Here is a 72,089-nt window from a genome sequence, read left to right as displayed (position 1 = left end):
AATTTCTGTTCTTGGGAGTATTTTCAATAGAGTATGAAGATTTACACCTTATTTGTTTCAAGTGGAGTCTTTATGGTCACCGTTCAGAACAATGTAGTGAACTGTCGGAGGATGTGGAGGAAGGAGGCGGTGTTTTAGGGTCCGGGGGAGACGGGAGCAGATCCGATTAACAGAGTATCATTGCATTGAATGAGGATCAGAATGAAAATAGCATGAAATCTGGTGAAAAAAATCAAAGGAGATATGATCAAAGCCCCCCAAATTTTTGGCCCTCGATGGTGGTAAGGAAATAATTTAAAAGAAAAATGGAGAGATATGCGGCTAACCAAAAGAGTAATTCTTATGGAAAGGGATCCTTGAATAATATGGAAGGAGAATATAGTGGCGCTATCCAGGGAGAAGAATCAGGGTCCAGATTCAATGTTCTATTAGAGAAAGGTTTGGATGATATGCAGGGATTGCATGGCAATAACAAATCTAAAGAAAATGACCAACCAAATATTATGAAAAATTGGGCCCATCAGCAAGCTAAACAAAAAAAAATGGGCCATCCATAAAAGTCCATGACAAGATCTTAAGACAAGGAGCTGGGAAGGTGAGTAAAAAAGGCACACTTATAAAAGATAGGCCTACTAAATTTGAAAAAGGACTCAAGGTTTCTTTTAAGAAGATCGAACAAGAACATGCCACTTCGAAGTCCCAATTGGCAATTTCAAAACATGGAATTTCCTCTTCCAGGGATCCCAACGTTGCTGCCATGGAACTTGAAATGCTTGAAGACATGAGAAGAATCCAAAAGTAGCAGTGAAAGATCTACGAAGAATCCAAAACACATGAAAAGTTCAAGGAATCACATGTTGTGACAAACAGTTTCATCACCCAAGTCCCTGGTCAGATTGCAAAGGAGAGTGGTCCATCTCCCGATTGTAGGAACCGAAAAAATCCAGAGGAAAAGCCACCTGATAAACTCATGGAGGATGTGGTGGAACACTCATCAAGTGATGGGCACGGGGGTGTCTGCCCAGGTTCAAGAATGGGTTTAGTTACCCTTTGTCTCTCCTTGTCTAATTATCCATGAATCTTATAGCCTGGAATTGCAGAGGTGCAGGCGGAAAGGCCTTCTCTACCCTCATCAGAGATATCAAAAAAATATTTTAATGCTAGTTTCTGCATTTTATTAGAAACTCATATTAGTGGGCAACGAGGTGAAGCGGTTTGGAAAAAAATAGGTTCGATGGTCATTTTATTGAGGAAGCAAGAGGTCAATCTAGTGGTATTTGGTGTCTATGGGATAGCAGCAAATGAAAAGTTGATATTCTTACTCACAATTCTCAGATGGTGCATATGAAAGTCAAGTCTGGGTCCTTGCCATATTGGCTTTTAACAGCAATTTATGGCAGCCCCCAGAGAATTAATCGGAACTACCTGTAGGATGATATTAGATCGACACACAATGAGATTAACTTGCCGTGGTGCTTTATTAGAGACTTTAATGCCATGTTACATGATCATGAGTGTCACGATGGGTCCAATAATAACAGCAGAGGAGCATGCCCTAATTTTCAAGACTGTGTATCTGATTGTGGCTTCTTTGATTTGAGGTACTAGGGATGGCCATTTACATGGAAGTGTGAAAACTTGGTTGAGAGACTCGACCGTGGCCTGAGCAACCTTGATCGGCAGATCATCTTCCCTACTGCTCACATCAAACACTTGCCTAGTCTCAAGTCGGACCACTCCCCCTTATGTCTCCACTTAGCAAATGATCGACAAGAGAACAAACAAAGACGCCCTTTCAGGTTTCAAGTAGCTTGGCTATCACATTCGAATTTCACCCATATGGTTAATAGTAACTGAAAGATACAAGATTCTTGGAATAACGGTCTGAATGCTTTTAGGACAAGCCTAAAAAAATAGAATACTGATGTGTTTGAAAATATTTTAAAAAAAAAAGAGTAAGATTTTGCGCAGGCTACAAGGAATTTCAAATAAATTACAAATCAAAAATTTTTCATATCTCCATGAGCTTCAGGCTAACCTTTGGAGAGATTATAAAGAGATTTTGGCTCAAGAAGAAATTCTGTGGTTTCAAAAGTCAAGAGTCAAGTGGATTCAATGCGGGGATCACAACACGAAATACTTTCATGGATCCACCATGGCAAGGAGAAGGAAGAACAGAATAAAGTCCATCTAAGATCATGATGGCAACTGGGTATCTGATAAACTTGTTTCAGAACAAATGGCAACTGCTTTTTATATTGATTTATTCAATGATGATTGCCTTTATGTTCCGTATATTATGAATAACTCTTTTCCTATTCTTAACCATGATGATATAAATATCATAGGGGGCAGGAAAACTCATGGAAATAAAAGAGTCTATTTTTAAAATGGGGGGCTTGAAAGCACCTGGTATTGATGGTATACATGCTAATTTCTACCAGAGTCAATGGGATAAAGTTGGGGCTGATCTGTGTTTTTTAATTGAGAATATTTTTAGCCATCCTGAGCAGGTGAAAGATATTAATGAGATTCTAATTACTTTTATCCCAAAAGTGGAGCCAGTTGTCAATATGAAACAAATGCGCCCGATAAGTCTTTGCAATGTTTCTTATAAGATGGTGACCAAGATCATCTCCATGCGGCTCAGGAAAATTATGGAGAAACTAGTTAGCCCAAACCAATGCAGTTTTGTTCCCAGAAGGAAGAGTTTTGATAATATCATTATTGTACAGGAGGTCATACATTCTATAAGGAGTAAGAAAGGTAACAAGGGTTGGATGGCTATCAAGACTGACTTGGAAAAGGCATACGACAGACTCAAATGGACTTTTATTAAAGAAACTCTTATTGATATTGGCTTCTCCTCTCATCTCATTGAGCTGATCTGTTCATGCATCTCAACCACCAAAATGAGATTGCTTTGGAATCGAGAGATGTAAAACCCCAAAACTTTTGAAAAGTCTTATTGTAAACTAATTTTAAATTATATATTTATTTACAATTTTAATTTCAAAAATTATTTTATTAAAGATAATTAAATGCAGTTTTGATTAATTGGATTTGAAATAAATAAAGATTTTTATCCAAACCCTATAATTTTGGATTATTTTTCTATTTACTATTTAACGTCTTAGAGATTCAAAAATAACGATGCTTGGATATTTAAATGAGAATTTTATCTAATTTTACAATTTTTGAATTATTTTCTATATTTAAATTATAAAATTAGTAGTTGTAAAATAATAAAATTTTTATATGATAATATTTTTATAAATAAGTACTTTATGTTTTGTTAAAAAAGAAAATTAATTATATTGTATTATATTTTCAATTAGAGTATTTAAGTGAAAACCAAACAGCAATTTGATACAACAAATAATATTTTAGAGTAATTTTAAGGATTCAATTAGTTTCAAAATTAAACCCTAAAATTCCCATTTCCATACACAAACCCTAACCCAAATTAAATCACAATTTTTCTCTTCATCCAAATGAAACCCTAACCGCTGCCCAGCCCTTTCTTTTCCTTCAGTAAACCACAAAACACAGCAGCAACTTCAGAAAAGAAAAAGGAAAAAGGAAAGAAGAAATGGGGAAAGAGAGTGAGGGTCGCGAGAGAAGAGGGAGATCCGAGGAGGATGGAGCGCCAGGGGAGGAGAAGCTCGCCGCCGTCAACCTCGCTGTCGTCGTCGTCCAGGGAGCTGCCACCTCTGTTCGTCATTGCCGTTCGCCTTCACCAAGTCGCCGTCATCCTTGAGTTCACGAAGAGAGAGAGAGACTAACGGAAGAGGGTGACGCGCACGGGAGAGGAAGAAATTGCCTCTGCACCGTCGTCATTCACGAGCTCAGCCGCCTCACCATTGTCGCCGCCGAGGGTCTTGCCGGTGGTGAGGAGAAGATGTCGTCGCGTTGGTTGCTGTCGTCGAGTAATAGAACCACAAAGAGAGAGAGTGCGTGAAGAGAGAGAAGGAGCCGGTTCTGCCACCACCGCCGCGTCCAGCCGCCATCGCTTGCTTCGTCGTCTCTCCTTGAGGTGGGTGGCCGAGCCTCTGCTGCCGGAGAATGCCACTGCCGCCGTCGAGATCCACTACTGGTAAGGGTTTCGAGTTTGGTTTTTGTTTCTTTTAAGATTTTGGGAGTTTTATTGTCCCTGCATGTTGGTTTCAGCCGCCGTCGCCGGAGTCTAGTCGCCGCTGCGGCTTGAGGTGGCTGCCGCTAAACTAGTTCAGAGACCGCCACTGCTTTGTTTTTGTATTACTTTAAGTACTTATGTTTCGACAACCCCACGTTAGTGTTCTATTTCGTGTAATAAAGTCTTGCAATATTGATGTATTAGGAGTTAGTAACTGAGGTTGCATGTTGTGTTTTAAAGTTGTTTATGCCATTGCAAACGTGTGTGGAGCTGTAAATTGGAGTTGCCGTTGGTTTCGGGTCAAGACGAAAGAAATTATGTGAAGCATTTGGGTTATGGTTTCGAATTATCGAGGTAGGGGCTTTTTCAGAAAACTAAACTTAATCATTCGGAGTTGCTATATGCGGATATTGATGTGTGTGATGTACTTCTAGTGATTGTATAAGTCTTTTGTATTGTTTGGTTGTCTTGGATGGATATGAATGCTTGTTTGGCTGGATTATTGCCTGGTTTTGTGAAACGGACAATTCTTGAAGCATTTCTTTAAAGTTGTTTCTTTAAAGTTTAAAATCTAGTTTAATCCGTTGGAAATTGATTTGAGTTTGAATTGGTTTTCTTGAAATATGAAAATGGTATGCACTTCTGGATTCAACTTGATTTTGACTGATTTGGTTTTGAACCCATTAAAGAAGGTTGCGGAATGGTTTAGTTGGGACCCAGAAAGGGTGGTAGAGTCCAAGTTTTAGGGGAGGTGCTGCCGAAATTCCTATAAGATCCGAGTCTTTATTTGAAATATTATTTGGAAAATTATGAATTTAAGGCCTTTACTATTTTACTTGGAGAATTGTGGATTTAAGACTTTTATTATCTTTACCTGAATTATTTATGGAAGTGATGAAATTATATTTTGAAAAAAAGTATTGAAAATAGAATTATGAATTAGCCATGTTTCCTAAGAAAAATATTATGTTTTTGGGTGCAAGTCATTCGGAAGAGAGTTATGCTTTAAGGCTATTTTAAAGGTGAAAAGGGTTTATATTTTTGAATTTGACTTAAGGATTTTCACTTGGAGGAGTTTTAGTGACTTTGAAAGAATTCGGATTTCGATTGACAAATCTCATCTTTCGACATTTTAGAAAAGTTTTAAAGTATTCTTTGAATTCTGGTTTAGCAAAACTAAAATGATTTTTGAGCCGTTGGAAACGCTTCAGATTTTTATCATGGGCTTGAAATTGGTTTCGGTTCAAGTAAAAGAAATGGTTTTGAAAATGTGGTTGGTGTAATTGATTATACGACTCGGTTTGGATTAGATTCTATTTTTATTACTCAAATCAAGAAGCTAAGGTTTTACAGATTTTAAACAAATTTGAGGAAATGAGTTATGTTATTCTCTCCTAAAGTCTTGAGACTCTGCTGAGGAATTGTTGTTACAAAATCCTATTTTAGGATGGATGATTTTGAATCTTTCAGAAGAGATTTTAATTTGGCATGGTTTTGGAAGTTTTGGAAAGATGATGCCGAGGGTGGCTTTGTTTTCAAAAGGGAACTTACTTTGAGAAAAAATGGCTTATGAGCTTGAAACTATTTGAGAAATGAGCTTTTTGAAATTGAGACAAAGATGAATTTGATTGTTGTTTTCAAAGAAAAGTGATTTGAGAAAAAGTATTATATGGCATGAATAATGATTTAACTTGAGATGGATTGTGAAGGAAGTGTTGTGTATGTTATGAGCCGAATGTCTGTATTTGATAATGAATTATGGCTGGTTATGGATTATGTTATGAGTCGGATGGCTGTGATAAATATTGAATTATGGCTGGGTATGTATACGTATATGATTATAGATTGACAATGTGATTTGATGCACTTTCAAATATCTGAGATACGAGTTTTCCTAGGTGAAAGCAGTAGCTAGCCACCACGTACTCCAGGTTGAGACTCGATACTCTGTTGACTCTATGTCGTAAGTGTGGCCGGACACTGTGAAAGTTCCGGATGAGCTCGCCCCCTTGGATAAACACCAGTGTGAGTGTTATATATTATGTGATTATGTTTGAGAATTACTCGAGTTGGGGATGCACGATAGAGGGACAGTCTAATGGGTAGCTCCCAGGACTTGTCAGGTTGGCTTTATAACCGACAGATGAGACTCATCAACCACTAGGACAGGCATATGCATCATATGCATCTATGTGACATTGTTTGGGTGTGCATATTGTACTTGCTTTGTCTATGTGAATAATTATGTTTGATTGCTAACTGCTCTACTTGAAGTAACTGTTTGATTGTGCTTGAACTTTCTTACTTGTGTTTGTGACTAAAAATTGGTTGGATTGTGATGGATCAGTTGTTAATTGAGTTGCTCGGGCCTAGGGCTATGGTTGATTATGAGATAGGCTGAAGGATGTGTTTGGTTTGTTTTTTTGGTTTAGAAAAGTATGAAAAACTAAATTGGTTCAGTATAGGCTTAATGAACCTATGCTTGGAATAGCTCGGTCATTCATACTGCCTAGGAAAAATTTTTAAAAGGCTTTTGAATTTTTGAAGAATTAACAGTTTTCTCTTTTAGAAAGGACTTCGGATTTTTTATATTAAGTCTTTGGTTTTGAAAAGATGCATAAGGCGGTTATTAATCGCTGTAATGGTTTTATTTTCACGTATCCTATTATAGTATTTCTCTAACCCCATATTGAGAACCAGTGAGGATGATGTTCTCACTCCCCTACAGGTCTTCTCTTTTTCAGGTTACGGGTGACGGAGTTTGGAAGAGCTTAGTTATTTCGTTTTTGTTTAAACGATATTTTGTGTTGTATTAGTTACTTTTCCCTCGCCTTTATCTTTACCAGTTTTTATAAGAGGGATAGGATTTTGATTATGCAATGCTTGTAAAATTAATATATATATATATATATATATATATATATATATATATATATATATATATATATATATATATATATATGTATCCATTGTAAGTATTGATTTTTGTATGGATGTATGTTTTCTATTAAGAAGTCTTTTGAGCGGTTATATGATTTTAAGTTTTAAATAGGCTCATATTTTAGTACTAAATAATCTTAAGAGTCGTCGTAATACCCGAATTATCAAAGTGGCGCAGCTGGAAACGTGACATTTTGATAGTTAGGGTGTTACAATTATGGTATCAGAGTGGTCTTTCCTGTAGAGCTTGAGGAATGAACCGACTATGCTTCAATTACATACTCTGAGCGTTTGTCATGTAGTAGGTCTTGTTCGGATAACAAGAATTAGATCTTTATGCACATGACAATCTATTGATAATGCCATTAGTCTTGCATTGCATAATTTCTGGTATTAAGTTTGGCCGGCTTAAAACTAGTGAATTATATATATGGGAGTACTAATGGGTTATCATAGATGATATACGAGTTCTAGATAATGCAAATCGCGAGTTTTGAGGAAGTTTGAATCTATTCCTTTAGGTTACTCAGTTAGGTGTTTTAAACTCTACGGATGTTATGTGACTTAGTCTTTCTTGGTATGCTATGAGGTTCTTGTTTGCGATTCTTTTTTTGGAGAGTAATCAAATTATCTTCCAATCCTGCCTTCTTATTCATATGCGTTCTTGTTTGATCTTAACTGTATATGTCTATTTGAAATTCCTTGAAATAACTGTCTCATTTGTTTAAAACCCTTTATCTTTACTCATGTGTTCTTTATGTATTTTTGAATTGTTTGATACATCAAAAAGATCTTTGAAAATCTTTAAGAAATCATTATGGACTGAGTTGTCCCTCTTTGTAAGTTCTGTAATTCATCGAATCACCTGAAAACTTGTTCGTTATTTCCAGCTTTGTGAATCCTGCTTGATTTCCTTTGAATTGGGTCCCTTTCTTGAAAGCAAGTTAACTTTCCTTTCTAGTGCATTCTTTATATCCTTATTAGGATACAATTTTAAGATTACACTCGAAATTTTAATTCAAATCTTTTGAATGGAGTTTTGGATTCTTTTTAAAGAAATTTCAACACTAATCTTTCTCTTACTCGGTTGTATTCATAACCATTCTTTAAACTTTGATAAAGTTGTTTTGAGCTTTGCATGCACTCCATATATGAAACTTTGAAAACTTTATATGACTAAAAATATGCCGGTTTGCAACTCATCACTCATTTTCTTTATTGACTTATAAGAAAATTTTTACCTCGAACTTTCTTCTTAAATAAAGTTGATCTTTGTTGCAACTTCTATACTCGTTTTGTTTGAATATGAATTTTGATAAAATCACCTTGGGCATCATGAGTTTTGAAAGAGGGTTTGTGAATTTTAGTAAAAACTTTATTTTTGACCAACTTTAACGAGCCATAGCTTGACTTTCGGACCTCCAAATTTTGTAAAACTTGTTTTAAATAAAAATTGGGTTCGTGAAGTTTATGACGTTCAAAGAATGGATAAAGAGTGTTTTAAGACGAAAAAGTTATGCACATTTGAAGTTCGGTATGAAAATCTGAGATTCTGTAATTTTTGAAGTTTTCCAAATTTTTCTAAGGCATGCGTACACGAAGTGATGCACGCAATGCGGGTGTTGGCCACTGCCAAGTGATCTCGCATACGTGGGCACTGGCAAGCGTACGCGAGTACGTTAATTTCGAAACATGCGTACGTGATCTGTAACACGCGACGCGAGGAATCCTCTCTGTTTGGGACTCTCGCATACGTGGGAGAGGTACTGCATACGCGGCTATCTCTTTTTATCATTGTGCGTACGCGGGACCGGGGAATGTGTACGCATGACCCCTCTGTTTTGCTGAAAATTGTTTCTTTTGCATTTTAATCGTTCCTTAGCTTACTAATATTTTCTAATCACTATTTAATTTTCATAGCTAATGACTAGGCTTTGATTACTGGGGTTGGTTATGATTTCCACTTTTCGAAACTCCCCTATTCCATTTTTAAACTTAAAAATTGTTTTAATGTTATACAACTTAAGTTTTTCTTTCGACTATATAACAGTTTTATGCACGCGTTTGGTTAGTGATGCAGCTAAATTTTTTACTCTTACTTTTTCAAACCTCGCATAATCTCCTTCAACCTGAGTTTGTATTAAAGTAATATCACATCTATGTTTTCGTCATTCTTTTACAAAGTGTTGTTGCATCCTTTCTCTTTTGGAATTTAAAATAATTTTCCTTAAGTTCCCATTCTTTATGGGCAATGTGTTAGAAAGGGTTTCATTCATACTCGAATTTTGTGAGTTTGTCTTTAGCCTTAGATCTTTTTATTTTTCTATAAACCTCATACTCATTGGCTCAGCTTGAATTCGTTTCAAACCACTGTATTATTTACTAACCCTCAAAGTTGTCAAACGATTTTCCTTCCAGCACCCTTCAATGTTTTTACCTCCTCATCTGCTTGTAATTTTAATAATTCTCTCAGACTCTTGTAGACACTGTCCCTGTTACTTGTCCTTTTTCTCAGGTCTTGTATTCTTCGGAATGAACTCGAGGATTACTTTAGAGTCATGTATGACCTTTAGGCGTAGCAAGAGAAACATTAATTTCTTTAGAATGCTGTTCGTGAACGTGAAAAGATGAAATTTTTTTAAATGCGCAGTATCATAGGAAGCTGTGGGTTTTAGTTTTCACGCAAAAGAGGGTTTTGCGCATATTAGACTTGTGACCCTTAGTGGGTGTACAAAGGGAGTGAAGAGGTTGAGAATTCTCAGACGAGTTGTTTGATATAGTATGGTTGGTAATGGTAGAGATGAGTCTGGATTGAGTAGAAAGTTGAAGTTCTGAGGTGGGTACGAGATCACTGAGCAAACGTTTTACCCGTTGTTTAAATAACAGCCTGCTTTGTAGCCTTTTGCCACATTAACTATAGCTTTGCTTTGTGAACACCTGTCTTGTATCTTCTGCCTTACACCATACTTTACCCTTATATTTAGAGTAAAGTATCATTTTTGTCCTCAATGTTTGGGGTAAGTCCCAAAATTATCCCTAACGTTTCAATCGTCCTATTTAAGTTCCTAACATTTCAAAGCTGACTCAATGTTGTCCTGCCGTTAGGGATCCGTTAATAGAATTGACGGCGGGACAAAATTGAGACGATTTTGAAACGTTAGAGACTTAAATAGGACGAAAACGTTAGAGACAAAAATGATACATAGAAATAAATTTTAATTTTATCCTTCAATAATATCAATTTTTTACTATACATAGTATTCAATTATTTTTTAATCACATCTAAGTAAATTACACTTAATCATATTACTTTCATTTTAAATAAATTAATTTTTTTTATAATTTTACTCTTAAAGGTTTTTAGTTATCATGAAATATTTGTAGAATGACTAGTATATAAACTTGTAGAAAAGAAAAAAATAATATATATACAATAAAATATAAATTATACCTTTTGTCTCTAATGTATTAAAATTCTTTAAAATTATAAAAAATAAATTTATTTAAAATAAAAGTAATGTGATTAAGTGTAATTTATTTAGATATAATTAAAAAATAAATGAATACTATGTATAGTAAAAAATTAATATTATTGAAAGATAAAATTAAATTAAATTTTATTTTTATGTATCGTTTTTGTCCCTAATGTTTTTGTCCTATTTAAGTCACTAACGTTTCAAAATCGTCTCAATTTTGTCCCGCCGTCAATTCTGTTAACGGATTCCTAACGGCAGGACAACATTGAGTCAATTTTGAAATGTTATGGACTTAAATAGGACGATTGAAACATTAGGAACAATTCTGGGACTTACCCAAACGTTGGGGACAAAAACGATACTTTACTCCTTATATTTAAATCTTATGGTTATTTGGTATTTGAACATTTATATATGTTTGCCCAGATTTGTTACTTTTTCTAAAAGGTATTTAAAAGAGTGCTAAGACTATGTATTACCTTATGTATTACTTTAATTTTTTCGAGGACGAAAATTTTTATAAGGTGGGCAGAATGTAAGGCCCATAACTTTTGAAAAGTCTTATTATAAACTAATTTCAAATTATATATTTATTTACAGTTTTAATTTCAGAAACTATTTTATTAAAAATAATTAAAGGCAGTTTTGATTAATTGGATTTGAAATAAATAAAGGTTTTTATCCAAATCCTATAATTTTGGATTATTTTTCTATTTACTATTTAACGTCTTAGAGATTAAAAAATAATGATGTTTGGATATTTAAATGAGAATTTTATCTAATTTTACAATTGTTGAATTATTTTTTATATTTAAATTAGAAAATTAGTAGTTGTAAAATAATAAGATTTTTATATGATAATATTTTTATAAATAAGTACTTTAGGTTTTGTTAATAAAGAAAATTAATTATATTGTATTAAATTTTCAATTAGAGTATTTGAGTGAAAACCAAATAGCAATTTGATACAACAAATAATATTTTAGTGCAATTTTAAGGATTCAATTAGTTTCAAAATTAAACCCCAAAATCCCTAATTCCATACACAAACCCTAACCCAAATTAAATCACAATTTTTCCCTTCATCCAAATGAAACCCTAGCCGCTGCCCTTTCTTTTCTTTAGTAAACCACACAACACAGCAGCAACTTCAGAAAAAGAAAAAGGAAAAAGGAAAGAAGAAAGCGGGAAAGAGAGGGAGGGTCGCGAGAGAAGAGGGAGATCCGAGGATGATGGAGCACCAGGGGAGGAGAAGCTCGCCGCCATCAACCTCGCTGTCGTCGTCGTCCAGGGAGCTGCCACCTCTGTTCGCTGTCGCCGTTCGCCCTCACCAAGTCGCCATCATCCTTGAGTTCACAAAGAGAGAGAGAGACTGACGAAAGAGGGTGACGCGCACGGGAGAGGAAGAAACTGCCTTTACACCGCCGTCGTTCACGAGCTCAGCCGCCTCGCCATTATGGCCGCCGAGGGTCTTGCCGCTGGTGAGGAGAAGACACCGTCGCATTGGTTACTGCTGTCGAGCAACAGAACCGTGAAGAGAGAGAGTGTGCGAAGAGAGAGAAGGAGCCAGTTCTGCCACCACCGCCGCGTCTAGCCGCCGTCGCCTGCTTGTCGTTGCTCTTGGAGGTGGGTGCCTTTGCTACCGAAGAACGCCACTGCCGTCGTCGAGATCCAATGCCGGTAAGGGTTTTAAGTTTGGTTTTTGTTTCTTTTGAAATTCCGGGAGTTTTATTGTCCCTACATGTTAGTTTCAGTTGCCATCGCCAGAGTCTGGTCACCGCTGCCGCTTGAGGTGGCTGCCGCCAAACCAGTTCAGAGATTGCCATTGCTTCATTTTTGTAGTACAGTAAGTACCTACGTTTTGACAACCCCGCATTAATGTTCTATTTCATTTAATAAAGTCTTGCGATATTGATGTATTAGGAGCTAGTTAGTAACTGAGGTTGCATGTTGTGTTTTAAAGCTATTTATGCCATTGCGAAAGTGTGCGGAGTTGTAAATTGGAGTTGTCGTTGGTTTCGGGTCGAGACGAAAGGAATTCTGTGAGGCGTTTGGGTTATGGTTTCGACTTATCAAGGTAGGGGCTTTTTCAGAAAACTAAACTTTATAATTCGGAGTTGCTATATGTGGATATTGATGTGAGTAATGTACTTCTAGTGATTGTGTAAGTCTTATGTATTGTTTGGTTGTCTTGGATAGATATGAATGCTTGTTTGGCTGGATTATTACTGGGTTTTGTGAAAAGGACGGTTCTTAAAGCATTTCTTTAAAGTTTTTTTCTTCAAAGTTTTAAAATCTAGTTTAATCTGTTGGAAATTGATTTGAGTTTGAATTGGTTTTCTTGAAATATGAAAATGTTATGCACTTTTGAATTCAGCTTGATTTTGACTGATTTGGTTTTGAACCCATCAAAGAGGGTTGCTAAATGGTTTGGTTGGGACTCGGAAAGGGTGGCAGAGTCCAAGTTTTAGGGGAGGTGCTGCCGAAATTCCTATAAGATCCGAGCCTTTATTTGAAATGTTATTTCGAAGATTATGAATTTAAGGCCTTTACTATTTTACTTGGAGAATTCTAAATTTAATACTTTTATTATATTTACCTGAATTATTTATGGAAGTGATGAAATTATGTTTTGAAAAGAAGTATTGAAAAGAGAATTATGACTTTGCGTTATTTCCTAAGAAAAATATTATGTTTTTGGGTGCAAGTCATTCGGAAGAGAGTTATGCTTTAAGGCTGTTTTAAAGGTGAAAAGGGTTTATGTTTTTGAATTTGACTTAAGGATTTTCACTTGGAGGAGTTTTAGTGACTTTGAAAGAATTCAGATTTCGATTGACAAATCTCATCTTTCGACATTTTAGAAAAGTTTTAAAGTATTCTTTGAATTCTGGTTTAGCAAAACTAAAATGATTTTTGAGCCATTGGAAACTGTTCCGTGGGTTACCTGAAACTGTAGGTCGATCTCAGACGAGATCTGCGGTGGTGGTCGGTGCTGCTGTGTCCGACCTGTTTAGAGCTAGTGGCCAGAGCTGTCGTGTCCGACTTGTTGGATCTGGTGGCCAGAGCTGTCGTGTTCGAATTGTTGGATCTGGTGGAGCTGCTGATCCATCGTCACCGGAGGGTGGTGGTACTTGCAAGAGACTCTAATGCTTAAGTTAGCATGTGCTTTAGGCAGGTTTTTAGTATAATCAAAGTATGAGTTATACCTGGGTGCTCCAGTGTATTTATAATAGTGTGGGCTGACCTTCTTAGATAAGATAAGTTAGTTATCTTATTTTATCTTTTAGTGAAGTCATCTTATCTTTAAGGGGAGCCGCCTTTAACTTTCTAGGCTTTGGCTACCTTTAGATTAGGCTGTGTCCCTTCGTTTGGGCCTACTTTGGGCTCTTCTGACGATTTGGCCGAACTCTTTGTGAAGAGGTCGGTAATGGACCAACCTTCCAAGAGGTCGGTCATGGGCAAACCTTCTAAGAGGTCAGATATGGGCCAACCTTCTAAGAGGTCGGCCAACCCGGTCTTTTATAGCTCGAACCGATGTATGAACAGAAACGCTTCAGATTTTTATCATGGGCTTGAAATTGGTTTCGGTTCAAGTAAAAGAAATGGTTTTGAAAATGTGGTTGGAGTAATTGATTACACGACTCGGTTTGGCTTAGATTATATTTTTATTACTAAAATCAAGAAGCTAAGATTTTACATATTTTAAACAAATTTGAAGAAATGAGTTATGTTATTCTCTCCTAAAGTCTTGAGACTCTGCTGAGGAATTATTGTTACAAAATCCTATTTTAGGATGGATGATTTTGAATCTTTCAGAAGAGATTTTAATTTGGCATGGTTTTGGAAGTTTTGGAAAGATGATGCCGAGAGTGGCTTTGTTTTGAAAAGGAAACTTACTTTGAGGAAAAATGGCTTATGAGCTTGAAACTATTTGAGAAATGAGCATTTCGAAATTGAGACAAAGATGAATTTGATTGTTGTTTTCAAAGAAAAGTGATTTGAGAAAAAGTATTATGTGGCATGAATGATGATTTAACTTGAGATGGATTGTGAAGGAAGTACTGCGTATGTTATGAGCCGAATGGCTGTATTTGATAATGAATTATGGCTGGTTATGAATTATGTTATGAGTCGGATGCCTGTGATAAATATTGAATTATGGCTGGGTATGTATACGTACATGATTATAGATTGACAATGTGATTTGATGCACTTCCAAATATCTAAGATACGAGTTTCCCTAGGTGAAAGCAGTAGCTTGCCACCACATGCTCCAGGTTGAGACTTGATACTCTGGTGACCCTATGTCGTAAGTGTGGCCGGACACTGTGAAAGTTCTGGATGAGCTCGCCCCCTTGGATTAATACCAGTGTGGGTATTATATATTATGTGATTATGTTTGAGAATTACTCGAGTTGGGGATGCACGACAGAGGGATAGTCCAATGGTTAGCTCCCAGGACTTGTCGGGTTGGCTTTATAACTGACAAATAAGACTCATCTGCCACTAGAACAGGCAAGCATCATATGCATCTATGTGACATTGTTTGTGTGTGCATATTGTACTTGGTTTGTCTATGTGAATAATTATGTTTGATTGCTAACTGCTCTACTTGAAGTAACTGCTTGATTGTGCTTGAACCTTCTTATTTGTGTTTGTGACTGAAAATTAGTTGGATTGTGATCGATCGGCTGTGGATTGAGTTGCTTGGGACTAGGGCCGTGGTTGATTATGAGATGGGCCGAAGGCCGTGTTTGGTTTAGAAAAGTATGAAAAACTAAACTGGTCCAACATAGACTTAATGAACCTATGCTTGGAATAGCTTGGTCATTCATACTGTCTAGGAAAAACTTTTAAAAGGCTTTCGGATTTTTGAAGAATTAACAGTTTTCTCTTTTAGAAAGAATTTCAAATTTTTTATATTATGTCTTTGGTTTTGAAAAGATGCATAAGGCGGTTATTAATCACTGTAACGGTTTAATTTTTACGTATCCTATTATAGTAATTCTCTAACCCCATAGTGAGAACCAGTGATGACGATGTGCTCACTCCCCTACAGGTCTTCTCTTTTTCAGGTTATGGGCAGCGGAGTTCGGAAGAGCTTAGTTATTTCGTTTCTGTTTAAACGACGTTTTGTGTTGTATTAGTTACTTTTCTCTTGCCTTTATCTTTACCAGTTTTTATAAGAGGGATAGGATTTTGATTATGCAATGCTTGTAAAATTAATAAGGTGTGTGTATATATATATGTATGTATCCTTTGCAAGTATTGATTATTGTATGGATGTATGTTTTCTATTAAGAAGTCTTTTTAGCGGTTATACGATTCTAAGTTTTAAACAGCCTCATATTTTAGTACTAAATAATCTTAAGAGTCGTCGTAATACCCAAATTATCAGAGTGGTGCAGTCGGAAGCCTGACATTTTGATAGTTAGGGTGTTACAAGAGACGATGGATGAATTGCGTCCCACCAGAGGCATTCGCCAAGGGGACCCGATGTCTCCATATATTTTCGTTCTATGCCTAGAAAGGCTATCTCTCCTTATTCAAGCGGCGGTTGACAATAATTTCTGGAAGCCTATTAGGCTCAACAAGGACGGTCATGTGCTTTCCCACCTTTGCTTTGTAGACGATCTTATTCTCTTCGCTAAAGTGAATATGGAGTAGGCTGATGTCATCCATAGAGTCTTGGAAGTGTTTTGTGCTAGTTCAGGACAGCGTGTCAGCAAGGATAAAACGAGGATCTTCTTCTCTGAGAATGTCGGCACAACACTAGAACTGAGATTAGTGATAAGCTACAGTTAGCAAGAACTGAGAATCTTGGAAAGTACTTAGGTGTTCCAATCATTCATTCTAGAGTCACCAAAAATACATATAAAGAGATTGAAAGCAAGCTAAATGCAAGGCTCAACAGTTGGAAAGCGTCTTCCCTTTCCCTTGCAGGAAGAACTACTCTAGTGAAATCAACTCTATCTTCTATCCCTACATATACAATGCAATATGCAATTTCACCTATATCTATTTATAATGCTATTGAGCGTAAATGCATGAACTTTATTTGGGGTGAGACAGACAACTCAAAAAAGTGCATTTGATGAATTGGAACACTATAACTAAAGCGAAACGGTGGGGAGGTCTAGGACTACGGCATGCAAAGGACCTAAACCACGCGTATATGATGAAAGCTGGTTGGGGGCTTATTGAAAGCAAAAATTCCTTATGGGCAAGAGTTCTCAGAGCAAAATACAAATGTGGCAATACATTATTCCACAAATTGAGAGAAGACGCAGTGATTCAAACCTTTGGAATGGGATCTGCTTAGCTTGGTAAGATGTGGAAAAGAATATGGTGTGGAGAGTTGGTAATGGCTCTCAAATTAAGTTCTGGACACATAACAGGGTCCCAAACATTGGATGATTGAGCCAACAGACATTACAGGTAATTGATGTCCTCTCGTTTTCAGGCGGCTGGGATGTTACCAGATTAAAGGAGTGGCTGCCAGATGATGTGATTAGCAAGATAATGAGCCTTGTTCTACCATCCCCTTAGAGAAAGGAGGATTATGTAGCCTGGGCTCCCTCTTCGGATGGATCTTTCAGCTTAAAAATGGCCTACCACGCCATTCAAAATGACCAGGTGTCACATGATCGAGTATTCAAGCTTGCATAGAGTTGGAAGGGACCTGAAAGGATTAAATCCTTTATCTGGCTGGTGGCACATGATGCTATCTTGACCAACATAGAGAGAAAATGAAGACACCTAACACACAATGATCAGTGTCCAAGATGTCAAATAAATGAGGAAACAAGTCTACATATGCTAAGAGACTGCTCATTTGCCTCTCTTGTATGGCAATCTCTTCAACCCAAAGACCAAGTGAAAGAGTTTTACAATCTTGGCAGACACGATTGGCTCATTCACAACCTCTCCAAGACGAATGATTGTCCTGGCACCTTTAGGGTTGCGATTTTCTCTTTATGGTACTTCCGCAACAAATTCATCTTTGAAGGAATTATCACTCACCCAACGGCTGTCACAGAGTCCATTAAAGTGAGGAACTCTAAGATTAAAAGAGCCTTACATAACCTCATCATACCAAAGTAAGTCACTAATTCCATAGGGTATCTTGTTCGTTGGTACCCCCTCCTGAAAGTATAATTAAGATTAATGTTGACGGTTCCTACTTTTCCATCAACAACAATGCTGCTTGTGGCGGAGTTGTCCGAAATCATTTAGGCAGGTTTCTAAAGGCGTTCACATGTAATATTGGAAATTATTCTATTATGCATGTAGAATTATGGGGAGGTCATTAAAGGACTCCAACTGGCCATCACTCACAGTTGGAACCATGTTATCATGGAATCAGATTCTCTTGCTGCTATCAACTTCACTAAACATGGATGCCCTGCCTTTCACTCTTGTGCATTGCTTGTAGAAGAAATCCGAATCTTATCAAGTTGCATCCAGCAGGTGCATTGGAACCACATTCTCTTCGTGAAGCAAATTCAGTAACAGACATTCTAGCAAAGAAGGGGCAATCAATGCCGCTGGGTCTCCACATCCTCGAAGATTCTATCCCTGACATATTCAATGCTCTTTCCTCTGATTGTATGGGTTCTCTTAGATTGAGAGGGACTCTTTAGGTGGGGTTTTTTCTTGTATTTTGTTGTGTTTTTCCTTTCTGTGTGTTGCTTTCTTCTCTTGTTAGGGTCGTTGACCCCCTCTCTTCACAAAAAAAAAACAAACAAAACCATTTGCAATTATCCAGTTAACTTAGGCATTCTAAATTTAAAACCATTAAACTTTAAAAATAAATTCCCTACCTCAGAGTCGCATTAACAACGCAATCACGACAGCGGTAGCGGTGGTGGACGAAATTGTGATCCATGTTCTAATTATTTTGAGATGAAGGCTTCTAAGGGGCAGCAGCTGAATTCACAACTCCGTTCAACTAACCAGCAAGTGTACTGGGTCGTCCAAGTAATAAACCTTACGTGAGTAAGGGTCGATCCCACAGAGATTGTTGGTATGAAGCAAGCTATGATCACCTTGCAAATCTCAGTCAGGAAAATAAAATTATAAAGTTTGATTAGTGGAATAAATAAAAAGGAATAATAAAAGGGATAGAACACTTATGCAGATTCATTGGTGGGAATTTCAGATAAGCGGATGGAGATGCTGTAGAGCCCAAGCACGCCTGCTCTCCTACTGCTTCTATTCAATCCTTCTTTCTCCTTTCCATGGCAAGCTTTGTTTAGGGGTTCACCATCAGCGGTGGCTACTTTCAATCCTCTCGGGGAAATATCATATGCGGCTGTCACTCGCACAGCTAACCAGTCTGGAGGCATCACCCATGGTTGATGGCTACATCCCATCCTCGCAGTGAAAACTAATGCTCACGCACTCTGTCACAGTACGGCTAATCACCGGTTGGTTCCCTCCCCTACTGGAATAGAATCACTCTTTTGCGTCTGTCACTAACGCCCAGCAGGTTACAAGTTTGAAGCACGTCACAGTCATTCATTACCGGAATCCTACTCGGAACACCACAGACAAGGTGAGACTTTCCGGATCTTCATAAATGCCGCCATCTATCTAGCTTATACCACGAAGATTCTGTTGGGGAATCTAAGAGATACACATTCAAGCTCTGTTGCATGTAGAACGGACGTGGTTGTCAATCACGCGCGTTCATAAGTGAGAATGATAATGAGGGTTATCTAACTCATTACATTCATTATGTTCTTGGGTACGAATGAATATCTTGAAATAAGAATAAAAGAGATTTGAATAAAAGATAATAGAATTGCATTTAATACTTGAGGTACAGCAGAGCTCCACACCCTTAATCTATGGTGTGTAGAAACTCCACCGTTGAAAATACATAAGTAAAAGAGGTTCAGGCATGGCCGAATGGCCAGCCCTCTCCATGATCAAGTGACCGAATATTCTAAGAGATTAAACTGTCAAAAGATGTCTAATACAATAGATAAATGTCCTATATACTAGACTAGCTACTAGGGTTTACATGAGTAAGTAATTGATGCATAAATCCACTTCCGGGGCCCACTTGGTGTGTGCTTGGGCTGAGCTTGATGAATTCACGAGCTGAGGCTTCTCTTGGAGTTGAACTTTGAGTTATGACGTGTTTTGGGCGTTTAACTCCGGATCATGACGTTTTTCTGGCGTTTAACTCCAGACAGCAGCGTGTACTTGGCGTTTAACGCCAAGTTACGTCGTCATTCTTTAAATAAAGTATGGACTATTATATATTGATGGAAAGCCCTGGATGTCTACTTTCCAACGCCGTTGAGAGCGCGCCAATTGGAGTTCTGTAGCTCCAGAAAATCCATTCCGAATGCAGGGAGGTCAGATTCCAACAGCATCAGCAGTCCTTTTGTCAGCCTTCTTCAGAGTTTAGCTCAAATCCCTCCATTTCAGTCAGAATTTACCTGAAATCACAGAAAAACACACAAACTCATAGTAAAGTCCAGAAATGTGCATTTAACATAAAAACTAATGAAAACATCCCTAAAAGTAGCTTAAACTTACTAAAAACTATATAAAAACAATGCCAAAAAGCGTATAAATTATCCGCTCATCACAACACCAAACTTAAATTGTTGCTTGTCCCCAAGCAACTGAAAATCAAATGGGATAAAAGAAGAGAATATACTATAAAGTCCAAAATATCAATGAATATTAATTTAATTAGATGAGCGGGACTTGTAGCTTTTTGCTTCTGAACAGTTTTGGCATCTCACTTTTTCCTTTGAAGTTTAGAATGGTTGGCTTCTCTAGGAACTTAGAATTTCAGATAGTGTTATTGACTTTCCTAGTTAGGCATGTTGATTCTTGAACACAGCTATTTTATGAGTCTTGGCTGTGGTCCTAAGCACTTTGTCTTCCAGTATTACCACCAGATACACAAATGCCACAGACACATAACTGGGTGAACCTTTTCATATTGTGACTCAGCTTTGCTAGAGTCCCCAATTAGTGGTGTCCAGAGCTCTTAAGCACACTCTTTTGCTTTGGATCACGACTTTAACCATTCAGTCTCAAGCTTTTCACTTGGACCTTCATGACACAAGCACATGGTTTAGGGACAGCTTGATTTAGCCGCTTAGGCCTGGATTTTATTTCCTTGGGCCCTCCTATCCATTAATGCTCAAAGCCTTGGATCCTTGCTTTCTTTACAATTTTCGCCATTATATTTTTTTAATTTTTTTCTGCTTTCTCTTGCTTCAAGAATCAATTTCATGATGTTTTTCAGATCATCAATAACATTTCTCCTTGTTCATCATTCTTTCAAGAGCCAACAATTTTAACACTCATAAACAACAATATCAAAAGACATATGCACTGTTCAATCATTCATTCAGAAAACAAAAAGTATTGTCACCACATCAATATAATTAAATTAAATTCAATAATAATTTCGAAAATTATGTACTTCTTGTTCTTTTGAATTAAAACATTTTTCATTTAAGAGAGGTGAAGGATTCATGGAATTATTCATAATCTTTAAGGCATAGTTACATACTAATGATCATAAAGTAGAGACACAAAACATAGATAAACACAATATTAAAAACGAAAACAGAGAGAAATAAAGAGCAAGGAATGAATCCACCTGAGTGAGGGTGGCGCCTTCTTGAAGGTCCAATGGTGCTTTTTGAGCTTCTTTATGTCTTTTCCTTGCTTCTGTTGCATGATCCCTAGTGATTTTGGTGTTTTTAACATTATTTTCTCCCAATAGTTGTGTGGAGGACAACTTATCCCCTGAGGTATCTCAGGGATCTCTTGATTTGCAGCCACATGTTCTAACCAACTGAGCTATTCCAGCTTATATGAGTCTTTCCATCTCCCAAGACTCAGAGGTGGAAGCTTTTGTCTTCCCTTTGAGGTTTCTCTGGCCTTAGGTGCCATTAATGGTAATGGAAAAGCAAAAAAAGCTATGCTTTTACCACACCAAACTTAAAATATTGCTCGCCCTCGAGCAAGAAAAGAAAGAAGAGAAGAAGAAGAAGAAGAAAATTTTGGTAGAGAAGGAGAAGAGGGGGTTCGGCTATATGAGAGAAGAAGGGGCTTGTGTTGTGTGAAAATGAAGAAGAAAGGAGAGGTATTTATAGGGAGAGGGAGGGTGGGAGTTCGGCCATTTTGGGTGGGAAAGGGTGGAAAATTGAATTTGAATGTAATGGAGGTAGGTGGGGTTTATGGGGAAGAGTGGGTTGATGTGAATGGTGAATGGGGTAATTGGGAAGAGGAATTGAGGTGATTGATGAAGAATATTGGGAATTGTGACATGGGGTATTCAAATCACAAAAATAGGATTAAGAGGGAAGGTGGGAATAGGGTAGGTGGGGATCCTGTGGGGTCCACAGATCCTGAGGTGGGGATCCTGTGGGGTCCACAGATCCTGAGGTGAAAAGAAATACCATTCCTTCACCATATAGGCGTGTAAATTGCCTTCATGCACCATTCTGGCGTTCAAACGCCCATGTAATGCATGTTCCTGGCGTTGAACACCAGTTTCATGCTTGTTTCTGGCGTTCAACGCCAGATTGTCCTCTGTATGCACATCCTGGCGTTAAACGCCAGGTTGTTGCTTGTTTTGGGCGTTCAGCGCCAGAAAGATGCTCTGTTCTGGTGTTGAACGCCAGCCAGATGCATCTTACTGGCGTTGAACGCCAGTCTGCGCTGCCTCCAGGGTGAAAAATTTTTTTCTTCTGTTTTTGACTCTGTTTTTAATTTTTTTTGATTTTTTCGTGACTCCTTATGATCATGTACCTAATTCAACACAAAAATAATACCAAAACAAAATAAAATAAAATTAGATAAATAAAATTGGGTTGCCTCCCAACAAGCGCTTCTTTAATGTCAGTAGCTTGACAGTGACTCTCATGGAGCCACAAGGTGATCAGGTCAATTTAGTGTGAATTCCCAACACCAAACTTAGAGTTTGGATATGGGGTTTGAACACCAAACTTAGAGTTTGGTTGTGGCCTCACAACACCAAACTTAGAGTCTGACTGTGTGGGCTCTTCTTGACCTTGAACTGAGAGAAGCTCTTCATGCTTACTCTCTTTTGTCACAGAGGGATTGCCATGTGCCTGAAACACAAGGTATTCCCCATTCAATTGAAGGACTAACTCTCCTCTGTTGACATCTATCACAGCTTCTGCTGTGGCTAGGAAAGGTCTTCCTAGGATGATGCATTCATCATCTTCCTTCCTAGTATCTAGGATTATGAAATCAGCAGGGATGTAAAGGCCTTCAACCTTCACTAGCACGTCCTCTACCATTCCATAAGCTTGTCTCATTGACTTGTCTGCCAATTGTAATGAGAACAAGGCAGGTTGTACCTCAATGATCCCCAGCTTCTCCATTACAGAGAGTGGCATAAGGTTTATCCCTGACCCAAGATCACATAGAGCTTTTTCAAAGCTCATGGTGCCAATGGTGCAAGGTATTAAGAACTTGCCAGGATCTTGTTTCTTTTGAGGTAGAGTTTCCTGAATCCAAGTATCTAATTCACTAATGAGCAAGGGAGGTTCACTTTCCCAAGTCTCATTACCAAATAGCTTGGCATTCAGCTTCATGATAGCTCCTAGATATTGAGCAACTTGCTCTCCAGTCATATCTTCATCCTCTTCAGAGGATGAATATTCTTCAGAGCTCATGAATGGCAGAAGGAGATTTAATGGAATCTCTATGGTCTCTAGGTGAGCCTCAGATTCCTCAGGATTCTTAATAGGAAACTCCTTCTTGCTTGAGGAACGTCCCAGGAGGTCTTCCTTACTAGGATTTTCGTCCTCCTCCTCCTTTGTGTATTCGGCCACTTTGATTAAATCAATGGCCTTGCACTCTCCTTTTAGATTTTCTTCTGTATTGCTTGGGAGAGTACTGGGAGGAGTTTCAATAACTTTTTTACTCAGCTGGCCCACTTGTGCCTCCAAATTTCTAATGGAGGATCTGGTTTCATTCATGAAACTGAAAGTGGCCTTTGACAGATCAGAGACTATATTGGCTAAATTAGAATTATTTTGTTCAGAGTTCTCTGTCTGTTGCTGAGAAGATGATGGATATGGCTTACTATTATTCAGCCTATTGCGTCCACCATTGTTAAAGCCTTGTTGAGGCTTTTGTTGATCCTTCCAGGAGAAATTTGGATGATTTCTCCATGATGGGTTGTAGGTGTTTCCATATGGTTCACCCATGTAATTAACCTCTGCCATGGCAGGGTTCTCAGGATCATAAGCTTCTTCGGAAGCTGCCTCTCTAATACTGTTGGATGCATGTTGCAATCCATTCAGATTTTGAGAGATTATGTTGACCTGTTGAGTCAACATTTTGTTCTGAGCCAATATGGCATTCAGAGCATCAATTTCAAGAACTCCTTTTTTCTGAGGTACCCCATTATTCACGGAATTCCTTTCAGAGGTATACATGAACTGGTTGTTTGCAACCATGTCAATGAGTTCTTGAGCCTCTTCAGGCGTTTTCTTCAGGTGAATAGATCCACCTGCAGAATGATCCAATGACATTTTCGAAAATTCAGAGAGACCATAATAGAATATATCTAATAAGGTCCATTCTGAAAACATGTCAGATGGACATCTTTTGGTTAACTGCTTGTATCTTTCCCAAGCTTCATAGAGGGATTCACCATCTTTTTGTTTGAAGGTTTGAACATCCACTCTCAGCTTGCTTAGCTTTTGAGGAGGAAAGAATTTATCTAAGAAAGCAGTGACCAGCTTATCCCAGGAGTCCAGGCTATCCTTAGGTTGTGAATCCAACCATATTCTAGCTCTGTCTCTTACAGCAAAAGGGAAAAGCATGAGTCTGTAGACTTCAGGATCAACTCCATTTGTCTTTACAGTCTCACAGATCTGCAAGAACTCAGTCAAAAACTGATAAGGATCTTCAGATGGAAGTCCATAAAACTTGCAGTTTTGTTGCATTAAAGCAACTAGTTGAGGCTTAAGCTCAAAGTTATTGGCTCCAATGGCAGAAATGGAGATGCTTCTTCCATCAAACTTGGACGTTGGCTTTGTGAAGTCACCAAGCATTCTCCTTGCATTATTATCATTATTATTTGCGGCTGCCATGTCCTTCTCCTGTTCGAAAATTTCTGAAAGATTGTTTCTGGATTGTTGTAATTTAGCTTCTCTTAATTTTCTCTTCAGAGTCCTTTCAGGTTCTGGATCAATTTCAACAAGAGTGCCTTTATTCTTGTTTCTGCTCATATGAAAGAGAAGAAAATAAGAAAAGAAGAGGAATTCTCTATGTCACAGTATAGAGATTCCTTTATGTTAATAGAAGAAGAAAGGGGTAGAAGAATGAAAAAGGAGGTTCGGATTTTTGGATGAAGAGAGGTGAAGAGAAGTGTTAGTAATTAATTAATTAAATAGAAGAAGATAAGAGAAGAGAGAGAAGAATTCGAAAATAATTTTAAAAAGGGGTTAGTGATTTTCGAAAATTAGAGATAAATGTGATTGAAATTAAAATTTGAAACAATTAATTAATTAAAAAGAAGTTTTGAAAAAGGGATGAGATATTTTCGAAAATTAGAGAGGGAGAAGTAGTTAGATGGTTTTGAAAAAGATAAGAAACAAACAAAAAGTTAGTTAGTTGATTGAAAAAGATTTGAAATCAAATTTTGAAAAGGATAAGAAGATAAGATATTTTAAAATCAAATTTTGAAAAAGATAAAATTTTTGAAAAAGATAAGATAAAAGATAAAAAGATTTAATTTTAAAAACTTGAAATTATTTACTTCACTAACAAGAAACTACAAGATAAGATTCTAGAACTTAAAGATTGAACCTTTCTTAATAAGAAAGTAACAAACTTCAAATTTTTGAACCAATCACATTAATTGTTAGCTTAATTTCGAAAATATCAAATAAAGATAAGGAAAAGATTTTGAAAATATTTTGAAAAAGGTTTTTGAAATTTTCGAAAAATGGAAAAAAATGAAAAAGATACGATTTTTGAAAAAGATTTTGAAAAGATAAGATTTTTAAAGTTGAAATTTTGGCTTGACTTGTAAGAAACAATTAATTTTAAAAAATTTTTGACCAAGTCAACCCAAAATTTCGAAAATTTGGAGGAAAATAAGGAAAATATATTTTTTGATTTTTGAATATTTTAATTATGAGAAAGAAAAACAACAAAAATACTCAATGCATGAAATTTTTAGATCAAAACAATGAATGCATGCAAGAATGCTATGAATGTCAAGATGAACACCAAGAACACTTTGAAGATTATGATGAACATCAAGAACATAATTTTGAAAAATTTTTTATGCAAAGAAAACATGCAAGACACCAAACTTAGAAATCTTTAATGCATGGACTCTAACAACAAAAAATGCATATGAAAAACAACAAACAACACAAAACAAGAAATCATCAAGATCAAACAAGAAGACTTGTCAAGAACAACTTGAAGATCATGAAGAACACTATGAATGCATGAGATTTTCGAAAAAAATGCAAGAAAAATTTTAAAAGCATGCAATTGACACCAAACTTAAAAATTAACACAAGATTCAAACAAGAAACACAAAATATTTTTGATTTTTATGATTTTCTAATTTTTTTGGATTTTTATTAAAATTTTTTTTCGAAAATATTTTTGGAAAAACGAAAAAAAAAAGAAAATTTTTGAAAAAGATTTTGAAAAGAAAATTACCTAATCAGAGCAACAAGATGAACCGTCAGTTGTCCATACTCGAACAATCCCCGGCAACGGCGCCAAAAACTTGGTGGACGAAATTGTGATCCATGTTCTAATTATTTTGAGATGAAGGCTTCTAAGGGGCAGCAGCTGAATTCACAACTCCGTTCAACTAACCAGCAAGTGTACTGGGTCGTCCAAGTAATAAACCTTACGTGAGTAAGGGTCGATCCCACAGAGATTGTTGGTATGAAGCAAGCTATGATCACCTTGCAAATCTCAGTCAGGAAAATAAAATTATAAAGTTTGATTAGTGGAATAAATAAAAAGGAATAATAAAAGGGATAGAACACTTATGCAGATTCATTGGTGGGAATTTCAGATAAGCGGATGGAGATGCTGTAGAGCCCAAGCACGCCTGCTCTCCTACTGCTTCTATTCAATCCTTCTTTCTCCTTTCCATGGCAAGCTTTGTTTAGGGGTTCACCATCAGCGGTGGCTACTTTCAATCCTCTCGGGGAAATATCCTATGCGGCTGTCACTCGCACAGCTAACCAGTCTGGAGGCATCACCCATGGTTGATGGCTACATCCCATCCTCGCAGTGAAAACTAATGCTCACGCACTCTGTCACAGTACGGCTAATCACCGGTTGGTTCCCTCCCCTACTGGAATAGAATCACTCTTTTGCGTCTGTCACTAACGCCCAGCAGGTTACAAGTTTGAAGCACGTCACAGTCATTCATTACCGGAATCCTACTCGGAACACCACAGACAAGGTGAGACTTTCCGGATATTCATAAATGCCGCCATCTATCTAGCTTATACCACGAAGATTCTGTTGGGGAATCTAAGAGATACACATTCAAGCTCTGTTGCATGTAGAACGGACGTGGTTGTCAATCACGCGCGTTCATAAGTGAGAATGATAATGAGGGTTATCTAACTCATTACATTCATTATGTTCTTGGGTACGAATGAATATCTTGAAATAAGAATAAAAGAGATTTGAATAAAAGATAATAGAATTGCATTTAATACTTGAGGTACAGCAGAGCTCCACACCCTTAATCTATGGTGTGTAGAAACTCCACCGTTGAAAATACATAAGTAAAAGAGGTTCAGGCATGGCCGAATGGCCAGCCCTCTCCATGATCAAGTGACCGAATATTCTAAGAGATTAAACTGTCAAAAGATGTCTAATACAATAGATAAATGTCCTATATATACTAGACTAGCTACTAGGGTTTACATGAGTAAGTAATTGATGCATAAATCCACTTCCGGGGCCCACTTGGTGTGTGCTTGGGCTGAGCTTGATGAATTCACGAGCTGAGGCTTCTCTTGGAGTTGAACTTTGAGTTATGACGTGTTTTGGGCGTTTAACTCCGGATCATGACGTTTTTCTGGCGTTTAACTCCAGACAGCAGCGTGTACTTGGCGTTTAACGCCAAGTTACGTCGTCATTCTTTAAATAAAGTATGGACTATTATATATTGATGGAAAGCCCTGGATGTCTACTTTCCAACGCCGTTGAGAGCGCGCCAATTGGAGTTCTGTAGCTCCAGAAAATCCATTCCGAATGCAGGGAGGTCAGATTCCAACAGCATCAGCAGTCCTTTTGTCAGCCTTCTTCAGAGTTTAGCTCAAATCCCTCCATTTCAGTCAGAATTTACCTGAAATCACAGAAAAACACACAAACTCATAGTAAAGTCCAGAAATGTGCATTTAACATAAAAACTAATGAAAACATCCCTAAAAGTAGCTTAAACTTACTAAAAACTATATAAAAACAATGCCAAAAAGCGTATAAATTATCCGCTCATCAAGCGGCATCAACCGAACGGCATCTCCGATGGTGGTTCCGGCCACCACATAACGGTTCCCAGCAACAACAACAACAACTTGCAGCAGTTCCAAGCTAACAGAGAATACCGAGAAAGAGCAAGACAAAGTGGAACAGTAGCTACGATGGCTTTCGGTGAGCTTAGCGACAGTGATAGGTTCTTTCACCACCATCGCATTTCTTCCCACAGTAGACCCAACATCGGCGACAGCTCATCGGCGGCAACGATTTCCTCTGGCGGAGGCTCCGAGGGCAGCGATGACCATGGAGGCTTCAGAGACGGTGACCAACTTTGACGGAGCTCTCCTGTCGCGTTCTCACTGCTCTGCGAACTCCTATCTCCCTCTCTCTTCGTGCTCATCGGCAGTGGCAGAAGTGGCGGCGACGAATCCTAGCAGTGGCGGCGGTGGATTGATCGCGATGGAGGCACGGTGACGTCCCCTTCCTCTTGGCCTTTGCTCATGTCACATCGTGCTCTTCTTCTCTTCTCTGTGGCAACATTGACAGTGGCCGAACAAACTCGGTGTGCACGTCGTGACGACGAGCTCGACGATTGCAGCATCAGAATACGGCAACGAGCTGGGTGCGCCGAGGTTCGGTGGCGGTGGGGCTCCCTCCCTTCTTCTCCATTCTGGTTCGCAACTCTTCTCTACTATTGTGTCACGTTTGAGAGGGTGAAAGGGAACGGGGTGGGGGTGTGGCTGCTGGGATGAGGGGGATTAGGGTTAGGAATTGGAAGCTAGGGTTTTTGATTTGGGAATTTAGGGTTAGGGTTAGATTTTTATAAAAGAATATGGATAAAATAGATATTTTGATAAAATAGGTGAGTAGAATAATAATTTTAAGGGATAAGTATTGTTTTGGTCCCTCACGTTGAGGGTCAGAATCGAACCCGTCCCCGATGTATATTTTGATTTAAAATCGTCCTTAACGTGTTTTTTTCGTATTAAAATCGTCCTTTTTATTTTTTTGGACAAAAATACCCTCCCTTCCCCCCTTCCCCCCCCGGTCCCCCCTTCCTGCCACCCCCACCCCCACCCCACCCTCGGTCTCCCCTTCCCCCTTCCCCCACCCCCCAGTCTCCCCTTCCCACCACCATCCACCCCCACCCTCACAATCACAACCACTACCAACCATCAACCACCAACCACCACCACCAAGACCACCACTAAGAAAGCAGGAAACAACACCACAACCACAACCACAACCACAACCACAACCACCAACCACCACCACCACCAAACAGAAACAAAAACAACACCAAATAGAAATAGAAAGAACGCCAAACAGAAGCAAGGAAGCAGAGGCGAGACAGAGGCGGCGAGGCGGCGAGCAGAGGCAGAGGCGGCGAGGCGGCGAAGCAGAGGCGGCGAGCAGAGACGGCGAGGCAGAGGCGACGAGGCAGAGGCAGAGGCAGAGGCGGCGAGGCGACGAAGCAGAGGCGGCGAGCAGAGACGGCGAGGCAGAGGCAGAGGCAGAGGCGGCGAGCAGAGACGGCGAGGCAGAGGCGGCGAGGCAGAGGCGGCGAGGCAGAGGCGGCGATCTCCAACGGCGACAGGACCACCACGGCGACGGCGGCTCCAAGCTTCGCCACCGTCGTCCCCCTCCCCCTTTCTCCTTCCCCCTCTCCCCTTCCCCCCACCCCCACCCCGGGTCCTTTCCCCCTTCCCCCTTCACCGCCGCCGTCCCCCTCCCCCCTTTCCCCTTCCCCCTCCCCCTCCCCCTCTCCCCTTCCCCCCCCCCCCACCCCCACGTCCTTTCCCCTTCCCCTTTCCTCTGATCCCCCCTTTCCCTCCCCTTCAAATACCCTCCCCCACTCCCCACGGGTTTTCTTTTGTTTTTTTTTTAATTTTATAATTTTTTTTATAAGGGTAGTTTAGGAATAAATTAAAAAATTTTATTAGAAAGGACGATTTTAAATTTAAATATGACTTTAAGGATGATTTTAAATCAAAATATACATCGGGGACGGGTTCGATTCTGACCCTCAACGTGAGGGATCAAAACAATACTTATCCCTAATTTTAAAATTAAATATATTCTATTTAAAAACATTTAAAAATACTATTCATTAATATATTGCTGAATAAAATAATTATTTTTAATTTAAATTATAAAATAAACATATTAATTATGATTTATTAAGTACCGTTTAAATCTAAAATGTCAATTATTTAAATTAAATCATATAATTTTTATTATTTTTTATTACTAGAATTTTAATTTTAATCATACTAAATAACTAATTATAATAAAGATTATATAAAAATTTTAATTAACTTAAACTCCAATTATTATGAAAATTATATATGACTCTTAATAATTTTTTTAACTCAAAGTATTATAAATTTTTATTTAATTACTTTTAGTAAAATAATTTTTTTGAATAAAATTATGAACAAATATAATAAATTTAATTTTTTAAAAATTCGAGTTATTATAATAACAGCTTTAAAAAATATACATGAATGAATTTTGCATATATATATAGTCTTTTTTTTTTTCAAGAATAATGCTACAAGGAGTAGGTAAAAAATTAACGAGTTTACTTCCTTCAATTTATATAGAGAGGAGAGATAAAAATTCAACTCCACTTGAAAAAAGGCCAATCATAAACAAAACCCTAAATTATATTTTTCACCATTCATAACACAATTTATAACCCAACAAAACATGATACCTCTTGATAGTTAAATAACATATTAATAATAAATATCATAAACGTGATCCTTTAAGTATGAGGCATCCACTTAAATAGGTAGTTTAAATAAGCAGTACACGTGCAACATACAGTTGGATAGATTACCAAATCATATGAGTTTGATGGTGGATGTTTATAGAAAATTAAAGTCCAAGACCATAAAATTTGCATCAGACCACTATTTCCAACAAGAAAAATACATGTAGTTGTATTAAAAACCTAGTCGATATAAACTTGAGAAACACAAAAAAGTCGTATAGATAGAGAAGATGTCATTTCAAATCCTTTCCCTGTCACAGACAAACATTAATGGATTGTAATTAATAAATAAACCAAAGAAATGGGGTGAAAAATTAGAAATGCAGGAATATGACTAACAAAATTCAAAGTATACCTCAGATATAAGTAATTTTAACAAAATAGTCAATTTTTAATTAATTAAAAAAAACGATAAAGTAGCAATTTAGAAGCTGAATAATGTATGTTTCCTGAGCTCATGCCTACAGTCTGTCTTTTTCCCTTTTAAGAGTGAATACAACTCTACATGTTAGGACAACATGAAGTATATTATTGTATAAAACTAAAAGAAAAATGCTATGAAAAGAATCCAAAATTAATTAAGATAGTTTTTTGTTAGAAGAGATTAAGATTTTCAATTCTTATGGAACATATTCGGTGAATGAATTCTTCACATGACAAAATAATCAATTTAATAGAAAATAAGATTTAACTTTCAATTGATAAAGAAAGACTAACTTTGCATGATATATCTCTCAAACTCATGTCTCATAAAATGTATTAAGATTGCTTTAAGGATATATAGCAATTTTTTTATGAAAAACCAAAAAAAAGAAGGGGGTCTAAGTATAAAATATAATAAAAAGTGTGGTGCAAAGACAGCATAAAAATATCTAAATTCATAAAAAATTCTCTAAGAAAAATAATAAAATAAAATAAAGTAAAATGGAACCTAGATAGTTCGCAGGGACAGAAACTAAGCATAACAACGCAGAAAGATCGAAAAATGTGATACGACAGCAGTAGAAAATGTGGTGACAGTGCTGAATGCAGGAGGCGGTAGTGGCAACCATAGTAGTAACTACGGAAATGGGACGAGAACATGACAAGAATCTTAATAGAGACAAAAATTTCATCTCTTCGACATTATGATTAAAAGAAAATAGAAAATGTTCAAATAGCAAAAACAACGAGGCAAACTTTTAATTATTAATTTTTCAAAAATAAAAGAACGGGATTTTATTTATAATATTTTTATGTTAGTTAATATTACTCCCACCTAAAAATAGAAATAACGAATCCAAAATTAAAAAAAAATATCCAAACCAGAAATTAAAACATTAAGCAATTTAAACGTACTTTTCACCTTCAATATTAAAACAAACACATCCTATAGAAATAAAATGATTATTGAATGCATTATTTAAGGGGAATAAAATGAAATTCCAGGTCTAACGGGACCAATGGAAGTATGGAATTCTTTTGAAATATCTTTAAAAAATAAAAAATAGAGAGCATGGAAGAAAAGTCATAGAGCTAGAAAAATGAACAGTAATAAGAATAGGAAAAAGAAAAAGAAAGAAGCAAGCTAGTGGCTCATCGCAAAGAATTCAGAGGGTGTGGTTGGACGGAAATGTCTCACTTTTCTTTAATCAAATGTCACGGGTTTAATCCTCCCCTTGTGCAACAAAAAAAGAAAAACTTTGAAGTTTAAACAAGGGTCGAACTCTTGACCTTTCGCATTTAACACTCTAATACCATGCATGATACCACTCATCCCAAAAACTTCAGTTGATGAAAAAAGGTAACACTAATGATTATATCTCTAATACTCTCTAAACTTTTATTGTACACGTTGTATAAATATTCCATTGGCTCCTCATACTTTCCCTTCATTAATAGATCATTTTTTCTTCTTTATTCTCTGCTCTTTATTGAAACAATAACAATGAGATTACTCTACTTCTATTCATGCATTATGACTCAACAAGCTTATCTCCTTTTGTAATTGGTTGGCACAAAACATAACAAAAGAAATTAACTTTTTACTCGTACATATATATAAATGGTACGCACGCTTTCAAAGTAATCAAGCTTAAGAATTAAGCCACAGGTGGACTATATATATGAAGTATGAATCATTAGATCATAATGAAGCAATCACGTAAGTGCACTCCCCGATCCTTCTTCAATGAGTTGCCCAATTCTGATCATAGGAAACTGGTGATTAGCTAAAGGTGACTTTCCCATCATAAGCTCTTTAGAAATCTGATGCATGCTTGGTCGAGATTGTGGACTTTGTCTCAAGCACTCAAGTGCCCACTTTGTGATCCACATGATTTCCTCAACAATTGAATTCTTAGGATGGGGTGGACTCTGATCCATGACATCAACCAATAACAAATTGTATGTTATTGATGCTGTTGTTGGCGACAACAATGAGATGATCAAATCTCCTGGATGCTTTCCCATGAGGATCTCCAAACAAAGCACTCCAAAGCTATATACATCACTTTTCTCTGTCACTTCCATAGTCTGAGCTAGCTCTATAACCAAATTGAAAATTTCAAGTTATGCATAAAGAAATACATGGATCATTCTTGGTATAGAAAGCAAGGGAAAATGAACTTACCAGGAGCTCCGTATCCATAGGTGACTACAAGTGTTGTCCAACTTGAACCTGGCTTAAGAAACTTAGCTGTCCCAAAATCAGAGACATGAGCTTCATATTCTGAATCCAAAAGGACATTCTTGCTCGATATGTCGCCATGAAGTATAGGAGGTATGCAATCATGATGCATATATGATAGAGCATTAGCAACTCCTTTAATCGCATTCACCCTCTTTCCCCAATCAAATTTACTTGCTTCCGCTTCATCTCTTAGCACTTGATCCAAGCTTCCACCTTCCAAGTACTTATAAACCAAAAATGAGAACCGTGAATGTTGGCAAAACCCATATAGCTTTATCATGTTGCGGTGCTTCATTTCTGTCAATGCTTTGATTTCATTCTCAAATGCTTTCAAATTGTATGTCTCCTCCCCAATAGCAGTCTTCTCATGAAGCTTCTTCACTGCAACAACCATACCTGAAGGCAACTCAGCCTTGTAAATAGATCCTTGCCCTCCATTTCCAATGAGATATTTGTCATCAAAATTATTGGTAGCTTCAATGATTGTTTCAAATGCCATTTTCCCATCATGGCTCCATATGCAAAAGTGCTCTTCTGATTGCACTTCTTTAACTTCATCTTCTCTCTTTCTGCCTCGTCTGCAAAGAATATACATTGAAACACCTACCACACAAAGTGCTAGAGCAAGAGCTCCAAAGATAAGAGACAATATCATCTTCAGGCTATGCTTCTTTGTGCATCGCTCCAAGCCGGTGACATTGTTAGCACACAAGCCTTTGTTACTTTTCAAGGACCAAATTGAAGCATTAAGAAAAGCTTGATTGTTTGGAAGTGGCCCTTCCAACTGGTTGTGTGATATGTTGACAGAAATCAAGGCTGACATGCCATCAAAACTGGATGGAATATTGCCAGAGAGATCATTGTGTGAGAGGTTCAAGAAGTTCAATTGCGTCAGATCTCCAAGCCACCTTGGTATTGTTCCATTCAACAAATTGTTGCTAAGATCAAGAGAAGAGAGAGGTTTCAATGAGGCAATGCCAGAGGGGATGCTTCCCTCTAGTCTGTTGATGCTCAAGTTCAATTCAACCAAGTTGGGTAACTGCATAACTTCTCTTGGTATGTTGCCGCTAACCTCATTTCCTGCTAGGTGCAAGATTGTCAGATTCTTCAATGATCCTATTTCTGGTGGAATGTTTCCTGAGAGATGATTGTTACTGATACTGAGTTCAAACAAGTTTTTCATATTCCCTAGTTCCTTTGGAATCTTTCCATTCAGTTGGTTTGAAGAAAGGCGAAGCCTACCCAGATTAGTAGCCTCAACAATTTGTGGTGGTATAGCACCAGAAATATTGTTGTTGGACATGTACAAGTTCTGAAGGTTATGGCTCTTTCCCCAGTTTGGTGAAATCTGACCATAAAACTTGTTATCACTCAGATCAATATGTACTGAATTCGGATATATGCCGAAAATTTCTGCAATGTCACCTTCCAACTGGTTTCCCTGTAATGTGAGTCTAGCAATGTTAGAGCAACTCTTCAAACTTCTTGGCACTGATCCAGTAAAATGGTTGTTCTCAGCATTGAAGTATGAGAGTAATCCACCTGAGCAGATTTGAGTTGGCAAATGGCCAATGAAATTGTTATTGGACACGGAAAGGGTGTTCAAACTTGTCAAGTTATTAATGCCCTGTGGAAGGGTGCCATTAAACTTGTTGGTGGCCAATTCTAGCATATTGAGGCCTTTCAAGTTTCCAATTGTTTCAGGGACAGTTCCATAGAGGTTGTTTGTATGGAAGCTCAAGTAATTCAAATTGATCAGATTACCTATAGAGGCAGGAATTGGTCCAGAAAAATTATTAAAGCCGAGGTATAATTGGAAGAGCTTTGTCAAGTTTCCCAATGTGGAAGGAATGGATCCAGAAAAGTGATTGTTATCAAGTGCAAGGGAATCTAAGTTGGCTAAGTTTTCTATGGAAGCAGGGATGGTTCCAGAAAGGTTATTGCTATTAAGATATAACAAGGTCAAGTTAGACATGTTCCAGATGGAGGGTGGAGTTGACCCAGAGAGTGTGTTATTAGAAAGGTATAATTGTTGCAAATTGCTCAAGTTACCAATGGTAGGAGGGATAGCCCCAGAGAGAGTGTTGCTTGAGAAATCAATCGTATGAAGGTTTGTCATCATTCCTATTTCCATTGGGATGGAACCAGAAAGATGATAATTATCTATGAAAGAAAGATACTCAAGGTTGACCAATTTGCCAATCCCGGTAGGAATGTGGCCAGAAAGATTGTTGTTTCCAAAATCTAGATATGTTAAGTTGGCCAAATTTCCTATAGACTCAGGGATTTGACCACTTAGATGGCACTCAAAAAGATCAAGCCCGTGGAGACTTGTCAAGGTGAAGATCTCTTTAGGAATGGAACCTTCAAAGAAATTTTTGGACAAGTTCAATCGATTAACTCTTGACAAGTTACCAATCTGCGGGGGAATGGTTCCATGGAACAAGTTGTTGTATATGTTTATGCTGAGGAGGTTTGGGAACGAAGAGAAGGTGAGAGTGTGGAGTGTACCTTTGAGTCCAAAATTTTCAATGTTCATGGTTGTGATTGACTTTGATTTGTCACACTGAATTCCTTTCCATCTGCATGGACTTGTGCCGTTGTTCCAAGATGACAAGATAAGTTGGCTTTTGTTATCAAGGGTGGTCTTCCACTTTAAGAGTGCATTTGCTTCTTCATTCTTCTTATCACTTGCAGCTAAAGCCACACAAGAGAGTTTCACAAGGACATAGAACAGGAATATTAAGAGATATTTTCTCGACATAGTTCAACCTTCTGTGTATGGATTGAATTAATGGATGGTATGTTGTGGCTGGTGATGATTATTCATCAGTTCTGTGCACTCTAGAAAATGATATCAATCAATACATGTATAAATGCGGGTCGTGCACTTATTTATATACATTATTTTTTACATGTGCATTATTGTATTATAAAAAATAAAACAGATATAAGTACAAGATTCTTTTTATTTATGGTATGGTTTAATATGGTTTCACACCTGAAAAGACATTTTTAGATGAGCAATTTTTCTATTATTTTAAGCATTTAAATTAAAATTCCGTCATAAGATTACGAGAAGAATGTTCTAGTTGCTTAAAATAACAACAGTAACCAGAGCATGCAGGTGTGTCATGTGTGTGGACTTTTGAATAACGGGAAATTATTTCAAGGCCAATTTAATAGTGTTTATGAATTGTTGTCTAATTTTATTTAATTTATTTTTTATAAAAGTTTTAATTTTTTAAAAATTATTTATTTTTATATTTTTTAAATTAAATATTAATTTTTATTTTTTTTAAGTCAACATCATCTTTTAGTGTTTGTTTGTGCATCATTAAATTTATAAAAAAATATTTTTTTAATAAAAAAAGATTTTTTTAGTGTGTTTAATAAATTTTTAATAGTAAAAATAAAAATAAAAATATTAAAAAAATAAAAAATATCTTTTTTGAAAAATTATAATTTACATATTTTTTTAAAAAATTTTTAAAAAAAATGTTTTCTATCTAATAAATAAATAAAAAAATAATTTTATCTTATTTTATTTAAATATAATTAATAAATAAATAAATTTATATAAAATATTTAAATATACAATTTCTTTTATTTTTATAAAAGATATTTTAAAAAGTATTATTTAAAAAAATATTTTTTAAAAATAACGACCAATCATTCATACTCTAAGTACTATAATATTTTTCTTATTTCAATATTCACGTTTTTTTTAAAGGGTGTTTTGCGTGGAGTTTTGAATGAACTTCTCTGACCGACAGCCCACGGTATATGAATGTAGGACCCACATGGTCACTCCCGCTCCCGCGTAACATTATTATCGATGATTCTTGGTGTACAGATTTGTGTTTCATTCTCAATCAATTAAGTGTAAACTGTGAAGTGTGAACTACCAACTGCGTGACTTATTAATTTCACTTTTGCTGTTTCATTCTCTTGACATTTAATTTAATCTACTGTGAAGTTCTATTTTTAATCCATATCTTTTGGTACTACTAGCTACTATGTCTCGCATCCTATTTCTAGGTTAAGACTTCGACCATAACGTTTAGACTATTAAGTGTGTGTTTGGATTGTGGTTGGACAAACTGGAGTTTGAATAAAAGTGATTTTATAAAATTGATTTTAGGTAGAAGTAAGTTTGTGTTAACATGATTTATGTTTGGCAACTCTATACTAAAATTGATTTTGATAAAATAAATATTGTTTGGATAATATTAGTTAAAATCACTTTTAGATAGATAATTACTAAAAAGGGCATGACATTAAATTATAATATTATTTTTTTATATATATTTAATTTTTTATATTTTTTTCATATATGTTTTTATATAGTATATTTTTAGTATTTTTAGTACTCTTTTTTAGTACGCTATAATTTTTTACTATTATTATTATTTATGGTTAATTTTTTGTTTAATTTATTTTACCTAATGAGATCAATAAATTATATTATAAAAAGATAATAATAAATATAATGCATAAAAATTACTATTATAAAAATATATAATGTCAAATAAAAATTAGTAAAAAATATAAATAATAAATAATAGAAAAAAAGAGCTCATGTAAAGAGAAATAATAAGAATTTTATAAGTAATATAATAATATGTATAAAGGATAAAGTTGGTAAAAAAAATAAAAGTTAAATGTCAATGGCTAAAAGCCAGTTAGTGCAACGCAGAAGCTAGAAATTCTTGCTTCTTGTAAACGTGGTTTTGTAACTAAAATCACTTCTGCGTTTATAGATAGAAAACTTAAGCCAAACAAAAAATAGAAGCGTTCAAGAAGCTGTAACGTGCTTTTTCTCTTTCAACGTGATTGCCAAACACACCCTAAATGGTCCTATAACAAAATATATTTTTTAAATTTTTTAATAATTATTAAATAATCATTTTTTAATTTTAATTACAAATTAATTTTATATATTTTATTTAATTATAAATTTTTTTTATTTTATAAATTATTATTTTATCATTCATCTATTATGTTTATTAACAATTAACAATCAAAAACAAAAATAATAATGAATTAGATCTTCTATTGATCGTAATAAACTTTTTGGAAATCCCAATCGATTAAACGTTTATCTTTGATCCGTTACATTCGTCCAGGGATGTGAAATCGTATTTCTTAGAAAATCAATCGATTAGATTAACAAAACAATCGATTGAATTTCAGGTTTCTCATAACTCAATCGATTGGATTTCAGGTTATCACACAACAATCAATTGAAAATTGTAAGGTAGTATGGTTTTCACAAAAATCAATCAATTGGTCATATTACCCAATCGATTGAACGATGACAAGAATGTGAATTTTTTATAATTCAATCGATTGTTTATATTACTCAATCGGAAGTTATTTTTATAACCACCTGAAAGCTTGTTATTAAAGTGAAGAAAATGACCACTGTTGATATTTTTGCATTCTCGAAATTACTTGTGAAAAAACTATTTGCTATGTCCAATTTATCCATATAGTAATCTTCATGGATGACAGAGGACGTCTTTAGCTGTGGTTGGCTCCCAATTTCATCCAACAGAAAATCTATCCATAATGGATAGGGCATGAATTAATTAAGTTTGAGACAGTTTCATAAATTCATAATAAAAAGAACAGAGATAAAAGAAAGGTGCATACTTACATATAGTGCTTCTCATAGGGACCAACTTTAAGATTATCCTTGGATTCAACCTTAACAGAAAAATTACCATTGATTTAGAGCTGACATAAGAAACAATGTTAATACATTACTAGGATCAGTGAATAACTCTTCCTCAAGATCTATTATTTCACCTGGATTAATAAAGACATAGATCAGACTTTTCTTGCTTGTGTGGTGACAACAAAAAACGTTAGACACTATACCAACGCATTCACATACACAATTGCCATGAGTTTCTTCTTAGAAAAGTCATAGATGTACCAAATAGTGACAAAGTCAATAATAAGAAGATAATCACTGCAACCCAATCAAATGAGTTTCCAACAACAGTAATCATGAACCGGCGGAAAATTGCATTCGATGGGGCTCCAAATGTCAGCAGTGGTCATTTTCTTCACTCTAATAACAAGCTTTCAGGTGGTTATAAAAATAACAATCGATTGGGTAATATAAACAATCGATTGAATTATAAAAAGCTCATATTCTAGTCATCGTTCAATCGATTGTTTTGTGATAACCTGAAGTCCAATCGATTGATTTTCTAAGAAACACGTTTTTACAACCCTGGACGAATGCCACGGATCAAAGATAAACTTTTAATAGATTGGGATTGCCAAAAAGTTTATTACAATCAATGAAAGATCTAATTTGTTATTGTTTTTATTTTTTATTGTTAATAAACATAATAGATAAATGATAAAATAATAATTTATAAAATAAAAAATAATTTTTATAATTAAAAAATATATGAAATTAATTTATAATTAAAATTAAAAAAAATTATTTAACAGTTATTAAAAAATTTTAAAAACATATTTTGTTATGGAACCATTTAATGGTCTAAACGTTCTGGCCTTCTGAAACCATCAAATTCGGTGCCTTCTTTCTATATACTTCGTTTAATTATTTATTGATGCGATATTATTCTTCAGTAACTTTCAAGTTAAATTTTTTGGAATTTTCAAAAATTAAATTTATACTCGCGTAATGTGCAACAAATTAATGTTATAAAATTTTTGTACATAATCTTTTAGTTAATTAAAACTGATTGATGATTTTTTTATTTTATTTTTGGTCATTGTAAAAAAAAAAAAACAAAACAAGAAAAAAAACACTGCCAAGTACTAAACAAGACCTAAAGATTTTTGTTTAATAAGAGCATCTAATTAAACCAAGGTTGGGTCCATTACTTTACAGAGTCACAATGATGACTAATTACTTTCAAAATCCAATCTTAATGGAAGACTTTTTTATATTTCTGATTAAATCTCCATGTTTATTATGAATTCAGTAATGTTAGAGAAAAAAAAATATAGTCATAAATTATCTTATTCAATATTTATTAATTGTTACAATAATTAATAAATACTAAATAAAATAAATTATGACTGTTTTTTATTAATTCTCTTTAGTTACCAAACATTTTTGTTATAAACTACTTCTAAATTCTAACAAAAAAAAAAGCTTTCAAACAATTAGTTTCACACCAAATTTCACTTGTTTGCAAACAAGAATAAAATCCCTCTAAATAGTAAACAATTCAGTCTTTAATTTACCATTAATGAGAAATTTATTAGTGCATCCAGTCAGCCAACTCCCACTAGAATTTTGCCCAAATCAAATATTGATACAAAAATTTTGACAAATAAATACACTTCGACCATGATTAAAAATGTTGATCACATTATATGTGATATGAGTCGAGAAATGGTATGTCAGGCCTTTATCAACATGTGAATCAATGCATTAACACATGATAAAATAAAAAATATGGAAAAATACTTATGACCAAAGTAAAAAAAAAAAGAAAAAAAAAGAAAAAGGTAAAGTGTCTAGTTTGGAGAATAAAATCTTTAATAGTTAAGGTAAGATCGTGGGTGGTAAGAACTCAAGAAAAAAATTAAATCGTAAAAAGAGAGAAGTATTTTATAATCCATCATTGTGATTTATAAATAGCAGAAATTTTAAGCGATTATGCTATATGTATACTAAAATTAGTCACCAAAATTAGTTACTAATATAAAATATATATTAAAAATAAATTAAATAATACATGTATTTATATATAAATACATGGTGACTGACTTTAGTAATTAATTTTAATGTATAAATAAATAACATTTTTTATTCTAAATCACACTGATGTCAAGGAGAACCATAGAGTGTAAATACACGTGAGTATCTGAAGTCAACTTTTAATTTATTTTTAGTTTGTTTTCTTTTCTTCAAATATTTTGATTTCTTTCAATCCCAAATTTACTTTTTTATTTATTTAAAACTTCATTTATTTTCTTGTATTTCTATTTATTATTATTTACATTATTTGATCCAATTTATATAAAATATTTCATACACGAGTAATCATTCGCTACATACACTTAGTAAATCTCGGGTCCATTAGTTTCCTCATTTAAGAGGAATCGTATCTGCTCCGCAGATTGAAATCTTGATACAAATTTAATTCGACACCTTGTCAAGATTTTCAAAATAAAGTAAAATAACAATAAATCCAATAAGATGATCTTTTTAAGAATATCCAACTACTAAAAATAAGAGAGACACCAATTTATTTTGAACACTCAAATTTTGGGTAAATTTATAAGTTGAGTTGGTACAAAAAATAGATTTTTTTTAGGGTATTTCGACTGGCAATTGTTTCGACTACGATAGTAGTGTTTCGACTACAGAAGTAAAAATAGACAAAGAGCGTCAAACTCAAAAGGTAGTTATTGTCTTTCCTTGGGTATCAAGGCTTGTTATTTACCTTCAACCTGAGTGAAAAATATTGGTACAAATTTTGAGGAGCAAGTTGAAGAAACGTGGGACTTAAAGATCAAGGAAGATATGAGTGTCAAAACTTAGGAGTCAAGATTCTTCATGGTTAAGGTAAGGTTATGGCCGAAAAAAAGAAAGAAGTAAGATAGTGAACAACATGCTCCATGGTAAGTCTCTCTCCATGGTTTATAAATAGTAGAAACTCAGAAAAATTCTGGGACTTCAATTAAAAACACTTCACATTCACACAAAATTCTATAAAAATTTCCAGTTTTAGTGATGCAACGGAAGAACATGAAGCACAAGTGCATGTGAGTGTTAAAAAGTCAATTACTTAATTTCGATTTGTTAGTGTTTAGGTGAATTCTATGATGTAGAAAGAAAGATTCTTCTACATGTGTATGTTTGTGTTGTCAAAAGGATAGTGTGACAAGTGTTTAGAAAGAGAGTAATTAAAGAGACAAGATTTGATATGTTGCAAGTAAAATGTAGTGTATTTTGTCTTATGTAACATGTAAATAATATATTGATTAAATAGGCTAATTATATTTATGTTAATTAATTATTAAAGATAATATTAGACCTTGTATTATTTTTTTATTTTTGGACTTTTTGAATGTATGCTTTATCTCTCCAAAAATATTAACTTTACACACAAAAATTTATTAATATTTATTTGTTTTAAGATATACATTTTTTCTTTTTTGATGACTTAGATATATTCAGTTTCACAAATATAAAAATGTATTTACATATTTTAACCAACAAAAAATATATAACTTTACGTATTTACATACATTTAAATTAACAGTAATATTTATATATATTTAATTTAAATATTATATCAATATATCTGTCAATATTACTCTGGATACATATAGATATTTATAAAAAAATATTATTCAAACACCACATATTTTTGACATCTTATAAAAATAGTTTGTTATTAATTATTTATATATTTAAATTTTTTTAATTAATAAAACAAAAAAATTTATATTTAATTATTTAAAAAATATTGATGTCAAAATAGCATTTGTAATAATGCCATTTTTATGGTGCAGAAAGAGAGAATATATATTTTGGGAGAGTTGATTTTTTTTTAAGAATGAAAATTGTAATAAGAAATTTTGCTTTTTGTTATAAAGGAAAATTAAAAATAAATTTAATTTTAATATAGTGTTAGTATAAAATAATTTTATATTTATATCTAATGACGTAACACTACATTAACAAAAATAATTAGTTTTTATAGACAGTGTTTATTGTCATCTAAAAGACCAAATATAATTACACGACTGTGTAAAACACATTTTACACTGTCAATACCTCAAAATTAAACTCACTAGAAATATGTGCACCTAAAATTTGTATAACACCAGACATTTTTTTTTTGGTGACTCATAACACCAAACTTATAGAAAAATATGGTAAACACCAAGAAAAATATAAGAAAACATAGTTAATTTTCGGTATTATGTAGACGATATCTTATTATTTTGTTTACATTAAAATATCTATTTACAGTTGTTTATAAAAAATAATTAAAAAAAATTTTCAAATACTAAAAAAAGAAAAATCTTTTAATAATTAATATTTCAAAAAAATTATCTAAAAAAATTAAATACTTCAAGTTATTATTGGAATATTTTAGATGCAATCTATTATTTATAATTAAATTATTAATTTTTTACCATGAATAAACTATGTTATTGAGTGAATATTTAATATTTATTATTTTATTAAACGAAAAAAGTATGTCGCCTGAACAGATTTAACAAAATTATATGATTAGTTTCTCTTTGAGGGCATAAAAGTGTGTTAAAGATTATAATTTTTCTAATATATATTATACATTTATTAATTTAATTTAAAATAAATATTAATAAATTTTTGTGTGTAAAATTAATTTTTCAAATGATATTTATTATGTAAATAAAAATAATTAATTGAATTTTCTTTTTCAAGTAACATGTGTCGAAAGAAAAATAATTAATTGAATTTTTCTTTTTCATTAATTTTTTATCTAAGTTAATAATTTTTCTTCCAACTCATGTTACTTAAAAAAAAAATTTAATTAATTATTTTTATTTACATAATAAATATCATCTGAAAAATTAATTTTTACACACAAAAATTTATTAATATTTATTTTAAATTAAATTAATGAATGTATAATATATATTAGAAAAATTATCATCTTTCTTCAACACACTTTTAAGTCCTCAAAGAGAAACTAATTATATAATTTTGTTAAATCTGTTCAGACATATTTTTTCGTTTAATAAAATAATAAATATTAAATATTCACTCAATAATATAGTTTATTCATTGTAAAAAATTAATAATTTAATTATAAATAATAAGTTCCATCTAAAATATTCCAATAATAACTTGAAGAATTTAATTTTTTAGACAATTTTTTTTGAAATATTAATTATTAAAAGATTTTTCTTTTTTTAGTATTGAATTTTTTTAATTATTTTTATAGACAACTGTAAATAGATATTTTAATGCAAACAAAATAACAAGATATCGTCTACATAATACCAAAAATAACTATGTTTCTTATATTTTTCTTGGTGTCTATCATGTTTTCCTATATGTCTAGTGTTATACAAATTTTGGGTGCACATTTTTAGTGAGTTTAATTTTGATGTATTGACAGTATAAAATGTGTTTTACATAGTCGTGTAATTATATTTGGTCTTTTAGATGACAATTCACACCGTTTATAAAAAGTAATTATTTTTGTTAATGTAGTGTTACGTCATTAGATGTAAATATAAAATTATTTTATACTAACACTACATTAAAATTAAATTTATTTTTAATTTCCCTTTATAACAAAAAGCAAAATTTCTTATTACAATTTTCATTCTTAAAAAAAATCAACTCTCCCAAATATATATTCTCTCTTTCTGCACCATAAAATGGCAGTATTACAAATACTATTTTGACCTTAATATTTTTTAAACAATTAAATATAAATTTTTTTTGTTTTATTAATTAAGAAAAAAAATATAAATAATTAATAACAAACTATTTTTATAAGATGTCAAGAATATGTGGTGTTTGAATAATATTTTTTTATAAATAACTATATGTTCCCAGAGTAATATTGACAGATATATTGATATAATATTTAAATTAATTATATATAATATTACCGTTAATTTAAATGTATGTAAATACGTAAAGTTATATTTTTTTTGTTGGTTAAAATATGTAAATATATTTTTATATTTGTGAAACTGAATATATCTAAGTCATAAAAAAAAGAAATATATTAAAATAAATAAATATTAATAAATTTTTGTGTGTAAAGTTAATATTTAGAGAGAGAGCGTACATTCAAAAAGTCTAAAAATAAAAAAAATCATACAAGGTCCAATATTATCGTTAGTAATTAATTAACATAAATATAATTAGCCTATTTAATTAATACATCATTTACATGTTATATAAGACAAAATACACTATATTTTACTTGCAACATGTTAAATCTTGTCTCTTCAATTACTCTCTTTCCAAACACTTGTCACACTACCTTTTTGACAACACAAACATACACATGTAGAAGAATCTTTCTTTCTACATCATAGAATTCACCGTTTGTTTAATTCATCTTTCCTTTTCAGTTTTTTCTTTTGTTTCGTTAATTTTTCTTTACATTTTAATTCTATGTTCAGTAATTTAAAATTCTCTCTATTTGTTTATTCATTTACTTTACTTTACTCAACATAAATTTGTCACTATTAACTTCAACGCAAGTCATTTCGACATTTGTTAAGTGATTCTCGAGTCGAATCCACTCGTTTTTGTAGGAGTCGTATCTGCTCCCCGATATTTGAGATCTTGATACAAGCTCGATTCGATATCATGTGGAACAGTTACAAAAGTCGAGTGAAACAAATTGGATGGCGGATAAGCATACACATCTTATCAATACTCCAAGAATCACCTGAATAAAAAATATCATTATTTCTATCCATTCAGATCCACCAAATCGCATCAGCAAACAAGAATTCATAATCATGACACTATCGTTCACATTGATATACTATATATCACTAACTGATATATTATCACTTCATTACATGTGATTAAACTTTATTTTAACACATGGCATCAATTAGCACGCCGTTTACGAAAAATATTCGATAGACTAATGTGAGTCGTGGATGTTAATTTTAGAAACTAAATTGAATAAATTGAAAATTCAAATATCAATTTAAAATACTAATATAAATATTAAGTCTTTTGTATTTTTTTGTATTTATTTACATATTTGTATATATAGATACTAATTAAAAGTAAACTTTAAAAAAGTAAGGCCAATGGAGAACTTTCTACCTTCGCCTTTCTACATTTTCAAGTTTCAACATTAAAATAAATAGAACTTTAAAAATGCAGAAATTATTTTAGATATGAAAAAAATGGTATTTTTTAAATATTGGTATTTGGGGTATTTTACAGAAGTGTGAAAATATCAGAAACACAGTCCAACATGCAGGTTATGTGTTGTTCAACACGCATGTTCCGTGTTGACGTGTCGACAATGCAACAACACGCAGGTAACGTGTGGCCTGCTATCTACATGCAAGAGGCAACCTTGCTCTGAGAACATATGACATTTATGGCTTTAGACCCACTCCTAGTGTATAAAAGTGGATGAGGAGTGGGGTTGGGCTGCATATCATTTTTGTTCCTCTTCACTATCATCATACGCCATACATTCTCAGCTCATCAAGCCAAGGTGCATTGATCAGTGGCTCTAAACACGCAAAGGCTACGTGTCTTCATCCAAGCAGCACACAAATGGCGTGTTAACCATGCTACGGCACGTGTCAGCCATCCAAGCAGCACGCAAGCTGCATGTTAGTAGCGCTCCGCCACGTGTCAACCATGCAACAACATGCAACATACATATTGCCCCATATCTCTATGCAAGAGACAGGCCCCACTCTGGGAACATGCTTCATTTATGGTGAGGGTTGAGGGTTGGTGCTGCAGGTGTATAAAATAGTGGTGGGACTGGAGCTTCCTTTCATTCCATTGTTGAGAGTGGTGGGGCTGGAGTTTCGTTTCATTCCATTGTTGAGAATGATGGGGGCTTGGAATTTCATTTATTGGGGTTTAGGGTTTTGAATTAGTTTTAAGGTTGAGAGTGAAATTAGAATATTTAAAATGGTGCGTAATTATACGTCTCCTGAAGATCATGTTATCAATTATTTGAGATATCCTAATTATGTAAGTTTGTTATTTTTTATTAATTTATTAGTATTTACTTGGTTAATATTAATTTAATAGTTTGTTATTATTTATTTAGATAATACTATTCTAAATGTACTGTTAAATATTAATATAAATAAATAATATAATTAATAATTTTTTTCGAAATTAATCTTATGCTATATATATATATATATATATATATATATATATATTATTAGAATATGATATTTTATATTTTTAATAATTATTAAAATTAAAGAATATTATTTTTTTATTCTTTATTAGAATATGATATTTTTGTTAATTTTTAAATTAATAAATAAGACATTTTTTTATATATAATATTGTGGTTATTGTATGTTATGTTATGTAAAGTTTGATGATTAAATTGAAAAATAATAAAAAAAATTTAGACAAAAAAATTTGAATTTTATGTGGTTTTTTATTTTTATTTTTGTTTCAACATCAGTATTAGGATTATAAATATATATTTTGCTAGCCAATAATATATAATTATATGTTATAGTGAAACTAATAAAAAATATAAATGTGAATAATAAGAAATTCAAATTTTTGTAATTATTATTTATTTTATTTTTTGTTAAAAGAAGTTATTAATTTATTCTTTTTACTATTTATTAAATTAATTCCTTTTGTGGTTGAACTTTACGAGGCTAATAGGAATTTTTTGCCCCATAAGCTTGACCAGCCAAAAACGTGGCATCCGAAGGTTGACCAAGCCTTACGAACCACTGGATTCTACTAGCTCTCGAAAGTTGGAGTAATTAGAAGGCATTCTGCGATGCTAGCTGCTCTTGTGGAAAGGTGGTGGCTAGAGACACATATGTTTGTAATGCCAGTGAGTAAGGTTACAGTGACACTGGAGGACGTGTTACACATATTCGGCTTACCGATCGATGAAGAGGTTGTGACAAGTTGGACCAATAGCAGTCACGACTTCTTGGTTACCCAAAGCCTCGTGATATTCGACAGCGAACCCCAAGTGAGCAGTTCATCCAAGAGCTACATAAATCTTTCATGGATTTCTCATATTAGAGACACACAACCTTTGAACACATGGGAGTCTGTTATGCACTATGTTAGGTGTCACATCTTCTGTCTGCTGGTTACTACCCTCTTCGCGGATAAGTCGACGACATATGCCCATGTAAAGTATCTACCACTGCTCCAGAATTTTGATCAAATTGGCAATTACAGTTGGGTTAGCTTGTCTCGTGCACCTTTACAGGTCACTGTGTCATGCATCACGGTACGATTGTAAGGAGATGGATGGTCTACTTGATTTGCTGTTTGCTTGGGCATGGGAGCGTATGCCGTGGCTAGCACCGATTCCCTGACACTAGCTTGCGCCGGCTGAGATACCGGTGGCACGCAGGTAACCGTCATTATTTTATTCGAATTTGACTTGTATGTTATTTATGGTTTACTAGCAAGATGTAATTCAAACTATGTGAATAATGTTTTGTGTTGTAGATGGAGTTATCATCCACAGACCCGAAAATGGATGTCTATGACTCAGGCGTCTATTAGGAACGTAATCGACTTTATAGAAGAGGTGAGTATGGGTTTTGAGGTTTTCTGTTATAATTTACAATATTATTAATAATTTAATGTCCATTAGAATATTTTACAGTTTGTCTGGAGGTCGTATGTCGGCATCATCATTCCTGCCGAACTACACGCACACCTTGATGTCTGTGACACGGTGGGGCCATTGGTGTCATTCGAGTGTGTCGAATGGCTTCCTGCAGACAGAGTGGTTCGCCAGTACAGATATGCACAGTCCCCCCTCTGGCAACACAAGCGATAACAGTTGACACGCATTGTTATACTCTTCGGGGAGTACAGCACGATGACTGGCGTGGGATTCATGACAAATGGATACAACAATGGGGTAACCACCGCAACAATCATCTGCGAGATCGGGGTCTGCAACTAATTGTCGACTTTACCCCGTATTCCGAATACCGAAGTTGGTACATTGGAATATTGGATCATACGGGATATACCTGAGGCTGTCGGATGTCATTCATCGGCATCCAGCTCAGCATCCACCCTCAGCAGCTACCCCAATATCCACAGCAGTAGCCACCCTAGTATCCACCCCAGCAGCCATTCCAGCAACCAGCACAACCTTATGCAGTGTTTCAGCCGTTTCCTTATCATTCGCCCACAGCTATCTCAGCATGACAGCTCGGATCATGGGCAGTCCAGCCATCACAACACGTATCATAGACATCAATCTCATCACAGATCACATTATAACTAGCACAACCATCACAGCTAGCACAACAATCTTGGATTTGAGCTCACAAACATTCTCCCATTCTCACCACAGACATTTAGGGACTACGATATCATCCGTCGATTCCTTGACAGCGGTGGTCCTATTTTTTATGATGCTTACATCCTAACCATCCTATCAGAGCAGTCCTCACAATCCCACTGGCCTGCGGCTGGAACCACTAAAGTTTCTGCCACTGCATCACCTCCCCCATCACCGTCCTCGTCATTATCACCGGCTTCGTACGTAGCTTCGAACTCCTCATTGCTATCATCATTCATTCCCAAGTACGCTTCAGCTCTGTCATCTTGCACATTTGTGTCATGTTGAACCTCATCTACAACAATATGCTCAAACTCAATGTATAACTCAATCCTCGAGTGTTGTACTTGAGTTTGTTGGTGAATATGAAACATCCATTGAATACTAGTTTTGTCGACGATTGCCATAACCTCAAATGGTATCAGGCCACCAAATACAACAACCGGACTCCTATAGAGAATGTTTGGTAACCCTCTTTAAAATATCAGCCTCTATGCTTTGATAGAGCCCGAACTGTAGTTTTGCGAACGTTATAGTGCACGTAACAAACGAAAATATATTCTCACATTCAAAACTCACACCCTAATACGTATTTCGTATGACCTCACCGTTGTGGTAAACCACTATATTTGCAGTGCCCTCCATCGTACCGACCCTGGAGAAAAATGCTTCTCTCACAATGAAGCAAAATGGTTACAAGTTTTGGTTTTTATAGACAAAAGACTCACCTAGCATGCTACGTGCGTGTTGCAACACCATCCAACCAGCGTCTGCCACATGTACAACACACATGATGCATGTTGCCTGTCATGCTGCCACGTGTGAAACATGTTACCTACGTGTTGAATGGATGAGCACCGCGTGGCAACACGTCACCTGCGTGTTGCGTGCGATTGTGACACATGTCCAACACGTTAGTTGTATGCTGACTCAGCACGTTACCTGTATATTGTACCTACATCCGTGCAATATCCATTCACCTGTATATATACCAAAAATCTTCATTTTCAGATAAAACTCACCTCTAAATTTCATATTAAAATTATTTATCCTTAAAAATGAATAACAAATTATGGAGACAATGCTGGCTTAAAAGTTAAAACTAGCTACATTTGGATGGTTTGAGTTGCAAGTGGAAACCTTTGGAACATGTCTGTGGAGCTAGTAAAAAGGCTATCAAAAGAGATAGTATATAGAGAAGTATAGTCACATCAAGAAGATTATAGTAATAACCAAGGTTCTGAAAACCTGTTTGAATCGGCCAGTCGAACCGATCGAACCGTGAATCGATAAAGAAAGTGGTTCGAACAGAAGTCATAACCGTCTGTTTTAAAAACCGTAAATGAATCGTCAAACCGGGATCCGGCCGATTTTCTCCTTTTGAACATAAACGGCGCTATTTCATTCACTAAGGTAACCCAAAAACCCTAATCCCCTCACTCACTCACACAGTCACTCACTACCAGAGTACCAGCCAGCAATATCTCTTCCTTCGAGCTCCTCCCTCACTCCCTCCCTTGCTCCGTCCAACCACCGACATGTCACTGCCACCGTCCGTGCTTCTCCAACGTCGTCGTAACGCCTCTGTTCAGCCGCGCTCCAGCCATCGCTTTCCAGCCTCTGTTCAGCTTCGGTTCCATTGCATGGTACAACCTCTGTGCAGACATCGTTTCGCCACTGCTCAGCCTCCTTTCTGCCACAGCTCAACCCTCTATTCAACCATCTCCGTCGAGTTATAAAGTTCCAGCTCCCTCTCCCTCCTCTATTTTTGGTTATTGTTTTAGTTTGTCGTTGTTTTAATTGTTAGGTTGCTGTTCCAGACATAGAGCTTTTGTTTTGTTGTTGGTTTGCTGTTTTGTTAACTTGTTTTGATTATTAACTCGTTTTGTGGTGTTCTTGATTTGATTATTAACTGGTTTTGATATGTTCTTGATCTTATTAATTTGTTAATTTGATAAATTGTTGTGGTGTTGTTCTTGACCTTCTGATTGTTAGATTGTTGTATTATTACTTATTATATCAGTGGTAGATTTTGATCTATGTTTGTCAATCTGTAGTACCCCAGAAGCAGAATCTCCCAAAGGTGAATTATTTATTTATTTCTTGGAAAAGATTTAATTTTGTTTACTCCCCTTAAATTCTGATAGCCATCAAGAGTGGAAGAAATATTTTGAGGATGCAGAATGTAGCATTTTTTATGTAATTCACAATGCAATTGATGCGGCTGCTTTAGATTATCCCAAAATGTTGAATATATTGTTTTGTATTTGCTCTGTTGCCATTAGTCCGTCTCTATTTTTAATTATCCAACACTAACTTGTTTGAAAAATACTGAACAAACTAAGTGATTGCACTGAAAGAATATTTATCAGTTTAGCAGGAGATTTTTTTTTGGTGATGTTTAGAAAGAGATTGTACACATCATTTTCATTACTTAATTGTTTCATCATTTGCAATTTTCATTACCTTAATGACTATAACCATAACCATTAATGCTTCACACTTTTCTTTAATAGGAAGGTTTGTATGTTGCTGACGTGAATTTCTTTTAGTAGGAAAGACTATTTTAGTTGCACTGATTGCATTCATGCCAACCAACCCAAATGGTGCATTGGGCTCATTAGACTGCAAGAAAGAAGAGAGGCGCACATTGGCAATTAAATCCCGTTATGTAGCTCCAAGGTTTTGGACACTTGAGCGGCAAAAACTGATAGATGAGGTAGAACAATTCTTATTGTTTTTTCTTTAGTGCAGTGTTCTGTAATATTATGTATATTTTAGAGATTAAGGAGAGACTTTACAACTATCACAAAGAGGTTAGTGATTGTAAATTATTGTACTGAGATTAATAAAAATTGTTATTGGATTATTATTGCATTGTTATTGTAAGGTGATGATCTTAACAAAGCAAATCTGCAACAAGTTTTGGTGAATTTTAATAATTATTGGTATTTTATGTTTTTTTTTAGTTAATTGACTTTTAAGTTTTTATTGAAATGATATTATAATATTGTGGTTTATATAGTACTTTTAATCTGAATGATATTTTAAACTATAATTATATTTTACTGCGTTTATTTATATTTTATTTATTATTTTATTATAAATTAGTTTTATCGGTTGAATTATGGTTAAACCGATTAAATCAATAAAACTAATAAATCAATAACTAGAACGGTTCGATGACCGATTCGGTTTTTAGAACATTAGTAATAACAAATTTTCAATGAAAAGTTGGCGGGAGAAGTCGTTCAACAATTTAGATAGAATTTAATCATAATTTTCAAAGAAAAAAAAATTAAAAATAGTAACAAAAACCACTAAAAAAGTTTCAGTAAAAAATGGATAATTCATAATATGCTTAAAATCCAAAAATGGACATCAATGTACCAACAAAAATCCAGCAGCGGAGTGGGTGCAAATTATTTTTTTATGATGGTTAGGAAGGGGGATTTTTTATTTTAATAAATTAAATAAATATAATAATTACAAAAATAAATAATTTAAAAAATTATTATCAAAATTTATTCTCCTGTCTTATCTCGTTTATACTGTAAACGAGATAAACCAAGTGGATGCCACACGTGTATATAACGAGATAATATAAAAATATATTTTTTGAAAATAATAAAAAATATTAATAATCCAAATTTTTAGTATATAATTAGTACTTAAAAAGGTTAGTAGAAGAAATTAAAATGGACATATTTAATTAATTAGTACTAAAAAAGAGTACATAAAAAATTTTAAATTAAATTATAGATCTAATTGGATTGATTTAAATTTAAAAAATAAAAGTTCAAGTTCCATGATGAGAATAAATATCAATTTTCTTTCTTGGAATATTAGAGGGGCTTCTAACAAATTGGTCCGAGTTCACTGCAAAGAGTTAGTTAACAAATATCATCCAACTTTTTTTATTATTTTGGAAACTCGTGTTCCCTTTGAGCGTTTGAAATATTTCTGGAGCAAGCTTGGTTATCGAGATGTTGGCATTGTAGAGGCAAGTGGTCACAGTGGAGGAATTTGGATTTTATGTTCTAATTCTTCAATATCGGTGAGAGTTTTAGATACAGTCGATCAGTGTATTAGCCTTGAGATTCAGATGGGTGCTGTTTCTAGTTTCTGTAGTGTTGTGTATGCTGATCCTCATGTTCATCGGCGTATGAGGTTGTGGAGTGATTTGATTAGGGTCTCTAATATGATTCAAGGTCCCTGGATTGTGTTAGGTGATTTTAATGATATTCTGATGCAGAACGAGGTGAGAGGAGGTTCCTTTTATAATGCAAGATCAGAGAAGTTTGCTGAAACCTTGGCTGAATGTAATTTATTTGATATGGGGGCTATTGGGAGAAATTTCACTTGGTTTCGAAAGGTGAAAGGTGGGCTGCAGGTGGAAAAAAAATTGGATAGAGCGGTGATCAATCAAGAGTGGCGCCTCTTATTCCCGGAGGCATATAATGAGGTGTTAGCGCGTCTTCATTCTGATCATTGCCCTTTGCTCATTCGATACAAGAAGGAGGGGACTACTAAGAAGGGTAATCGTCCTTTTCGATTCCAGGCTGCTTGGTTAACCCACCCCCTTTTTCGGGATGTTTTTCATACAGCTTGGAGTAAAGGAGCCCCAGATGTTATTAAGAGTTTGCTTGAAGTCCAAAAGGATGCGCTTAATTTCAATAAAGAGATTTTTGGAAATGTGTTTGTTAAAAAGAGGGAGCTTGAAAGACAACTAAATGATATTCAAGTGTCTCTGGAAAGGTGGGAAGACCCAGAGCAGCAGATTAAAGAGCAAGGTTTGCATGAGGAGCTGAACTCTATCCTCCTCCAAGAAGAGCTAATGTGGTACCAAAAATCTAAAGAGAAGTGGGTTAGATGTGGAGACCGAAACACAAAATTTTTTCATCTTCAAACGATAATCAGGCGAAAAAGGAACAAGATTCATGGATTGTTTCTTAAAGATGGCACTTGGTCTTCTGAGGGGACGGTTTTGGAATCTGAAACAAATTCTTTCTTTCAAAAACTTTTCTCTACAAGGGAGGCAGTTAATCTGGATGCCATGGGAGAATTTTTTTGTCCTTCTCTTAGTAGAGAGGCCTGCCAAAAACTTGTTAAACCAGTAGCTCTCGAAGAGGTGAAAAGAGCTGTGTTCGGCATGAATTCTTTCAAGGCTCCGGGTCCAGATGGATTTCAAGCTCTCTTTTATAAAGAATTTTGGGACTCTCTTAGTAATGATGTGTGCGGCTTAGTGAAGAGAGCCTTTGCAGGTGAGAACATCAGTGCGGCTGTTTTTGACACATTCATTGTTCTGATTCCCAAAGTTGAAGCTCCGTCTTACTTGAAAGACTTTCACCCTATTAGTTTATGCAATGTTATTTACAAAATTATTACAAAAGTGCTTGTTAATAGATTTCGTCCTTTCCTTTCTGAGATCATTGGACCGCTTCAAGGTGGTTTTATTCCAGGGAGAGGAACAACAGAAAATATAATAATTGCGCAAGAAATAATGCATTTCATGAGGAAAACTAAGTCGAAGAAGGGTTGTATGGCATTTAAGATTGATCTTGAAAAAGCTTATGACAGAGTAGACTGGTGATTCCTTGAAACTTCCTTGATCAAATTTGGTTTTCCTGTGGCTACTATTAATCTTATCGTGGCTTGTGTGACTTCGTCCTCTTTGTCTATTCTGTGGAATGGTAATAGGCTTCAAAGCTTTAAACCCATGAGAGGGCTGAGACAGGGGGATCCCATGTCCCCTTATCTTTTTGTGCTTTGTATGGAGAATCTTTCTTGTCTTATATCGCATAAAGTCTCTCAAGGATCGTGGATCCCGGTATCTGTTTCTAGTCATGGCCCAAAAATCTCTCACTTGATGTTTGCTGATGATCTATTACTTTTCTGTAAAGCCACAAAAACTCAGGTGACAGAGGTTATGAAGACTCTAGATATGTTTACTCAAGCGTCGGGATTGAAGGTGAATATCCAAAAATCTAAGGCTCAATGTTCCAAGAATGTTTCAGCGAGAAGAAAAGAGATGCTTTCAGGGGTTTCTAGTATCCGTTTTTGTCAAGACCTGGGAAGATATTTGGGAGTTAATATTGGTCATGATAGGGCTTCTAGGAAGATGGCGCAGGAGGTCATTGACAAGATTCAGAGAAAGCTTGCTAGTTGGAAGGAGTGCTTGCTTAACAAAGCGGGCAGACTTTGCCTTGTGAATGCAGTGATGGCTTTTATTCCGGTTTACAATATGCAAGTTTCCCTTCTTCCAAAGTATGCGTGCGACAGGATTGATTCCTTGATGCGCCAGTTCTTATGGAAGGGTGAAGCGAACGGGAGAGGGTTGCCGTTGGTAAAGTGGGACATTGTTATAACTCCTAAAAAGGCAGGTGGCTTGGGTGTTAGAGATACTCTCTGTGCAAACATAGCTCTACTTGGCAAGTTGGTTTGGGATTGTCTGAATAATAGGAACAAGTTGTGGGTGCAGGTTCTAACTCACAAATACCTCCGGAACTTCAAGGACATAGGCAGCAGTCGTTGTCACAATGCTTCAACTACTTGGAGGAATATTCTAAAGGCTTACGATACCTTAAAAGAAGGATTTCGATGGAATGTGGGAAATATGCAACAATCGATTTGGTATGATGAGTGGAGTCCTCTTGGCAAACTTTGTGAGCTTACGTCTTATGTTCACATATCTGAAACAAATTTTACTCTTGCTGATTTATGAAGCAATGGTACTTGGGGAGGGGATAAGCTTGTAACGCCAATTTTTCATGAGGTCAAACAATTTCTTCTCAGCCTTGGGCCTCCTCTAATGTCAGAATCGGAGCCCGGATGGATCTGGTGGCCCGCATCGCTAAAAGCCTATAGTTCTCGAGAAGGTTATCGTTGGCTCCTGACAAAGAAAGTGAATTCAATCGAAACTAGCAACTGTGGGTGGATTTGGTGCCTTAATTTTCCAGAGAAGATAAAGATGATGATGTGGCTGGGTTTACAAAATGCGCTTCCGACAAATGCCTTCCGATTTAAACGTCATTTAACTGATTCGGGCATATATTCGAGATGCAATGCAGATCTGGAAACAATGGAGCATTGTCTTAGGGACTGTGAGAAATCAAGATGCATTTGGCAAATGTTGCATCCTTTGCTTATTGATTCATTTGAAGGTACTCCCTTGGAATTTTGGATTCGGAAGGTCATGCCGGGCAATGAGGCAATTGTAGGGGCGGGTCTTTGGTGGGTGTGGAGGCATCGTTGCAATGATATTTTCAACAATGGAGATCAGTGGTCAAACTACAAGGTTGTTGCTATAGCTCAAATTACTGCTAATGATTTAAGACAGTCTGCCAGTACCAGGTGTATAACTTTCAAGGATCGAAGAAGGTGGAAACCTCCAACAGGTGATACTTTTAAAGTTAATTGTGATGCGAGTCTGTTTTCTGATTGGAACCTAGCAGGAATTGGGTGTGTTATTAGAGATTCTAATGGGCGTTGGATTTCGGGTTGTTCTAGTAGCTATCCCCCAGGGTCTATCGTCAGATGTGAGCTTTTTGCTGTTTGGAGAGGTTTGATTTTAGCTTGGGATTATGGCTTGAGAGATATTGTGTGCGAAACAGATTGTCTCGACATTTTGCACATTTTAAACAATCCGGCAAATGGGCTACATTGTGATGTGGTTGATATTCTTCAGAAGATACAGGAGCTTCTGTCAAGACCTTGGGTTGTGGATTTTGAATGGATTACCCGTGATGCTAACGCTGTGGCAGATTGGCTGGCGAGATATGCGGTCAAGACCAATCCAACTCATGTTATTTGGTCGGAACCTTGTGATGAGCTTCAGCATCTTATGCTTGTTGATTTAGGATAATCTTCTTTTTTTTCTTTGTTTCTTGTTTGTTTAGTCACCAAAAAAAAAATGATGAGAATAAATATGGTGATTGTGTCCACTCCTAAAAATTGAAAGATGAGAAGCGTGAAGTTAATACACGATAAATAAAATAGAAAAAAAATAAGAGAATTGAAATGGTTATCCCCACTCTTCCTGTCAACCTCTCTCAACAGTTGACAAACAGTTATCTATTTATTCCCATCAACCTCTCCTAACAATTGACAAACGGTTATTTTTCCATTCTTTCTCTATTTTATTTATAAATGTGTTAAAATGCTTATTTCAAATAAACAGTTATCTTTTTATTATTTAAAATGGACTATTTATCTTCCTTATTATTTAAAATTATCCATCTTTTTTATTATTTGAAACCTTCTATTTTTAAGAGTTTAGTCCAATATTTACTCTTTTAACCCTATTAATTCACATTGTTCATACATTGTTCAAAAATGTTGTTGGTTACCTATATTTTTTCTTTTAAAAATTATATTTAATTATTTACATATATCTCGTTTACAGTGTAAACAAAATACGTACAAAATTATCTCACTTACAGTGTAAATAAAATAAACAAAAATATTTATTTCGATAAATATTTTTAAATTATTTATTTCAGTAATTATTATAATTAATTTATTTATTAAAATAAAAAATCCTCCATGAAGAACGTAGGGGGAGTGGAGGCATTGGCCTCTCAAATTTAAAAATAATAATAATAAAATATTAAGTATATTAAAAAAATATATTTAATATTTAATTTAGTATAAATAAAAATTTAGTTTAAATATTAATAAATTTTTAATATCTAAAAAATAAATGAAATAGTATGATAATTTTATCCAAATGAATTTAGTAATTAAGAAAAATTTCACATTAGAATATAAATTCAATATTATAAACTTGATGTTCCTAATTATGTTGAATTAAAAAATTTGTGTATAATTTTTGAGTTATGTGAAGAATTAACAAAGATAAAAAAGTCTTTAATATATTATTTGATTGATCGTTTGATTTGTTTGGTAATCACTTTTTCTGTTTTAAACTTTTAATTCCTATAATTGAGAGATTTTTTTCAACTATAAATATTGTGAATAATAAATTCAAAAGTAAAATGAAAGATGAATTTCTTACTAATTGTCTTTGATTTATATTGAGAAAAAAATTATTAAAAGATTTGACACAAATTCTATTACTGATGAATTTTATGATATGAAAAATTGATATGCACTATTTATTAGTAATAAATACACATACTTTTTATATTTTAAAATATATTTTTTATTAATATATTTGTATAATGTATTTTTTATCATATAATTTATTTATATAAATTTTATTTTAATATTATATATGTTATTAGTTTTTTATAATAATATTTTTGAATCTGTCATGATGATGGTAGATAGGTTAAAAAAATGGTGTATTTTTGTATTTCACAAGTGTGTAATGCAGTGTAAAATTGCTACCATATACATAATTACATATATGCTATGATGCACTGACATGGATATAAGACATGACACGATATGGGATATGTAGACATGAATTTTAAAATTTTATAAAACACGGGGATACGATATATATATATATATATAGAATATAAAGTATTTTTTAGATAAATTACAATGAATTTTTATATTTTATTGTTATTAAAATATAAAATAATTGTTTAACTGTTTTTAATATTTTTTTTACTATATAAAAGTATCTAAAATATTTTTTGTTTTAATAAATAATAATATATATTATTTTTAAACTCATTTCAACCATACGTGTTAAGATTAAGGTTGGACACGCTGATACGTGATGGTATTTAGGTGTGTCTAAATGTGTCTAGAGAAGAATTTTTTATTTTTTATTAAGACACGTTGGACATGACAAACACGTGTGTCGGACGAGTGTTGATAAGTATTGCGTCTAAAATGTGTCCAACACGTGGACATAGCAACTCAACAAAGTGTCCGTACTTCATAAAGGTATATATATAATTTTTGTGCACATCTTTTTTATACCATAAAAAAATATTGTCTACAATAAAATTAAACAAAAAAAAATGATAGAATCATAATTTATATGAATATTGAACTCACATGTAGTATATATTATTATGAGAAAGTTTAGGGAGTAGTATTTTTGTTGAAATTTGGCCAGCACTTAATCATAAAAAAAAATGATTAATCCTATATCATTAAATGTCATCTCTCACCATTAAAAATATTGATGATAGCCTATGATGCACGGACACTGACACGGACACTGGACACGACACGACACAGGACACGCCGACACGCGAATTTTAAAATCTTACATGACACGGGGACATGCATATATATAAAGAGGCTTGCTACACATACAAGTCTTTTTAACTTACAAGTTTTACAAGTTGCTATACATTAGGGTCTTTTAATGCATTATTCAGTTTCCAAAGCACTACACTCACCGTGGATTATGAACGACTCCTCTTCCTCTTCCTCTTCCTCTTCCTCTTCACTCACCGTGGATTATGAACGACTCATCTTCCTCTTCCTTTTCCTCTTCCTCTTCCTCTTCCTCTTCCTCTTCCTCTTCTTCTTCTTCTTCTTCCTCCTCTTCCTCCATGTATTTCTTCGTTTTCTCTTTGCCTTTTCATTAATTGTTTTACTTGCGTTTATTACTGGTATTCTTGCTTCCTTTTTTTCGATTTTCATGGTTTCTGAAATCAAGCTTTGAAATTGTTTTGAAGATAATGGAGCTTCAGAAATACACCCAAACGATTACAGAAATACACCCGAACGATTATAGAAATACACCCAAACGATATTTCTTCATTATTTTCTTTGCCTTTTCATTAGTTGTTTTACTTGCGTTTATTACTGGTATTCTTGCTTCTTTTTTTTCGATTTTCATGGTTTCTGAAATCAAGCTTTGAAATCGTTTTGAAAATAATGGAACTTCAGAAATACACCCAAACGATTACAGAGATACACCCAAGCGGTTACAGGAATTCACCCAAACGATATTTCTTTGTTATTCTTTTTGCCTTTTCATTAGTTGTTTTATTTGCGTTTATTACTGGTATTCTTGCTTCTTTTTTTTCGATTTTCATGGTTTCTAAAATCAAGTTTTGAAATCGTTTTGAAAATAATGGAACTTCAGAAATACACCCAAACGATTGCAAAAATACACCCAAAGGACACCTTATGCATAATTCAGAACTCTTTCTCTTTCTCCTCCTCATCTTCTGCTGCTTCTTCTTCTTCAAAAACGATTTCAGAGCTTGATATCAAAAAATAATGGAAATCAAGAATAACGAAAAAAAAAACAAAGAGAAAAGCACGTAAATGAAGAAGGAGAAAGAGAAGGCAAAAAACGAAAGAAAAGAAGAAGAAGAGGAGGAAGAGGAAGAAGAATGTGCAGCAAAAAGAAGAAGAAGACGGTGCAGTGAAATTGTGCAGTAACGGTTGAAGAAGGAGAAAGAGAAAGAAAGAAACGAAAGAAAAGAAGAAGAAGAAGAGGAAGAGGAAGAAGAACGTACAGTAACGTTCAAGCGCGTTAATATAATAACTTGTAAAGACTTGTATAAAAAAATGCTTGTATGTGGAGAATTTCTCATATATAAAATATAAAGTATTTTTTAGATAAATTGTAATAATATTTTGATATTTTATTGATATTAAAATATAAATTAAAATTTTAATTATTTTTAATGTCTTATTTTAATTATATCAAGTATTTAAAATATTTTTTGTTTTAATAAATAATAATATATACTATATCTAAATTTATTTTAAGAATATATGTTAAGAATAAGACTGGACATGCGGATACGTAATGGTATTTAGGTGTGTCCAGACGTGTCCGAAGAAGAATTTTTTATTTTTTTATTAAGACACGGTTGGACACAGCAGACACGCGTATCGACGAGTGTCAGTGAGTGTCGTGTCTGAAATGTGTCCAACACACAGACACAATAACTCAGCGAAGTGTCCGTACTTCATAGATGATAATTAATTTATGACTAAACATCACAAATTTTACTGAGCCTAACACTCCACTATTATTATTATACCCCATAGCCTGCTAAAATATCTTCAAACAAGTTAAAGATAACAATGATGACGAGGAGGTATATATGCCGTACCATTACTTCTTGGAAAGCATGGCAGAATTCGTGCTTTAATATCCAAGGTTCAGAAAACCGGACCGGTCATCAAACCGCTCTAATCACTGGTTCACTGGTTCACTGGTCTAACCGGTTCAACCGATGGTTCAACCGGAAAAACCGTTTTAGAGTAGAATAATAAATAAATTATAAATACACATCCTAAAATATAATTATAGTCTGATACAAATCTTAAAATATCTTCGAAATTAAAAACACTACATAAAATATCATCAACCAAATACATATGATCTTATCAAAATCCAAACTCAAAAGTTAAATAGTAATAAAAGCATATGTAAATATTAAATCCCAACATCATGGTTTATCAATTATCAAAATCCGCAAGAACTTGTTGCAAATCTGCTTCGGTGGGATGATCTTCACCTTCATTCCCACCCTGATCAGCAGAAGAAAGAGATGCAGCATAAAGACCACTACTACCACCGCCACTTTGATATAAATCAGCATCAATTTCACCTAATAAAATAGAAATGTTATCATTATATTATAAACTAACAAGATTCTAATAAATCATTAGAAACTAAATTACTATACTCACGCAATAAGTCATCCACATTACTAGGAAGATCAGGCTCTTTCTCTACAACCTCTTCAGTCACCCAGAAGTCAACTTGACTGATACTTTCATAATCAATTGGATCATGTTGTGTCTTTTGCTTTCTTTTTTCTTTTTCCTTCCTAAAAAGTTAAATACAATATATGGAGATTTAATAATTTACAAATTTATTATGATAAAGATTACAAATGAAACAATATAGTATTTCATGAAACATATATTACCTGGATTTAAGACGCAAATTATAGGTAACATAAACAATGTCATTCAGTCTATCATGCTCCAATCTATTTCTTCTTTTGTATGAATCTGGTCAAAAAGGCTCCAATTTCTCTCACACCCAGAAGAAGCAGATGCTTGGCTAAGAATGCGAACAGCTATCTTTTGTAGACATGGAGCAGAGCCTCCGAATAACCTCCACCATTCATCTACCAATTATAAAACCATAACATATTATAAGATATTAATTAAGAACATAGGAGCATAAAACAAGTTAAAACAAATATTCAACCATATTCTTACCAGGCTTAAGTTCAGATGCAGCTGGAATAACTTCTTGTCTATCAAAACTTTCCTTCCGATCTCTATATAAATGTATTTCTTTCATTGCCTGAACTGAATCCAAATTGTTACACTTGCAATACAAGGTAACAAGATCAAGCAAACCTCGCATAACATCAGGTGCTTCTTTATAATTTTCATTAAAAAAGAATTTAGGATTCAGGAAGTAAGCTGCCGCATGAAGATCTTTCTTCAAATGCTTGTCCCATCTTGAGTTGATAATCTGTGTACGGCTGATATGCAGTCTTGAATTGCCTAAACATCTCCTTAATTGCATCTTCTGCCCTTAGCATTCCTTCATAAACATACCCCAAAGATGGGGGGTCATCAGCATCAACAACCCTCAGCAAGTAAATCAGAGGGCTCACAAGTTTACATACAGTAAAGCAATCGTCCCAAAATTTTGCATCCAGAATAATAGCACTCACAGCTCTACCAGTAGCACTCCTTCCTAATTTGTGATCAGTGAAAATTGAATCTACAACCAATTGTTGCAACTCCTTTTTACGGTCAAAGATGCTCTTCAATGTAATAAACACAGTTGCAAACCGGGTTGCACCAGGACGTACAATTTCTCTCCACTTAGGTCTTTCTCTTAGCCAAGATAAGAAAACCGTATGATTGTACACAAATACTGTGATCTTTGAAGCACGAGTTGCAAGGTTAGAAATATGCGCCATGCTGCTTATATCTTTTAAAATAAGATTAAGGCAATGAGCAGCACATGGTGACCAATAGATATTATCATATTTTCTATTGATAAGCCTACCAGCAGCAACATAATTGGTTGCATTGTCAGTCACAACATGCACAATATTATTTGGGCCAATCCATTCAATCACCTCAGAAAACAAAGTACACAAGTGTGAAGCATTTTTTACCATACTGGAAGCATCTACTGATTTCAGAAAGCACAAACCTTTAGAACAATACACCAAGAAATTGATTAATGTTCTTTGTCTTTGATCTGTCCAACCATCAGCCATGAGGGTACATCCAGTTTCCTTCCATGCACTCCTATAACTATCAACTAGCAGTTGACTTTCTCTTTTAAGATCAGCCAACAAATGAACCCTTAACTTATCATAAGAAGGCCCCTTGTAACCAGGTCCAATACCAGCAACACCATCTAACATATCTTGGAAATATGGCGACATCACAGCATTAAATGGAATTTTACAATCCAAAAGCCACCGAGCAAATCGTTTATCAACCTCGTGTATCGCCTCTTTGTTTTGCATAACACTTTTAATACTTGGTTGAGCTCCTGGAGTTGTTCTTGGTGCAAACATAGGAGGAATGACTTTGGCTTTTTTCTTTGGATCGCCTCCAACTCCTTGCTGACTCGAGGTACGCTGCTGTTCCTGTTCTTCTTGAGCTATTGCCTCATCAATTGCATCCTCTACCTCATCACCACCCTCTTCACCAAAACTTACTTTTCTTTTCTTTTTGCTGGCCTGAATATCTTTCAACAAACTTTCCATCTGTTTTTCCACATCATATGGAACTTTAGGACATTTTTTCACGTCTCCAGTAATCTTTGCTAGATGTTTCTTCATCCTGTGAATTCCACCTCCATTGAAAACTTGTAGACAAAATAAACATTGATACTGTGGTTTTCCATTCACGTGTTGTAGAGCAACATATTTCCAAGCTAAATCTGTTTTTCCCCTAAGGTTAGAAGAACCTTGTGAATGACTATCGTTAGCACTACGGGAATTAGGATTAGCAGCATCATTCGGAATAGGAGTATCGACAGACATGTTATTATTCACAGAAGCATTGTTATCAGCAGTTGCTTCTTGATTAATACTATCTTCCATAACTGAAATTAATAAAACATGTATGAAATCAGAAATTGAAATCAGAAATTGACAACACAACACAATGCAGTTCAGTTCAGTTCACAACACAACACAATGCAGTTCAGTTCAATTCAGTTCAGTTCAGTTCATAACTGAAATTAATAAAACATGTATGAAATTTAAACAACACAACACAATGCAGTTTAGTTCAGTTCAGTTCACAGAAAATGAAATCAGAAATTGACAACACAATACAATGCAGTTCAGTTCAGTTCACAACACAACACAATGCAGTTCAGTTCAGTTCAGTTCAGTTCAGTTCATAACTGAAATAATAAAACATGTATGAAATTTAAACAACACAACACAATGCAGTTCAGTTCAGTTCAGTTCACAGAAAATGCACAGTTGACAAAGAGCAAGTTCACAGGAATTGAAATCAGAAAATGCACAGGGCAAGTTCACCGAACACAAATTGAGCTGCACAGTTCAGTTCACAAAATAGAGCAGAGGACCAAACACAAATTGACCAACAAATAGAAATTGTGCAACAAAGAGGAATTAAGCTACAAAACAGAGCAGAAAATGCACAGTTCAGTTCACAAAATAGAGCAGAAAATGACAAAATGCAGTTCAGTTCAGTTCAGTTCACAGAAAATGCACAGTTGACAAAGAGCAAGTTCACAGGAATTGAAATCAGAAGATTGAAAGAGCAAGTTCACCGAACACAAATTGAGCTGCACAGTTCAGTTCACAAAATAGAGCAGAAAATAGAGCAGAGGACCAAACACAAATTGACCAACAAATAGAAATTGTGCAACAAAGAGGAATTAAGCTACAAAACAGAGCAGAAAATGCACAGTTCAGTTCACAAAATAGAGCAGAAAATGGCAAAATGCAGTTCAGTTCAGTTCAGTTCACAGAAAATGCACAGTTGACAAAGAGCAAGTTCACAGGAATTGAAATCAGAAATTGAAATCAGAAAATTGAAAGAGCAAGTCCACCGAACACAAATTGAGCTGCACAGTTCAGTTCACAAAATAGAGCAGAAAATAGAGCAGAGGACCAAACACAAATTGACCAACAAATAGAAATTATGCAACAAAGAGGAATTAAGCTACAAAACAGAGCAGAAAATGCACAGTTCAGTTCACAAAATAGAGCAGAAAATGGCAAAATGCAGTTCAGTTCAGTTCAAAGAAAATGCAGAGTTCACAAAGAGCAAGTTCACAGGAATTGAAATCGGAAATTGAAATCAGAAAATTAAGTCGAGGTCTAAGTTCAGTTCACATTGAGGACAAAGAGAAAGAGAACATGAGCAGAGGTCTAAGTTCAGTTCAGTTTACAGAGGACGAGGCGAAGGACAAAGAGAAATGAGCAGAGGACGAGTCACTCACCTGGGGTCGATGGAGGGCTACCGGTGTTGACCGTTGAGGACCGCCGATGAGAGGCTACTGCGTGCTGGTGTTGAGACTTGAGAAGATGAAGACGATCGAAATTGTGGGCACCAGGCGACGAGAAGATGAAGATGAGCAGGAACCAGGCGACGCCGGAGATTGGAGGGTTGCTAGAGCTGAGGATGGCGACACCACGGGGGCGAGGGATGGCGACAGGGCTTCAGGCAGCGCCGCTAGGGTTCTTCTTCTCCATTGGAGATGATGATTGATGAATGAATGGGGTCGGGGCTCGGGGGAAGAAAGGGGGGGTGCTCCACGGGCGGGTCGGGTCGGGTTTGTTTTTTTTTATTTTTTTTTTAAACGCAAAACGGCGTCGTTTAGTGAAAGATGCATAACCGGCCGGTCACCGGTTCGGTCCAACCGGCCGGTTTTTGACCGATTCGCCGGTTCTTCAGCGGTTCTTCCCTCTGCGGTTTTCAGATAAGGACTGGACCACTTGCAGTGCCGGTTCGCGGTTAAACCGGTTGAACCGGCCGGTCCGGTCCGGTTTTCATAACATTGTTAATATCAGGGAAACGGAGTTGTTTATTTGAGTTTTAATTCGTGTAAATTGAGTTTTAACAATCTAGTACAATAAATGTGGTATTCAGGGAGGTCTTTAACAATGTTTCTTGATGTCATTTCGGGTAGTTTGTTATATGTAACTTTTTCGCACGGTTCTTTTCAGTAGTACATAGGAAAAGGAGAGTCCATTCCATATTATGGATTTGCGATCAAAATGTGTACTTCTATCTTTGATTTCTGAATATATTGGCCTATTTGTAAATTGTTTTGTCTGCTAGATCATGCTATGTTTCACATTTACATTATTGTGAATAACTATGGAAAAATAATTTTTAATTAGTTTATATTAGTCTATGATTTATTGTAATTAAAATTATTTTTTTACTCTTAATTTTTGAAAAATTTAAAATTTAAAATAAAAATAATTTTAAAATATTAGTTGATAATAACGAATAAAAATCGGGTCTTGCCTGAACTATTAAATTATTAACTCGGAGCAATTCGGGATTAGATGCTAATATATACTAACTATAGCACGTTTACATTAAAATTAGCTATTATGTATAAACTATTTATTTTAGTGTTTTAGTTAAAAATATTAAATATATAAACCGGATCTAGTCTAACAATGGTTGAACAGAATGGAATCAAGTTGATGAAAAGGACAATGATTCTCTATAAGTTGTACTGTATGCAGTGCCTGCCAAGCAATTCAATTCCCACATAATACTACACTTGAAAAGCAAAACAAAAAACACATGGCCACTTCCAGCTTTTACCTTCCCCTCATCATTGCTACATGGTTTCTTCTTCTGCCATTCTCGCCGGAAGTTGTTCACGGCACCGACAACAAAAAGGTAGGTTTGCTCCTCTTGCTGAACTCCTCCCCCCTCTTCCAGCGTTGAACTTTTTTCAATCTATATGTTGCTTGATCAGTGCTACATTGTATACTTGGGAGCACATTCTCATGGTCCCAGTCCTACATCTGTTGACCTTGATGCCGCTACAAATTCTCACTTCGATTTATTAGCTTCAGTCTTGGGAAGGTATGGTTTATATTTTTTATTTAGCTTAAATATGGGGTGGTTATCATTATTATGATAATTATATAATTTTTTAAAATTATTTAAGATTATATTTTTATTATTTTACAAACTTTTTATTTTATTTTTTAAATTAACACTATGTTTAGATCAAAGGAAATTGGGAGGAAAAAAGATGTAAAGAAAAAAAATGAACAACAAAAATAATTTTTTCTTTGATTGGATGAAAAGAGAAAGTTGGTGAAAGAGAAAAAAAAGTGACGTAGAGCCCGTATTTAAATTTTTTTTCCACAATCATGTAAAGAAAACTGACAAAAAGTTAACAAATTATAAATTTATTCTTGGTGTAACATAGAAAAAGTAATAATAAATTATAATTTATATATAATATAGGTAATAATGGTATTAATATAATTTTATTCTATTATAATTTTTTTTATTTTTTTATTTAAACAAAAAAATTATTTTTATTTTTTTCATCTATTTTCTCTTTATCTAAATAACACATAAAAAATCTACTTTTTTTTTTTTAATTGGGAGTTACCGAAAACGGTAATTTGGATCTGAACGTGAGGTCTAGACTCCTTTTGAGACCGCGTCTGACATGTGCTAGTGCTGAAATACTACCGTCTGAGTTTTTCGTGAGGAAGTGAGGGTAGTACCTGCAAAAAATTCTGATACTTAAATTAATAAGAGCTTTAAGCGAATTTTTAGTAGATTAGATTTTGAATATACCTGAAGGTGTCAGTGTATTTATAATAGAATAAATAACAAATTTTTAGAATAGTTCCACCTTTAAGGGTGATAAGTGGGACTGAACTTTTGTCACTGTGTCCAAACTCCATGAGTTCAAGTAAGAGTAAATGGATTATTCATTTTGAATTTGACTAAGTTGTAGACTGGTGCATGAACATCTTTTATCTTTTTTTTCTTTTTTTTTTTCTTTTTATTTTTTATCTTACATTCAAACAATACTAAAAAGTGTTTTCAATTATTAAAAAATATTGTTTTAATTTCAATAATACTCTTTTTAAGTATTATGAAAATTGTATAGTTATTTTATCTATTTTAAAAATATCATTAATATATCAAAATTAACTATCAATATATTTATATAAATATATATAATTTAATTTATTTTTAATATATTTTATATTGATAACTAATTTTAATACACATATAATATAATCGTATCTATTATAACTATACTCATAATAGCATGCGCTTTATCTTTAGTCATGTATGATTGGATATATGTTAGAAAGATGAAACTTTACTAAACATATCTTTCGAGTTAACTACCTTTAATCTAAATTAAAGGTTGATATGCAAGTGAACATTTATATGAGACTAATGGAAGTAGTACCGGCAGGCGGTTTAGTAAATTTAAGTTTATATTATATTAGCCACTTAACAGGTATTCAACCGCTTTTTTATTGAATTAAAAAAATATTTTTATATTTTTATTTTTAAAATTATAAATTTAATTTTAATAAATAAAAATATAAAAAAAATTATGTAAAAATAATAAAACATGAAACGGAAAACAAAAACAATTGATTATTATGTAAAAGATAATATGAATTTATTTATTTTGTATTCTAAGAACACATGTCAAAGATTATAAATTGAATTTTTTAAAATATGAAAATTTAATTTTTAATACGTTTATTTTATATTTATTAAAAGAAATAATTTAAAATATTTTATTAATATTAAATTTATCATGTGCCTTTAAAATATATATTAACTAAATTAAAAAAAATTAAGTAACTTTAACCATTTTATATATATTTTTTTAATTTAAACCAATACTAATGAACTCTTTATTTTAATATATTAGAAATATTAAATCTTAATATTTTTCTAAAATGTGACAGCCATGAGAAAGCAAAAGAGGCCATTATATACTCGTATAATAAACACATAAATGGCTTTGCTGCCCTGCTTGAAGAGGAAGAAGCAGCACATATTGCAAGTGAGAATAATGCTTCTATATACTCCCAATCATATGTAGTTTAATTTTGGTTCGCTGAAGCTAATCATCTAAATTTGTATGTTTGGAATACCGGGCCAGAAAAACCAAATGTGGTGTCTGTATTCTTGACAAAAAAGCACAACTTGCACACAACTCGATCGTGGGAATTTCTTGGACTAAACAGAAATGATGACAACTTGGCATGGAGGAAGGGAAGATTTGGTGAAAATACAATCATTGCTAACATTGACACAGGTAATTAAGCTTTTCTAATCTATCTACATCTACTGCATCCTCTGCATATTATTATAATCCAATCCGTACGGATTAATTTACATTATTATATCTTCCGAGAACAAGATTCCCGCCCCGTGACTATGGGCCATGATATATATAGAATCAATTTTAAGAACAATGATGATGTTTTTATCATTTTTCTAGACTTTTTTTTTATAATTTTTTAATATAAAAGATAAATTTTTATGTCCTTTAGCAAATATTTTTTAAGAAAAAAATTTTAGAGTAAGCATAATTTATTATTTTTAGTCTAACAATTTAATAATATATTTTTAAGTTTTAATCTACATTTTTAAATATTATCGACTAACTACTAACTAAAAATAATAAATTCTATTTTTGTTTTACATTCCTATTTTTTTATACCAAAATAAAAAATATATAAAAACATTAATACTTATATATAATTCATCTAATATTAATATTTATATATAGCTCAAGCGGCAGCATACATGTGCTTGCTTATTTCCTTGCTGGGTTAAAGCCAAAAGAAAGGACGCCCTGTAATAGTAGTTGTCACTTGTCATAGACTAGTATATAGTAACAATAATAAACTGTGTTATTGTTGAAAGAGTTGATGTGTCATAATATAGGAAAGTCATGTGCCGGTCGAAAAGTGCGGAATATGAAATTCAGCGTACGATCAATTAGCCCTGTTGAATTTTGTTTGTTAGGAAAAAGAAAAAAATCGAATATAATCTTAAAAATGAATATGGAATGACATTAATGACCAGCTATAAATGCACAAAAGGTGTGTGGCTTCTTAAAAGGTACTGGTAGAGCAATTTTGGGAGCTTGGACTCTAACCCTTTTTGTGCCCAGTAACACAATTTTTTGAATACTTATCTAATTTTAAAAATTTCTATTAAATTCTCTTTAATTTCTATTTAATTTTCTCTATTTCTTAATATAATATTGTATAAAAAAATTACATTACTTTTGGTTTATTTGTTAAATTTAAAAATATGAAAACACATACATTTGTCGAATTGAATTTATTTTTTATAAACTTTTTTTTATTGATTTATTTATAATTTTTCATCATCATCACTATTATCCTATCACTGTCATTATCTATTACTATTATAATTGTTACTATAATTATTGTTGTGGTCGTCATTATTGTTATTACTATTGGTTAATCGTGAACAAATTCTATTTAAATAATTAATTAATCAATAAAAATAATAATTGTGAACAATTTTTCTTTTAATTCTTTTGTAAATGCAGTCTTTATTTAATTTAGAAAAAAATAAATATTATTTAAATTATAATTATTTTCATAATTTTTTTAGGTAATCATCTTATAATAAATATATTAAGAATATGTTTAATTATTCTGTTAGTCTTTGTAGTTTTATCAAATTTGTAATTAGATTTATATATTCTTTTTCCAATCACGTTCCTACACTACTTTTAACTTTATAATTAAGCCTTTTTGTGTCAAAAATATTAAAATCAACAGAATATTTTCTCTAAAAAATTTCTGGTCAAAGTTCTAATTAAATTTTTAATTGTGGGTACATTCAATTTGTATAAAAATATTTCATTAACTCTAGCATTCTTATACCGGAAAGGATTGAATTACAAAATGTAAAATAATATAAAAATTCAATTAAAAAAAAAAATTTAGTAACCTAATTATAAATTTGATAAAGTTATAAGGACTAATAAAATAATTAAATCTTAAGAATATAGTTGAATCAAAATTCAACTCTTTTTTATATATAATTAGACTCTTAAATATGAACTCTATCAAAGATTTTTTTCGTAAATTAAAAGTTTTTTTTTATTTTTCTGTAAAAAAGAATTAGTGGTGAATTTTTTTACTTTCAAATACTTTTATTATATGCTCTTTAAGACTAGTTATTTTAATTTAAAAAAATATTTTTTTGTTATTTTTTTGTATTATAGTCATAACATATTGTAACACATACATTTAGTTTAGTTTTATAATAGTATCTCTGATATTTTAAATATATTTTAATTTTATCTTTGACCGTTATTTTAGTTATACCTCTAAAAATATTAATACCATATAACATGACAATATGACAAATTGAACTATTAGTAATACCTGAGTTTAGTACTGCTATATATAAGTGACAAATTAGCATAACATTATAAGGTTATTAATTTGCCATTAACTATTGGTTATTACAATCAATTTTTATAAAATTAGTCGTGTGATTCTTATTATGAGTAATACAAAGTAAAAAAAATACAAAGTTAAAAGAAGAAAAAGGTGCTTTCAATTATATTAAGTATAAAATAGACATAGATTTCATATTTAATTAG

At 34.0% G+C, this 72,089-nt stretch overlaps 4 protein-coding genes and 1 non-coding gene across 5 annotated transcripts in view; 3 read left to right on the top strand and 2 right to left on the bottom strand.

The window, feature by feature from the left end:
- The first annotated feature begins 24,159 nt into the window (after window positions 1-24,159).
- Window positions 24,160-24,263, top strand: LOC130977466 (small nucleolar RNA R71). Its single transcript, XR_009085155.1, has one exon. It is a non-coding gene; the product is annotated as a small nucleolar RNA R71 (small nucleolar RNA).
- An 8,575-nt stretch (window positions 24,264-32,838) lies between these two features.
- Window positions 32,839-36,348, bottom strand: LOC130976495 (MDIS1-interacting receptor like kinase 2-like). The gene is made up of 2 exons (XM_057901368.1): window positions 33,438-36,348; window positions 32,839-33,351 (listed from the first exon to the last, which is right to left on the bottom strand). Exons 1-2 carry the CDS (start codon window positions 36,259-36,261, stop codon window positions 32,966-32,968), a joined length of 3,210 nt encoding a protein of 1,069 aa, XP_057757351.1. The 5' UTR covers window positions 36,262-36,348; the 3' UTR covers window positions 32,839-32,965.
- An 11,647-nt stretch (window positions 36,349-47,995) lies between these two features.
- On the top strand, window positions 47,996-48,744 carry LOC130975757 (protein MAIN-LIKE 2-like). Its single transcript, XM_057900497.1, has 2 exons — window positions 47,996-48,463; window positions 48,688-48,744. The coding sequence occupies exons 1-2, from the start codon at window positions 47,996-47,998 to the stop codon at window positions 48,742-48,744; spliced, it is 525 nt and encodes a 174-aa protein (XP_057756480.1).
- A 14,115-nt stretch (window positions 48,745-62,859) lies between these two features.
- Window positions 62,860-64,530, bottom strand: LOC130975755 (uncharacterized). The gene has a single exon (XM_057900495.1). It carries the CDS (start codon window positions 64,528-64,530, stop codon window positions 62,860-62,862), a length of 1,671 nt encoding a protein of 556 aa, XP_057756478.1.
- A 2,600-nt stretch (window positions 64,531-67,130) lies between these two features.
- The window catches only part of LOC130972980 (subtilisin-like protease Glyma18g48580), a 15,915-nt gene continuing 10,956 nt past the window's right edge, over window positions 67,131-72,089 (top strand). The window contains exons 1-4 of the mRNA XM_057897338.1: window positions 67,131-67,330; window positions 67,410-67,519; window positions 69,397-69,494; window positions 69,594-69,749. Of these exons, the coding sequence (XP_057753321.1) occupies window positions 67,232-67,330; window positions 67,410-67,519; window positions 69,397-69,494; window positions 69,594-69,749 (463 nt within the window). The 5' untranslated portion in view covers window positions 67,131-67,231. The remainder of the gene's footprint in view (window positions 67,331-67,409; window positions 67,520-69,396; window positions 69,495-69,593; window positions 69,750-72,089) is intronic.

The sequence above is a fragment of the Arachis stenosperma genome, chromosome 4 (assembly GCF_014773155.1).
Source record: "Arachis stenosperma cultivar V10309 chromosome 4, arast.V10309.gnm1.PFL2, whole genome shotgun sequence".
NCBI classification, from domain to species: Eukaryota; Viridiplantae; Streptophyta; class Magnoliopsida; order Fabales; family Fabaceae; genus Arachis; species Arachis stenosperma.
The sequence above is the reverse complement of the archived record's forward strand: the minus strand, read 5'-3'. Positions and strand labels throughout refer to the sequence as shown.

Bases quoted from the DNA above. Each gene is read 5' to 3' on its own strand.
- LOC130976495 (XM_057901368.1), bottom strand. From the start codon at position 36,261: ATGTCGAGAAAATATCTCTTAATATTCCTGTTCTATGTCCTTGTGAAA. The intron at 33,352-33,437 runs GTAAGTTCATTT...ATTTGGTTATAG, and splicing joins CTATGGATACGGAGCTCCTG to AGCTAGCTCAGACTATGGAA.
- LOC130975757 (XM_057900497.1), top strand. From the start codon at position 47,996: ATGCTAGCTGCTCTTGTGGAAAGGTGGTGGCTAGAGACACATATGTTT. The intron at 48,464-48,687 runs GTACGATTGTAA...TTTGTGTTGTAG, and splicing joins TCACTGTGTCATGCATCACG to ATGGAGTTATCATCCACAGA.
- LOC130975755 (XM_057900495.1), bottom strand. From the start codon at position 64,530: ATGGAAGATAGTATTAATCAAGAAGCAACTGCTGATAACAATGCTTCT.